This window comes from Xiphophorus couchianus, chromosome 15, assembly GCF_001444195.1.
Source record: "Xiphophorus couchianus chromosome 15, X_couchianus-1.0, whole genome shotgun sequence".
Lineage (NCBI taxonomy): Eukaryota > Metazoa > Chordata > Actinopteri > Cyprinodontiformes > Poeciliidae > Xiphophorus > Xiphophorus couchianus.
The window spans coordinates 12305877-12377965 of record NC_040242.1 but is presented as its reverse complement, the minus strand read 5'-3'; the positions used below and the strand labels follow the sequence as shown (position 1 = coordinate 12377965).

The 72089-nt window shown below is 37.0% G+C and overlaps 3 protein-coding genes and 1 long non-coding RNA gene across 7 annotated transcripts; 2 read left to right on the top strand and 2 right to left on the bottom strand.

Moving 5' to 3' along the window:
* The first annotated feature begins 29949 nt into the window (after window positions 1-29949).
* Window positions 29950-37606, top strand: LOC114158620 (uncharacterized). Its single transcript, XM_028040302.1, has 3 exons — window positions 29950-30169; window positions 34848-35374; window positions 36272-37606. The coding sequence occupies exons 2-3, from the start codon at window positions 34854-34856 to the stop codon at window positions 36408-36410; spliced, it is 660 nt and encodes a 219-aa protein (XP_027896103.1). The 5' UTR covers window positions 29950-30169; window positions 34848-34853; the 3' UTR covers window positions 36411-37606.
* On the bottom strand, window positions 32174-34975 carry LOC114158621 (uncharacterized). Its single transcript, XR_003598441.1, has 3 exons — window positions 34834-34975; window positions 34641-34717; window positions 32174-34518 (listed from the first exon to the last, which is right to left on the bottom strand). It is a non-coding gene; the product is annotated as an uncharacterized LOC114158621 (long non-coding RNA).
* Window positions 37607-37957: 351 nt separating the features above from the next.
* On the top strand, window positions 37958-48154 carry chrna2b (cholinergic receptor, nicotinic, alpha 2b (neuronal)). Its single transcript, XM_028040301.1, has 6 exons — window positions 37958-38455; window positions 43167-43318; window positions 43890-43934; window positions 44023-44132; window positions 44836-46003; window positions 46785-48154. The coding sequence occupies exons 1-6, from the start codon at window positions 38389-38391 to the stop codon at window positions 46908-46910; spliced, it is 1668 nt and encodes a 555-aa protein (XP_027896102.1). The 5' UTR covers window positions 37958-38388; the 3' UTR covers window positions 46911-48154.
* ptk2bb (protein tyrosine kinase 2 beta, b) lies at window positions 47807-66347 on the bottom strand. 4 transcript variants are annotated; one of them, XM_028040299.1, is made up of 31 exons: window positions 66198-66347; window positions 59688-59923; window positions 59243-59421; window positions 59045-59132; window positions 58552-58631; window positions 58294-58356; window positions 57353-57407; window positions 57097-57237; window positions 56929-57003; window positions 55941-56042; window positions 55700-55817; window positions 55563-55605; window positions 55442-55473; window positions 55283-55327; window positions 55092-55189; window positions 54936-55017; window positions 54748-54848; window positions 54513-54628; window positions 52569-52669; window positions 52360-52449; window positions 52005-52209; window positions 50626-50734; window positions 50416-50475; window positions 50213-50335; window positions 49980-50132; window positions 49704-49739; window positions 49109-49133; window positions 48993-49027; window positions 48756-48890; window positions 48539-48619; window positions 47807-48398 (listed from the first exon to the last, which is right to left on the bottom strand). In XM_028040299.1, exons 2-31 carry the CDS (start codon window positions 59883-59885, stop codon window positions 48180-48182), a joined length of 2988 nt encoding a protein of 995 aa, XP_027896100.1. In that variant the 5' UTR covers window positions 59886-59923; window positions 66198-66347; the 3' UTR covers window positions 47807-48179. The 4 variants fall into 4 exon arrangements, with proteins under 4 accessions (XP_027896100.1, XP_027896097.1, XP_027896099.1 ...); XM_028040296.1 differs by having other exon boundaries at window positions 49704-50132; XM_028040298.1 differs by lacking the exon at window positions 66198-66347 and adding an exon at window positions 62193-62310 and having other exon boundaries at window positions 49704-50132.
* Between the last annotated feature and the right edge of the window lie 5742 nt (window positions 66348-72089).

Sequence of the window (72089 nt, the reverse complement as noted above, 5' to 3'; positions counted from 1 at the left end):
AAAGTCATATGCTAAACAATGTTACCACTGCATTTATTCTTTCAAAAGCCATGGTTTAAGTCTTGTAGGAAAACGTTGAGGTGCATTACAGAGTAAGAGTAAGACCAGATTCTTGGCATCTTGTCTATTCTGCTATCCGCTCAATCACAAAGCCTGTGTGATGTAAGGTTTATCATCTATACCCACCCGCTACAGTCCTCTGAGAATATAAGGGGACGTTTGCTTTCAACCCAGATTGCAGCACATTATCGCCCCCTAAGTGGGTGGACTGAAATTGGTTAGTCTCTGAGTGTGATGGGGTTATCTGGCTGAGCCATAACGTAACAATAAGGGAACTTTTTGTCTGTGTGGTCTAATCTCTAACAATCACTGACACAAAGATTTATGTCAGACAATGTGCAGGCTGCATACCTTTCTTTCTTTGGAACAAAATGACATCATGAAGATTTTTTTTCTTTTTAGGAGGCTTTCTGTTCTAAAATTATGAATATTTCAATTGCTTATGCAGAGAGGATTGAAGGTTTGGTTGCTTAAGAAGGCTAAAATAATCATCTATGCTGTTTTATTGGGGAATACTTAAGACATAAAACGGGAAACAATTTGACTAATCTTCAAATTGCAGCTACAAGTTTAAAGTAAACCCTTTATATATAATCTACGCTTGTGTAGATTAAATAGTCACAGTTCTGAGGCATAATCTATAATTTTTTGTGTACAGAGCGCAAACCAGATCCCTTTTTATTCAAACCCCTAATTAACTGAGCCGAATTACAGAGAATCACATTTTTATTAATCTTTTTTGATGAGCGCTTTGGTACTGAGCAGATTAATTACTTCAGTGTCCTATATACATTCAGTCCTACATTTTTAGAGTATGTGCACTGTGACTCAACTTGTCTTCTATATAATGCCTTTATTACAGTGCTTCCTCATTCCATTGTTTCAAAATTAAACATAAGACAGAAATATTTAGCAGCTCCAATGAAACCAAAAATAGGCTCTGTGTATGTGAGATCAAACAGTGAATGAGAGTCTGCTTCAAATAATGGCCACTCAGTGTGAAGAGCACTGGCAGAGCCCTTGACACGTCCAGACTGCTAGCACATCAACTGGCATGAAACGCGTCCGCCGCACTTAACGCACCGCAGCCGCCACAGTCAGACCACTGCCAATCAGCCTGAGAGGTCAGAGAAGCCCATGAAATGTGAACCTGCTCAAGTTTCACCCATAGACAGCAATTAATAATGAGATCCCAAAGGAAAGGCATTCCTCGATCAGTTCATGACGGACTCGACTTCAAATGTCTGTGACCAATCATCCAAGAAGCATAATTACCATCGAGGGAAAACAACCACTTGTTTTGCTCTGAACAGCACAGAAGCTCCTGAAATTCAAAAGAGAAGCTGTTGGATCTGAAGTTTACACATTATTCTGTGTCACATAACCTGAGAGGAGTCAGATTGTTTAAAGGTGGAGAGATTGATTAGGTCTTGAGATAGCATTGACAATAGTCTTTTATGTAGCTTTTGGAAGACAACAACCCTAACTTGATTTTTTGCATATATGCAGCTCTGGAAAGAATTAAGAGACCACTTCACTGAACCCCATTGAAAACCTCATGGATATTCTACTAAATATTAATTTCTGAACTCTTCCTTTGTTAAAAAAAATGGTTTCTAAATGAATTTGAACTTGTTTTCTTTGCATTATTTGAGGTCTGAAAGCGTTTTTGTTATTTTGACCATTTCTCATTTTCTGCAGATAAATAATACATTTTTGCTTGTAATTCGGAGACATGTTGTCAGTGGTTCATAGAATAAAAGAACAATGTTCATTTTAAGCAACCATATATCTATAATGAGTAACATGAGAACTGATCATTTTGCAGTGGTCTCTTAATTTTTTCCAGAGCTGTATACATTTTATTTTGAAAACAAATTTTAATGAATTATTTCAGTGGCATTTCTCTTTTTTTCTACACACTGTCCATTTCTTGTTCGCTTTGGGTATCCCATCGTTTCTTGTTTTTGTTTTGTAGAACTGGGTCTTTAAGTATTTATGTCTTGCCATAATTTCAATAAAATAAAAATGGTTTTAATAATAAATCATTGCTTTTCATGGCTGTGTAAACTAAATGTAACAAATTCTTCTGAATGAAAACGATCCACCCAAGAAAATGTTTATGCAGCACTGCACTCAGCAATATAATTTAACTTTATTCCCAGTAACCCTTGCTTTCAAAAACCAGGCAAATTCCAACACCTTTTCCACACTTTGATAATCTCAGAGGACAGGTGCCTCAGCTGTGCAATGGAAGTACTAAATTTAGGTAATCTATTCCTTACTCCACTTGTATCAAGGCATCCATAAAACAGTCACCTCCTATAAACACCTCGTCTATCAAAGAGAGTGAGCGGAAGTCAGGTTTATTACTCTCTGTACATCACTTTTTTTTTTACAACAGTATCTTAAAACGTTAAATTAACAGTGAAAAAAGATCAGATGTATTGTTTGTTAAACATGCTGCCTTCCCTGCAACAAAACCTTGCGTTTGCTAGAATAATCTAAGATGATTAGGCTAAATTTGTGAGGATTTATCACTAAGAAAACAATGTCAAAGTGAACAAACTGGGAAGCAAATTACAACAAATGAGGAAGCAATATATGTGCAATTATCATAAGTAAAGAGATACAGAAGTAATATAAAATATATCTTCAAAGACGGAATCTGGAAATGACATATTGCATACGGCCTCATCAGTTCTCATAAATACAAATTTCAAAGAGTGTTGTGTTTTTTATATGTTTGGTCTGAGTAAACTCTTGCTTAAATGCATATTGAGCAACCTAATCAGATTACTGTTGTTTTCTCCACCAGCAGGATGTTGTGCACTGTCATTATTTATGGATTAGAGAAATTTGCTTTTGACTTCCAGTACCATTTCTATTCCACACCAGTAACGACTTTCCTCTAGGTTGCAATATATTTCACTTTAGGTAAATAGAGTTATTACCTACCTCAGGGTGTACTCTGGATCAAATTAGTTATTGGGGAGAATATTAACAAGTCCCAAGTGGCTTTGAGACATGAATAACGTCCTCCTTTGTCAACACACAATAAAGACAAACCTTGGAGCTAATAATGAGGGAAGTAGTACCTTTGTCCCAGTGGATCTACGTGAACTGAATTTTATTTTTATATGTAGGCATTTTGAAAAGAATCTGTTTGTCAAATCTTTATTTGTCTTTGCAGAACACGGTCTCTTGTTTTCTACAACCTCATTGCAATTTAGATCAAAGACAAAAACGACAACAGACATTACAACAAGGGAATTTCACTTTGGGAATTTTTCTACTCTTTTTGTTTTGTTATACTCCAAGGCATCTTCTGTGCTTGTTCAGTAAAGCTTCATTAAATCCTTATCTGAACCTTTTATTTTGCTCATCTTGCTACAGAAGATACAGTTCATAAAGCTGTGGTGCCAATTGTTTATTCATTGAGCAAAAATGGCAAATATTTGCTCCATTCATATTTTGCCATATGAATCAGAAATCTTTTTATACAATTTGTGCATTAAGGTGTCATTCAGTCATGTGTTAAAATGATTGTATTGATTTTCAGTACCCCTGATTAGGATTACAACATCCATCAATTAACAGATCAACAAATGAATGGACTCCATTAAGACATATTAAACATTAAAAAGTTCCAAGGTGATAATATTCATGCAAAAGCATTCATGTTTGCATTTGGTCACCTTACAACCCCGAGCTATTTTATTAGGATTTTACATGATAGATAACTGAAAGGGTACATACATTTGAAATGCAGGAATAAATTGTTTTCCTTGTCTTTTCAAATAGTCTTAAGTCAGAAGTATTTTATCTGTATTTGTATTCAGTCATCCAGAATCACAACTCACGATTGGCTAGAAAATGATTGGGCCATTTATATGAATATATGTTAATTTAAGCCGTCCTATAGCTTTAGATATTTGTTGGAGTCGCCCACGGCATTAAGACTTTTTGTCCTGTATTAAAGCCGAAGCATCAAACTCATCTTCGTTTCAGGCCACATCAAGATCATGAATGTCTTCACAGAGCAGGCTGTGGAGCCAATAACACTGGATTTCATTAAGGATATCTGCAAAACTTCAAAAAGGTATGAATTCTTTTGCTAGTCATCATAACTTTTTTTTTTTTTTTAACAACAAGCAATTTAAATCTCTGAATATGTGTGTGTTTGTTTAAATTATTCTGCCTGGGACTTGACTTCTCTCCATCCTTACAATAAGAGAAGAGCTGAACAGAAAAATAAAACAAGGACAAAGCAAGGAGAGAAATGTACTTTCGGTTTGCCATTAAATTGGAATGTGAAGCAACGGTGTCAGAGCAAAAATAGGGAATTTAAACTATACGTTTCAGCTCTGCTTGTCATCCAATCAAGGACCTTGGTTGCTTGAGAGGCAGCCTCATTTGACGATCCCCTTTTCAATTCAAGCACAGCCTATGCTTTCAGAAGCAGCCAACTGGGTTGTCACTTTGAATATGTTATTTATTGTCATCTCTAGAAGAGCGCAGGAACAGGAAGACAGCTGGTTTAAATTGATTGTGTGATACAAATACATTCAGAAACAGAGCAGGAACAAGGCATTGTTGAAGAGTAGCGACTGTATGTTCTGGTGCGTGTGTATATGATTTATATTTTGATTAATTTTGATGCTTATATATTGCATTTTAAATTGCAGTCTCTCAACCCCAACAGGAGGAAACATAGCCTCTGTGTTCAAGTAATATAATATCATTATTTCAGCGCTGAATTAAAGTATTTAGTATTTTGTATTTAATCCAAGATTTGCATGAATGAGTTCATTCTTGAACACACGTATGGTAAATCTAATAATCTGCACTGCAGCTGTCTTTGCATTCAATGAATGCTTTTTGAAATTAAATAATGTTGAACATCCTTTCACAATGAAGTAATTGGGCTGCGTACAGATATAAACAGATCCGATTTGACAGATAAAATTACATTTAAGCACACAACACAAGTTCTATTTGTGTGACCTAGAGTCTAGAGTACCACATAAAACATCATGGTGGGCCGGTTTTGGGTTCCAGAGTCTTGAGATTGACACATTTAGTTAAGGTGGACTAAATTTCATACAGTCACCTCTGTATGAAAATTACGAGATACGACAGTATCCATAACGAAAAATCTTGACTGTGTACAAACATATAAATAACATAACATAACCAAGTGTTATGTTATTTTTCTCACAAAAAATTAATACGTGGATACATCAAGTTATGATGTATCCACATCATCCACATGGACAGCTGGATACATCATAACTTGATATTATTGTCGTGTTCTGTGTTTTCTGTGTGTTAATTTCGAGTTTTCTGTGTCCTTGAGTCTCTTCGTTGTCCTGTCCTCCCCTTGATTGTTCCCAGGTGTGTCTCGTTCTATGATTACCCGCTGTGTATTTAAATCCACCTGTGTTCCTTGTTCCTCGTCGGGTCCTTGTCTTTGTCTTGTCTATGCATCTATGTGCGAGCCGCCTGTTGTTTGGACTGTGTTTTCGTCATTAAATTTCATTATTCATCTTACCTGGGTCCGCTGCGTCTGCCTCACCACCCCTCACCACACCGTTCCATGGCAATTATCATGAATCCAGCTGTGGTCGTCCATTTGGAGAGTGGAGGTTAATCAAGGAATCTTTCAAGGATCAGCAGACTCAATTTGTCTAAAAAGCACAGAAGCAGAAACACACATGACAACCATCATATAAAAGATTTAAGGTTTAGAATAATAAAGGTTTAGTAAGATTGGGTCATGGTAGTGTAAGAGCACCTGCACTTTGTTGTGTTTGGTTAACCTTGATTCATTATTAATCAAGGTTAGATATACAGCCAACCTTTTGTATGTTAAGATCCAATACAAAACCATTGAGATTACAATTCAGCCCAGAAGAATTTTTCCCTTTTGATTCAATTTATCAGATTTTATTGTTGCTACTTTAAATAGTAAAGCTTTGTTTCATCCTTACGATTGAAAACCCACCAGGTTCATATGACCTTGCTTTTAATGATATAGAAAGAAGACTGTGAAACTTGTACATAGTATGTTTAATATATCTGTTGTTTTAGTCCAGATAATAAGTCTTTTGTTAATCTGTAAAATGTGTCCATCTACAATGGGCCTGTGTCTATGTCCCTTTTTACAAAGGTTGGAAATAAGGCAGCAATTGTCACCTACTGTATCTTTCTGTTGTTGCTGCATCTTTTATTACGGAGCTGCTGTCAGAACCGTTGTGATTTAAAGTGCTGTTATGCATAAATAGCCATGTAAATAAATTAAATTGGATATTATTATTATTGATAAATGATACAAATTTTTGCAAGTTCATGGACACATCACTCGCATTTATATTGATTATGATGAATTGAGTTTCTTTTGGTCAATATGTTATTCAATGGAGCTTTAAAATAAATGACAATCATTACAGGACATGCTCATGTATACGTGATTTATCCTTATGTTACCCCTGTTGCCATATTTTATCTGATTCATTATAACGCACTATCATATTTAAGGGTAAAAAAGTTGGCCAAATATTAAAACCACTGAGTTTTGTCATTTATAAGATTAAGTGGCAAACATGGAAAACATGTTACTAGAACTAACGTCAGAAACTATTTTTTGCCACTTGATGACTTGAAGTTAAAATTTACCTCAGAGATTTAGTATGACACTGCAGAATTTAATTATTTAACACTGTTAAGCCAGTTGTATCACAAAAGATTAATCTAAAACTTGACTTTTCTATATATAAAAAGCTGTTGATCAAAATGTGAAACTGAACTGTGAAACTCATGATTGATTGTACCCAGAAGACTTTGCTTATTTCACACTGTCAACTCAGCCCACTTAATAAACTTCAGGAAAGATTGCCATGTCAAATGACTCAGCATGGTGTCTCCCGCTTGTGTGTAGGCGTAGGCGTGTGCGTGTTTGTGTGTGTGTTTCTAGTGTAAGGAGAATGAAATGCATACAGAAATCGGGACGAAGCAAGCACAAATTGATGACAAAGGCCTCTCATTTGCTCTAGTTGCACACAGCCTGCTAAGTTACCGTAGCTGGAGGCTGTTATTGATCACCTCCTGCAGTTACTGACTGGAAATGACAAGTCCAGAGCTGTCAGTGTGCTGAGACAAACTCAGAGAAACCACAGCAATGAATAACATGAGGTTCATTTAGCATTTTTACACCCCTACTTCCTCCCAATAAAATGCTAATACTCCCCCTATTTTCATTTTAACATTTTTGAACAAAAATCCCACAAGATGAACAAATGGATTAGCTAAATTCCTGACTACTCTTCAATTTCTGCTCGTTACAACACTAAGTTTTATTGCTTAGTGTTAGCTTTAACACTAAGCATTAAAACTTAAAGCATTAGGTTTTAATGCTTAGATTAGTAGTTGTCCCATTTTTAATACCAGTTTTGTTTGAACTGATTTAAACAAATAATATTAATAGCTTGGAAAGAGAATGGCGATTAGAAAGCAATTGTAATTGGTGCTTTATTAGATAAACATATAAAATCCAAGTTCACCTTTAGTGTTTTATGACATTTAATGGACTGAAAAGCATAAGAGAACCACAAATTGTAATGTTTTGATTCTGTTAATATGTGATCCAGAAACATTCTAAGGTGAAAATCTACTTTCTTCAACAAAATTCAAGCTGTGAGGTAATAAAATGATCAGAAAATGTATTCTAGAAGGCATAATTTATTCTCATAATTATATTTTAATGCAATTTACAGAGCACAGAGCTTTCATCCGACTATCTAGCCATCATCAAAGCGTTTAAGGGAAAGAGTACAAAGACTGTGGTTACTCTGCTGAAGACAGCTTGACTCTGAAGTTCCTTGTACGCCTGCTACAGTGGGTGGTTTCTGATATGGGTCACATGGGCAGTTGCCCAGGGTGGGATTAGAAGCAGGAAGTGGGATGGGATCACCACTATGAAGTGAATTTATGAGTTTCTTTTATGCTCAGACCAAAGTTTCCTTTGGTTTTATGTATGTACAAGCACCCAGCATGTTGAATAGGTGTCCTCTGCTAGCTGTGAGGGATAAAAAGTTCAGGCTCCGTTTGCTGTTAATCTCACTTTGCTGACATCTGTCTGTCTGTTTACACTGCATATATCTCTAGTTTTTATTCAAGTACTGGCAGTATTTATCAGAACCACAGATTTTAAGTTTTACTTACTGTTATTAATTTTTTTAAATGTTGCTCAAATGCTAATATTGGGGTAGGGTTAGGCAAAACAATCAACATATTATACCTAAACTTCAAATATCTGTTTTTCCATCTTCATTGTACTTTTTTTTTCAATTAAGTGTGATATGTTTTCAACAGACTTTTAGAGAAAGATTTTGTGATCCGTAGTGTTGAGGAGAAATAAGGTTTGCACCAACAGATGATGACTGGCTCATGTCAGGGTTACAAGGTTGTTCGTTTATCTTTGATGTGGCCACCCTTTCAGGTCAAAGGTCATCAACGTGTTAACTGTGATCTTTCAAATACCGGCACGTCTTTGCACAACATGTGTCTGCATTGTTTTCTCCACATTGTAAAGATGATCTCTATTGCCTACTAATTATTCCTGTTCCATAGAATTCACAAAAAAGTAGCATTAGCAAAATATATCAATGATTATTATTTCAAATGCAACAAAGACGTGATCGGCAGCACTGTAGTCTGGACTTTTTCCTGAGTTTTATAGTGAAATAAAATGCAATGACAGCCTGGTCTTAACTCACAGCCCTGGGCTGTAGAGTCATAAGCTACACCTGGGTTGACTGCTGAAGAGACGAAAGGCTGAAGCCTGACCTTGGGGCTCCACAGACTCTTCGGTTCATGTGACCCTGGCTTTACTGATGTGACAGGTTATTTGTGTGCAGACTGCGATGTTCCCAGGACAACCCATGACACCCGTGATGGTTGATGTTGCAAAGCAATGACCTCTGCATCTCACAATGCTACTCCTGCGTAATAAAATATCGTCCTTAAAACATGAAACGATCACTTTAAAGTGTTCCAAAGGAAATGTTCACAGAGTTACAAATTGACCTCTGCCATTTTTTCTTCTTTTTGTGGCTGTATCACAGCACAGTCATTGATTGTCCTGTAATATACAACTCTTCTGGTTAAGCCATTGATTACTGTCTCAGCAGAAATGTGGGTGCAGGATAAAAAATGGTGTCATCAACATATTAATTACCTCATCCTAAATGACCCTTCTCCTGTTGGGAGCATTAAGTCACATTATAGTTACTCCTCACTCACACTGCTGACACTAACGGCCAACAGCAGCTGCTCTTGGATTAATTATTGTTTTGTCTTTTTTAAGTTTACACTAACAGGTTTGATGAAGATGGGGATTATACGTCGCATTCATTCTAGTTGAACATTTTTACATTTAGCCAGATTACAGCCAAAAACATCAATGCATTTTATAGTTTTATGTGAGAAATCAACAGTTTCAGTTCCCTTGACAGCATTACAAACAAAAAGACAGCAAAGTATCTCTCGCTTGTTAGAAATGCAAAGGGCTGCAGCGTTTTGCACATCTATTTAATCTGAGGCCTTTTTGATGTGTTGTAATTACTTCACAGTCTGACCATATGTGATGGAAAAAAACAGTTGACCAGCATAAAACCTGTCTGGCATCTGTGACGATTAAAAAGAACTGCAATTATTTTCTGGTCGACCTCCAATTGACCGAAGCTGTGTGCATGTCTGATAGAGGTTGTTTTGAAATATAACAGATTCCTCTAGTCCACATGACAGTAATAAACATAACAAGGAGGTTGGCTGAATAATTTAATAGTACTTCTGCGCCAAATGATGAGGAAGGGCAGACTGTACATCAATCGTGTCTGTGCCTGAACCTGAAAATGTGTTTAGGTCCAACTTCAAGATGTCAGACAGATAAAAGTTGGGAGCATTCATATCAGGAATGGCCATGTATATAAATAATTTAGAGGTGTGAGAAATAATTGACATGTCAGTGATGAGCTAGTACCTCATCCTCATCCTTTTCCACTCCTCTAAAGTTAAGAGATTTATGATGCAGTGAGACGGACGTGTACAGATTTGCCATACTGCACATATTCTACAGGCGATGGTAGCTCTCTACATGCAAAAAAAATAATGAAATATCCACTACAATGACGAGGAAAATTAAAATATGCTTCAGACAAATATAATTTGAATTTATATCTGGTTTTCTGTTTTAAAAATTTTGCTGTTGGCACACTTTGGATTTAAAATCTCACTTTGTTTTACAGGCTGTGTGGGACCAGTGGCCAGTATTTATTAGTTGCAGGACAGGGAAAGGGGTAGGGAGAGAAAGGGATGACAAACAGTCAATGGCCCTGGGCCAGGAATCAAACGTGGGACGGGCACATTGAGGAATATAGGTTCTGCAAATAGTGCTCCTGTTTTACTAATAAGCCATGTGTACTCCCCCTTCCCCCAAAGCTCGATTCTTTGACCTCTTCACCAATAAAGCTAACAGATGTTTTAATTATATGAGCATAAAGTCTCCTTTTTACGTTTGAGTTGATGAGTACTTTTTGGCAGAGAAAAATGTGTTGACTCTCTGTCCTTGTTTAAAAGACAAAACAAATTAGCTGTAAACTAACAATGTCAGACAGATGCATTTTTCCTGCCAGTTTGTCAAAAGTTTTTAACCTTGAAGTTCAGCAAAACACAACAATACATAAACTAATGCTTTAACTCTTGACTATGTGGCACAAACTGCTATGAGCTTAATTTGTTCATCTGTGTAGCTTTCTGAGAACAAAGTTGTAAATGGGTATCTGTGACTATTGTATCAGTCTGTTGCATTTATGGAAGATAAATTAAAATATGAATATTTGAACATGGTGTGGTTTATGGAAGAAGGAGGAGAAATCAAAGGAGGAGGCAAATGATAAAAAGGAAGGGGAAAAAGAAACACAACCAAGAAATACTTCTAAGAGTCAAGGTACAAAAGGACAGAGAGAAGGAAAAAGAACAAAAAGCAGGACAAGGAAGAAAAGGCAGCACAGTTTTTTAACAAAAGCATTCAGCCCTCTACTTTTCCCTTTCCACTTCTGATTCATGTCGGTCAGACCCAATCAACTGAAAGTCACTGATGTGACCCGGTGAAATGTCACTCAGCCATATGTCTCCGTGAGGAAAAGTCCCATCTATTCTTGACCAAAGCTGTTAGCTTGTCCCATTTATTGTTCAGCAGTCTAATGTTGTCAGAAAAATCAAGCTTTTATCTCCTCTTCCCTGTCACACTCTGTTGTGTGGACCAAGTTCCTACTTTTCTGATTTCTTTGCTTCCCCTCAGCTGATTTCAGCTGTGATTTCGCTAAAGTGAGCATCCTCAGAATGCCGCCTTAATCAGCATGTCGACATGAGTCTGAAAACACTGCAGGGTTGTTAAAAAGTTAAAGAACTTTAAAAAGGACTCAAACTTGAATCTGTAATTAGCAAATGAAAATTCACTTTGAGTACAACGTTTTGTTTCTCTAATTTAAAAAATCATATTTTGAGAAACAGCAAGATTCTGCTTTTGGTGAACTGACAATATATTCACAAAGATATTTATTTTTCTTGCATTCCTTCAAAATTGTATGACTCTGAATTTACAAACTGTACTTGTAGATTATCTTTTTTCCAGGGTTTGTAATCTACATTAGAGACATAGTGGACCATATCATTTTCAGTCTCATGATCTATAGCAAAGACGTCTGAAAATGTATTTTTTACCTCCCAATTAAACTTTATTTGCCTTGCAATTAAAGAAGTAATGAGATTCGATAGTAGTTTTTTTTTCCAGATTAGGATTTCTTAATTGATCAAGAAAAATTACATCTCGATTAAGGATGACAAGAAAATTAACCACTAACAACATAATTAGTTGATTAACATAATCAAAAATTAATTGTACTATTAATTTCACTAATGTCAAGTTCTAATGATTTAATTAGGTAAAAATAAGCACACTAACAACATTCTGCTTTCTTAACTACTTACAACAGCTAACAGGAAAGTTTTTTGTTTTCTATAATCTAAACTGATTAATCTGTAAATTTTAATTCTTATAATTTGGAGAACCAACAACTAATGTTAAATTTAGAGAAATATGTTTTGAAGAGAAAGAAGGAAGTAAAAAGATTTTTTATCACGCAACTTTATCCATCATTTTATTGCATCAGAACCATCAGTAGAGGAGGAAAAGATCAGAACTTGTGGATTTTCCTTCCTTAGACTCACATTTGTCTTTGCTCCGGAGTTTGATCACCTAAAGCCCTCTCTCGTTTGGAGGGATAATCCACTTTTACTACAAGAGTGGTTTTGTCTGTCTGGAAGATTATTCCAAGCTCGGATGACTGTCGGTGCTGGTTCAGTTCTTTGGAAATTTCAAGTGCTTCCTTACATGGGGTTGAGAAAACTTGGGAGATAAGGAAGATGCCTGCAACTTTGGAGAGATGAAGTCAGTCATGTCAAACTGAACCACCTATGAGAAAAATGGATTCTATTATTATTATGTCTGGATTTATGGCATGTTCTATAACAACCAGTCCTTGTATATAAACCATTTTATGCCTGAGGCTTCTTTCACATTAAAACTTTCCAACATGCTGTCATTGTATCGAATAAAGACACATTTCTACATTCACAATTTCCCACAATAACCCATATTTAAATTCATATTACATTCCATTTATAATCAATCTGGAAATTGTGATTAAATATCTGTAAAATTGTGTCACTTTCCATGGTGGCAGTCAGTGTTTTCAGCTGGATGTTGCTTACAATCAAAGATTAGAAAGCCTTAACCTCTTCAAAGCTCATTAAAATGTTAGATATAGATTTCACTCTTTGTGTCTGTCCCTTTTAATTTGTTTTCTGGTGGAAGAGTGAACATTATCTTTCAATAATATATAAAACTGCAGATACAAAGCATTTTAATATTTGTCTATCAACTGAAGTATCATCATTGTCAGTCTGTTTTGGGGTTTTAGAATTTATTAAATATAAACCAGCAGTAGAAGAAGAAGTAAGCAACATTTCCTAAATAGCAGAATTTCATACAATAAGTCACAAATGTCCTAAACTAATTGACTGAATTATAGATATCAAGAGCAGCCATGTGCACAGAGATGGTAAAACTCAAATTGTCAATCATGTCAGCTGAGAAAAATGTATTCACGTCAAACTTAAAGATGTTGGAGATAGCATTTTTTTTATTTTACTTTGCACTGTTTATGACTTAGCAGTAAATGAAATAGATGGTGGCTGGAGTAATTGACATGTCACATATGAGGTAGGACCTCATCCTATTTTTCTCTCTCTCCAAGCTAAGAAATTTATAGTGCAGTCATGCAGGAATATTTGAGAGGTCTGCTATTGCCTGCCATCCCGTGTGTTTCTCTACTCTGACCAAAGATAATATGCTCCAAATAGAATGTCCCACAGAGAGAATGTAATGCAACCACAATGTTGTCAGTTTAATGTGAGCAAATTGTAATTTTATTTAAAAAAGCTTCTCTGAAGATGTGGGTTTAAAAGCAACCAATCATGCCACCTTTGCAGTATCTTTAAGCCTTTCAGTTATTATAGGTTTCAGTAATGTTTGTCCTCTTTAATTACAGTCGTTTTAATTAGATGGACATTTTTTTTGGTGAGCAGGTATCTGCTGACATAATGACCTTGTTTGAAATGCAAAACAAATTCATTAACAGTATAGCACGATGCACGATTCTGCACTCTAAGTAAAAAGTCAATGTGATGAAAGCTTTTTTAACCTTCAGATCTGACAAACATGGCATTAAGAATGATCAGGAAACTCCTCAGTCTCCACAGCAGCCATAAAGTCAAATGTGGTAATGTCATCTAGCCGTACGACTGGAAAATACGGCCCTTTTTTAACTATCCTGAACATTGTAAATTTATACTGTAATAAATGCATCCTAATGATACATAAAAAAAGAAGACCGTCATGAGGAGTTAATGTCTAAGAAAACCAAATTACTTGAAAATTTTTAATACTAGACGTGTCATTAACAGAATATAAATTATACACAACAGCCTTGATTTCAGCAACAGCAGCACAGTTTTTATGCAAAAAAAAATAAATAAATAACTTACTCTATAAGTCATATGATGAACATAGCCAGGTGGGACCACCTTTTGGCAGCTTGGTGGGCTGAAAGTGAGTGTCAGGGTGGAAAGAGATAAGCAATGAACACAGAGAAATAACTGTTGCTGTTCAACTAACTGAAATGTCTTAGGCTATTTTCAAACTATTTAAAGTCCTTCACTGTGCTGTGAGAAATGTTAAGTGGAATTCATTTAAAACCATTCATAATAGAGTGAATTTTGTAGCAAATGTACCCCAAAGTCATACTGTGCTCTTCTCTTGGAACTAAACTAACCACAAGACCTCTGGAAAAATATGTTTGGCAAAGATGAGACTAACCTCTGTGTGCAACAAACAAACCACTATGTATATTCCAACTCTCTGATGAGCAATAATCATGTCCATAAGGCATTTTTATGTGAGTGTGCATGAATCATGTTTACATTGTTCAAACAGTGTTAAAACAACTATATCTTAGTGGGATAAATTGTAGTTGTCATTTAGGGTTAGCCATGAGTGCTACCATTTGATCAGCTAAGAACCACAGACTATGTAACATCAAAGAACAGCTACACACAAATGTGTCTCACTAACCAAAGCCAAACAAATATTCAGCTATTAAAAGTGTGATAGGTGACTTTATTAAGATGTTATGAGAAAACTTTGATATATATACTTTGGTATAAGTATGAAATGCAGGGATAAATACTGCATATGTGATGAAGAAATCAGTTAAAAATCTGAGTCATAAAAATTATTGGATTCACATGAACTTGGCTAAAACTGTAATATAAGATTTAAAAAAATATTAAATGTAAATATATGTCTTGTATTTGTCTTTTTTGTTGCCCTTGACCTTACCAGGGATTTATTTCTACTTTTGTCTTAACATATTACATTTCTCTTCCTGGGGCCTAAATATGGGGATATGAACCTTTGGTCTCAAAACACAGTTTGCAATTTGACAAAATGAGATACTGCTCTAAAATGGCACATTTTCATTTTGACTCTGTATAATAAAATCGTTTAACTTCTTATTTTTCTCCTGAGTGGTCATTATTTACATGGAAACTGTGTTAGTAATGGAAAAGACCCCCTGCTAATAGGAAACTGTTCTTGCCATTTTCCATCTCACTGCTCGAGGTCAGTTTAGATTGGCTAAGTTTATGACAATTATCAACTACATAATTTCCTAGGTATTTCTAATTTGCACTGCCATTACTAAAAACGTATTGTTTTCACACTTCATATGACCTGACCAATAGTCTATAACTTATTTAAAGTTTTGTCCAACTTTTCTGCCTCAGGCATTTTGTTGATTGGTTATTTCACTGTTTTACAGCCACACAATTAACTTAGTAGTTTTACACCTATAAGACACAAAGTTACAGATGAATAAAAAGCTAGTCAGTAGAATGTTTAATTTTATTGGAGCATCATTCATACTTTCTAAAAACTTGTGCTGACAAAGCAAAGCTTGTATTGATGTTTGAATTAAACAAGCTACATAAATAATACATATTCCAGAATTGAAATTGGATTCCTGTTCATGGTTAGATGATTAAGCTTCAGCTTCGTTTTGTATTTCACCTGATTGCAACAGTGACTTCTTTATGTACAAACAGAAAATACAAGTAGTCCGGATAATGGTGCCATATACGTTGGAGAAGGCATAGCGTTTTTGTGCTTGCATGTCTGCTATTATGTGCTGTGTGTGAAGGCTCATTAATGGAGAAAGCTGGCAAACATATTTTTCTATAATGTGCCACTACTGCTGGTTTTCTGCTGTTAAGAGTGAGAACATGTAGACCCCTAGAGAGTGTAACATATGTAAAATTATAGCACATGCTCCTGAACAAAATTTTAAGACTTTTAGAAACATTTAGAAGCATTCATGTTTCTGGTGGCTCATGATCATGTTTTTAAAAAAGCTTCAAACTGCAAAAATAATAATGAGAAGCTAGACAAAAAAGTTGGCAAATTATGTAAAAAAACTGAGGCAAAGATAAAATGTGACAAATCAGTGCATAGATTTACCTTTTGCAACATTTACTTAAATAGTGTGGCTAAAGATAGAGTAGGTTGGAGTATTTCCATAAACATTCAATCTGATTAACGCTTTATAGAAACTTTAATCCTAGATTTTCTGGTTGAAACTTTGTTATCCTCTGGTTTTGGATGCTGTGCAACTGGAATAAAATTGTTTTATCTTCTTTTACTTGCATCTAATTAACATCTCAAAAGTTGAAGCATTACCTCAAATACGTCTTTAAATCCAGGATGAATTGGGAAGGAGGTGTCACAGATCCAGAGCAGAAACATTTTCAAACCATTTCCTCCATCATAATGGGAAATGTGAGATATTTGGAAAGAAATTGGATGAACTCCAAGCCCTAACAAGGACCTATCCAGGGTATCGAGAATGCAGCATTGTGTTTCACTGAGACATGACAGCAGAATAATATTCTTGACTCGTATGTCTGTGAAAATGCTTTCAGATTTGTACTTACTGCTCTTTGAGTTTGGTGAGCTGCACCACTTCGGTGCATGGAAAGTTGCAATGTAAGAATTGGGCTTGCACATCCAAAACGGAACAAAACATGTTTAAAACAACAATTTCAGAGGACATTATAAAGTTGTGGATCTGATAGACACATAAATGCCCAAAAACAAATATAGTTGTTTTCCAGTACAGCAAAGCTGGAGAGATATTTTTGATGAAATACAAACCCTAAAAGATTGTTAAAACTGAGTTTTTACACTTGAATGTTTAATTCAGTTTTTATAGCATGTTGAGACAGATGAAGAATTTCTTATTGTTTACGAGATCTGTAAAACATTTGTATTGGGATCACAATGCCTATAGTTCGCCTTCCCAAGCTCAGAGAATTGTGACAGTAGTGCCAAACACTAAAACGTTTCTGATAAAAAAGGAGTTTTATCTTTTGGGTTGTTGCTTCAAACAATCGTGGCGTGCTGCAGCCGATGTTGTGACCTTGTGTTAAACTTTCCAACACTTCTGCTCCAGTGTACGCCTGCACTGCCCAGTGGTCTGAGTTTATCTCTCGTTTGCAGCAGTACACACACAAAGTAGCGGTGAAGCCTCCAGTCTGGCTATTGTGCAATGACCCCAGTTAGACGGCCCTCAGTGCGCTAAGCAATCAAATCAATACGGCTTGCATCGCTTCACATTTTTCCAAATGCCCGTGTTCTTCCTACTGGGATTCCCATGTGAGGTTACATGCAGGTGTGGTCACATTTGATGTGTTCATGTTCAGCAGAAGAAGTTCTGATAGTGTCAGTACCTTTCTTTTTTTTTTCAATCTTGGGAATGCTTTTGGTTGTAATTTTTTTATGGAGTAGTCTGCAAAGTAAAGTATTTCCTGGAAGTTGCAGTCTGTCAGTCGCAAAAGTTAAAAAGTGAAAAGAGGTTTCTGTGGGGGATTTCAGCTCCTCGTCTAATCAACACCGGCTCATTTCAGCCAGACTGACAGCTGAACAGACCTTGCCAATGTGCTGTTTCACTACAGATAGATAACGCAAAGTGGCATCCTCGGCTCACGGGGCACAGGAGAAATGTGAAATTACCCACACCACCTGCCCATGGTCTTTGCCACGCTTGCTTTCAAGATAATGAATTCCTGCAGGCGGACTGAAGGAAGCACCACTTCACTACGCCGCACAGCTGCAGCACTCTAGCAGCAGACGGGTTTCTGAACAGGCTCATTTGGCATTGGTAGAGGGGAAAAAGGGAATCGTTTTGCCACAGTTCTTAAAAGCAACCTTATCAAAAGAAATAAAAAATTAGAAGGAAAAACATTAAAGAAATTATTTGGGAAAATGCTGTGTGAAGGCACTGAATCTTCATTTATTGTGACAATCCACACTAATCTTTCTTTGCCAGAGGAAACTAAGTGGCACACATGTTTGTTTTTTAAACAAATTTCATGAAGAAAAAGCCACAAGAATCCCAAACACAGCTACCCAATGACTTTAAATTTAGCCACAAAATCAGGGAAAATATTGCAATAGTGTATTTCTTTGAATTGATTTAACCTTTAAAACATAGTTTTCTCCTTCACATTGTATTGCTATAAAAGTAAACCTTCCTTTATCTGGGCAGGTATATTTCCAACTTATCTCAAATTATGTTTCTGTCTGCCCTTCAACTGTGCACCATCTGGCGATCAGTAAACATCACCCAAATGTAAATAACCATCAAGTAACTAACACAATTAAACTTTTACCACACTCAGGCTCCCTTGGATCCATGCCTCCACAGATTTGCAACCACTCCTCCTGCAACAAATAATCTTTCTCTTTTCCCCTTCTTTTTATCTGAACACCTGCAATGTATCTCTTCTCTCCTTCAGACCAGGCCCCAAACAACAAACTGAGCATATGGTTCTGACAGCCGTATCTGTTTAATATTCAAACCTTTTCAATAAAATGTAGTTCGCTTCAACAGCCTGGTTCCTGTTTGGTTCACCCACCAGAGTCTATATTCAAACATCCAAACATGTTAGATTACATGACTTCCCTTTCCCATTGGTTTGGTGCAAGCAGCCCGCTGACATACCAGTCAGTAGGAGTGTCTCAGCGTTTCTGGATTTCACTGCTGGTGCTCTGTTAAAATTGATTACATGCTGAGCCCAAAGAGAACTGCATTAAAATGTCCAGCAGTGCCTCAGTTTCTTACTCTGTGTTTTAAGCCCTTTAATGCATGTAAAACAAAGACTATGGAGCTTTTGAAACTTGTTTTTGTTGTGGAAAATGCCTGCATGTGTGTATAACCTTTAGGATTGTCAGGAATAATTTGTATTAATGACAAACAGCGAAGATATTAAAACCGTCAGTCACAAGCAAGAGTTCTGGGCTGGAGCCACTGTTATCTGAGTTCTGTGGTTCTAAACAAAAGAAAACATTTATCACTACTGCAATGTCTATACCAGGTTAGTAGCTGGTTAAGAAATTTTTAATTACAGGCAGACTAACTAATCAGTTTCGATGTTACAAATTTGTTATAAATGTGTGTGAGCCAGCTCAGTTCTAACTTGGTAAATCTGTGACAATGAAGTATTTTACACATGATGCTGAAAACAGTCTTGCTAGTTTCTTTTTAAATGACTGTCACATCTGGCATAATATTACCGAAATATGCTACAAGCTGATCAATGAGCCAGTTCTGATAATTAGCTTAATAACTAACTAACACAGACAGAGGAGAAACCAGCGACTCTCACATTAATACTTGGGGCTAATTTCAAATCAATGGTTAGCCTATCTCACCTTTGCACTGTGGCTCTGTAGTGTCACTCCGTTGAGTGGGACCTGCAACACCCAGATAAAGCACACACAGAGAGAAACTAGACAAAGTCCAAACAGAAAAATCACAGTCAGTGTGCAGGTGGGAATCCAGGAGGCTTTGTTATTGAGTTTAAAAATTCGTGACATTTCTTTACCCTCAAAATATTTACCAAGCAGTTATTGAGCAGCAAGACTTCTGAATGTGTTGAATATTCAGAAAAATATCTGGTTTGTGCTGTTTGTCTAGTTCAGTGATTGTATTTCAACTTCTATAAAAATCATTACTAAATTCTAGAATAAGTGTATGGACAAAACTTAGCATGGAAACAGAGTAAAAAGTTACTCCATCTACTTACTTAAATTATATTTAAGATGAATTAATGTAGCAAATTACATTTCGTACGTCAAAGCCTTTTAGTACTCCTTGTTGCTGTAATTACATTGATAGCAAGGAGGGTCTCAGGCACTGAGTGTCCATCTGGAGCCATTAGTGGCTGTAATTTACCTCTGGGGGGAATATAAAGAGAAAGCTCTTAACAATTATCAAAACGTTACTTGTGAAGACCAATAAATACAACATAAGAGAGAACAGAGACTGAAAGATTGATTTCCTGTTTATTTTCAATTACATTTGAGATTTGAGTGATGTGGGCTTATTACATCATTCTGCTATTAAAACTGAGACAGGAAGCAGAAAGCATTGATTCAAAACTAAAATCACAGCCAGCAAATGGGATGAAATTTTGGCAAAGGGATTCATTCTGTCCATCAGCTGTCCACTCATTGTGGGAGCTAAATCATAGGTGCTTACAGTCGACATGAAATTTGAGATGCAGAGACGGACAGCTGTGTTTGACCCTGACTAAAGCCGTGGCATCAGCTCGTTTTGTAACGAAGCACAGTAATGTGAGAGGAACAAGACAGCATTGTCCTAAGCATGGCCCTTTGGTCCATCACAAAACAGTAATGAATAAGAGCAAAGGGGGAAAAAATGTTTTGGAACTATAAATATTATTTTATTCAATTCCTTTCACATAGTTTTTATTTTCTTTGCAACAAATTCACAAAGAAAAATGTAAATAGAAACAGACAGATCAGATCAGAAAATTAGACGCTATAACCAAAACTTTTTTCTCCACTTTTCATAGATTTAAAAATGTAGAAAAAGAAACTATCAATGAAAAGGGTGACCTGTAAAATCTGCACAGTTAAGTCAGTGACAGGGGTCTACTGAGATCTCATGTGATGATAGTTATTACAGTGTGTCACATGCTCTGATAAATATTAAAAATTAAATATACCATAAAACAAGTTAAGTCTTTAAAGTTGGTTTTGCATCTTAACGGAAGAACCTTTACCTTTGCAAAGAGTTATTTTCTGGCAAAGAAAGCTCAAATAGGAGAGTACAAATGATTATTTGTGATGGTAGATGATTAATGCTTAACCTCTGGTTATTCATGTTTTGTTAATGACATTTTGCTGTTGGTCCTCAGAAATTATCACAGCCTCCAGTGGCTAGTGTAGCTACATCAAGTCACGACACTGTAATTAGAATAAATATCTCTGCTTGAGGCACAACTGGAATGCAATTTTCACAAAGCCAAACACAAAGGTTTTGGTTCCAACTTTTAAATCTTCACATTGAAACGAAAATAATTACATTTATAATCTTTACGGTGGTAGTTTTAAGATTTTTTTGTTTGTTTGTTTTAATGTTTGAGAGAATATCAGGATGGATATGCCTGTGTGCAACAACGCAATGGCTTAAGGCTTACACTGTATTCACTGCTGTCAGGGGGCCATTTGAGTGCTACACCAGTGCTGGAACCAGTTGTTCATATAAAATCGGTTTACAGGCGGAGGAAGTCAAAGTGTAGCAGAAACAGTGGAGCAATCCTTGGGAAGAGGGGAAAATGAATGCGTCACCTTATGTTAAGTAACTGCCCAATTCATATAGTTTTTCACAAACACACAAAGCTAATTTGACTTTTCAGTTGAATAAAAATAAGATTGCTCCATGCTAAATGAGACTGTTAAGCTTTAATATTGGGGCTGCTGTTCTACGCACCAGCCTCATGAAGAGATTTCATAGTTGGAATCAATTTGACTGAATCAAATCGATACAAAATGCAGCCACTGCAAAATTTGCACACTTGTTTTTCTTTTCATTATTGGCTTGATGGAAAAAATAATCTTCTGGTATTTTTGTATTGAATTGTCTTTTGCAGAAGAAAAAATAAATAAAATAACTAAATCAAATCTTTTCAATAACATGTGCACCTCTTGAACTTATTCACATTCACATTGGTTGGTTTTGACAGAATGGAGATGATTTACACTTTGAAATAAGAATCATCTTTTCTTTTTTAATTCAGATTAAAGAAACAAACAGCGCCAAACACCTATGGAGATCGGGCATCTCAATAAAATGCATCACATACATTTTATGCAGTGCTGCAGAACATAGCCAGGGTCCATGTGCTAATCCAGCCACAGTGCAAATCCAACTGACTGGTTTTATAAAATCTGTGTCAGTAATGATTGCGAGGTTGTCAGTGTGCACATGGATAAAGGTAAAAGAACAGGGCAGCCAAAGGAAATAAGGAGAAAGAACCCAAAACATAGGAAATTCCAGACCCAGCATGCAGTTGCATATTAGCACTATAAGAGTTCAACAGCAGGCCATTTACAGCAAGCAGTTTACAGTTCTAGTGAGACCGCGCATCACGTCTTAGCTGGACTCAGATGGTGCACGAGTGTGTGGGAAATCCAGCTCACTGTGAGCAACATGATTTCCTGACCACTACAAACAGCAAAGCCAGCTTTTCGTCAGCCAATTCTAACATTTTAAATTCAATTTTGTACCCGCTTGCACCTTATACCGGAAATATTATTCTTCCACATTAGTCCCCTGCGAGTTTGAATGCGATGGGTGAAAATCCCATTATTAAGGTAGATTTGACGAGAGCCTGAAGGACAGCCTGATTTCTTTAGAGGGCTGTCTTGAATGCATTTAGTTGGTGTGATCCGAATGCCAATGGCACATGCAGTTGAACAGGGCCCCTGTTTGAAAATACATGAAAAAAAGAAACAGATGGCAGAAGACTTGAATTTTGAGTGATTTCTTTTCTTCTTTTCTCATTTTTATCTGCCAGTCTGTACTTTGAATGTTACTTTTGAAGTTTAAAGGAAAGAAATGTGCTTTTTTTTTTTCTTGCAAACATCGAGTCAAAATATACTAAACTAGAGGAGCAAAATAAATACCCTTTTTTTTGTCAGAATTCATAGCAGCCCCCCGACACACCTGGAGTCTCGGTGTTCAATTTCACATCTCGGACCGACTGGATGTAAGTGACCCCGGCCATCGCCATTTTCAACAAGACTTTTTGGGGCTGTTTGGTATTGATTAAGAGTTTCTACCAGAATGAGGGCACAGCTGGTGTCTTGATTCTCACCCTCTCCTTCCCTATTACATATGATGGTATAGAGACACATTTAAGATTACTTCTCACAGTGGTTTCTAAAACACTTGCTTCTAAAGAAGAAGCATATAGTCTGAATTCTCCCTGCAGGCTTTGTATCTTTTATAAGTCATCTGCTTTTTAAAGTGACTCCAAAACGAGAAATCATATAGCAAAGATTATGCTTGTATCGACTAATTGCAAAAGAAAAATGTTTAGCGAAAACAAGACATGACAGTCTTCTTAAACAAACCACTTTGACCAAAAGGGTATCACGAAATGCTATAAAATATTGTCTTTGATCCTTACATTTCCCGTCAGCATCATCATCATCATGAACAACAACTTCACATACAAAGTGCAAACATCATGCCTAATCTTGGAATCCTTGTTTGAATTAAATGTGATGTCAAGTCAAGTCAAAGTTTGTTTATAAAGCACATTTAAAACAACCTCAGCTGGCCAAAGTGATTCACAGCAATCACGACATTCCAGGTAAATACGTGATAAAACAGAAAATAAAATTAAGTTTGGCAAAAACAATAAGACAATTATAAAATTGGCAGAAAGTACCAAAAACTAATAAAAAGGTGGTATAATATAGTAAGTAATAACTGATAAGTTGTGATGACAAAAACAAAATTGTTCTGACTTTAAAAAGAGAAAGTGCTTGCAAGTCTTCTTTCAGTACAACCATAAAATACTTTTTATATGTATCATTAAATTCTGGGGTCACTTTATTTGACCGTCTTTCTGATGGGTGACAACATAGCGTTAAGAGGATGGCGTAGAGCAGTGGCTTCCATTATGTAGTCATCTCCTCTGTCCTCATCGTCTCCAGGAAGCATACAAACTGACTAATTATGTTTGACTGATTAAATTTTGGCCCGCCTTCTTGCCACTTATCTTCTATTTATCCTGGGATAGTTAATTACATTACACATGAGTAAAGTGAGCTGGGATGTTTAGGAACACTGCCTTTGATGCAGTGTGTGCAGACACTCGGATGTCAATTGGTCCAAATCAGTGTCAGTCTGATTGATCAGTGTTCTCTGTATCCGTAGGCTCGCTCATTTCCTGCTCTTTGACTTGTTTAACGAGGTCTGGAGGGAGGTCTGAGCTTCCTTTTACAGGGATGGCATTTATTGTGAAGCACATATCAAAGGCAGTCTGGTTGGAGTGGTATTTTTATTTTTTTCCCACTCAGCTGAGCTGCCGAACCTCAGCAACAAAGAGGATATCAGTTCCCACTAAATTACCTTTAAGTTGTCAGAATCTTTAAAAGTCAATAGTACTGTTGGACACTTCCACCTTTATTGATTTTCCTCATAAATATAAAATTAAAATTTGTGTTTATTTGGGGTAATGGCATATGATAGTTGCATGCAAAGGTAGTGAATGACACTGTGATTTTTATTGGGATTGATAAAACGCAAATCTGCGTAAAATACAATCCATCCTGTAAGCTTGTGTGGTTATTTGAGAACACTCTGGCGACATAATCCCATTCTGAAAATGTATAACACTAACTCTGATCTTTCGGCTCTGTCAATAAAAAGATTCCTTCATAAAGCTGTCAAAAAGGATCGACAAGAGGATATGAAAATATAGGTAGAGCGCATTACACAATATGATCTAACATAGCAGCATAAATGTTGTATTAAGAGAAATCCATGGAGACATAACATTTGGAACAATGAATACAACAGGCCATTTATTGGAAATGAGTGCCTAGGTAGAATGGACGTGTATTAAAATTAGTCACCAGAAATACTTTTTAGACAGCTAAACATCAACACGAACAAAGGCAATGCTACCTCACCTCTGCCAAGTTTACATTATTAATCTGTAAATAATAACTGCTTGGGGCAAATATTCAAATAACTAGTAATTTAGATCAAAATGATCAAGCATCAGGAATATTATCAGAAAAATAATCATCAAATAGTTCCGTTCTCTATAAATACCTGCCTGATAAGGCTTAGAGTTTAAAATAACAATAGATGAAAGTCTTCCCCATGGTTGTTTAGCCTACTGACCCAGAATGAGAGACGGTTTGAAGGTTCAGGGAACTTTTACAGGTGTTTTGAGTTAATGTGATGATTAGGGTGTGACAACATGGTCATACCCTAATGGGACATTTATGCTGCTATGTTAGATCATATTGTGTAATGCGCTCCAACATTTTTGAAAAGGGAATTTCTATAAGCAATTTTCATCAAAATTACAAGAAATATGGAATATATAACTGCGTGTGATAACATATGAGTTTCACTTTCTGAGATGATTAGCAAGAAATAGTGAACTTTTATGCAGCATTCATGTTTTTTGAGATGTACAACTAATTTTCATTTTGTTTCAAAAAGCATTTTATTTTCATTATTTAAAATGTAAATTTTGAATGCAGTTTAGTCATCAAAATAAATGTATCATAGCTATTTCTTTTATCATATGCATGACCAAATGAGGAAAATTCAAGCATGTCATTCTAGCATGTGCATGTAATTTATGATGTTGTTTAAATGACATTTCGCCAGCAGCTCTTTATAGGTGCTAGTTATTGAAGGTCACCTTCTTGAGCCAGTGATTTACAAGCCACTCTTAAAATTTCACATGACACTTCCAGTGGAAGATTTATTAATTACAATGCAGACTTTGACATGTAATAAATTTTAGAGCTCAATATTATCACAATTTCCTGCCTGTTAGTCACAAAGCTGAGCAATCTGTGCTGCTGAAGGAAAACATGGGACATGTTGGGCAAAGCAGCCTAGTTCTGGGCACTGAGAAAAGCCTAAACTGTGTTTGGGTCCCAGAGCGGATTTGCAGAGTTTATCAGCCCCAGCACAGTGCGGCATTCATTGCTAGCACACACTGCTGTGGATAAGAAGGTTGGAAGATGACTGAGTCCTTTCCTTGGTCAAGAACAGACCAGAGGGTGCACGAGGTGCTCGTCAATTAGAAAAAAGCTCACACATTCTCTTGGTTGAAGTATTCACAGTCACTGTTTGACTTGCGGTGTGTTTATTGAACACTCCAGTGTATTATTTTGATTTGAAAGTCAAAGTTTATCAGGAAACTCAAACACAGGAAAGAATTAAAGGCTAAATGGTTCAGAGTTGACAGTAAGACAAGAACCTTGGACTCTTAATGCATTAAGATTGACTCTATCTCAATAGTTATTTGATGTTGTGGGCTCTTCTTGCTTCTTTTTAAATAAAAACAAATACTGATACTAAACATAAAACCTTTCATTTAACATTAAACCTTCTCCATTAAAATAGTATTTTTTTATTTAATGTATAGATAATGGACTGTGATGTAATTTTCCCTACAAATATAATCAAAAGCTCTTCATTTCACTGCCAATATGTATCACTTATCACAAGTTGAAATGATCTTTGAGTCACTTAAAAAATACATGTTGCAGTGAAGACAAACAATCTCCTCCATGTGTTGCCCTCATTATGCCTTGAGTAAAAAATCTTGGACCTGGTACATGGAGGTCTACAGATGGCTGAGGACATTTAATAGTCTGACGTTTGACAAAGAACATCTGGCCTCCTGCAGAGTGAGGATAACTAGTGTGGTGGTTTAGGATTTATTTTTGACGTTTCGTAAACAATAACAAAATGTGTGTGTAGTTCAACAGTAAGAAAGGCATGTTAGTGTAATGCGTAGTTTATGTCTGATGAAGCTGAGTTTATGTCACATGCTGTATTTACATTTTTTTTTTTTAAATCTGACCTAAGATTTAGGGCCAGGTTGTATTACCAAAGTTATTTCTATTTGCTTAATCTTTAAAGAAGGAGAGAGGCTATCATTTCCAACTGTCTTGAAATTGTACAATTTTATTGGTAGAATTGCCCTTTTTAATTAGTTGACTTTGGTCAAGCATTTTGGGGATCCTGCCCCAAGCTTCTCGCTGGAATTCAGCCAAATCCCTGGCTGATGTCTAGAGATGCCAGTTCCCTGTGACACCATCTGTTTTGTGAAGTGCAACAGTCCCTCCTGCATAAAAATACCCACACAACCCTCAACTATATGGTTAGGATAGTGTTCCCAGGCTTGCTGGTCTCCTTCTTTGTCCTCCAAATGTAATATTGTCAGATAACATTCTCCAAACATTAAGGTCTTTGTCCATGAGTTTATTTGTTAACTGGAATCTGACTTTTAATGTTGCTTTGGAAATAATGGCTTCTTACTCACTGAGTGGCCCTACAGCCCAAGTCAGTACAATAATATTAGGCAGCATCTTCACTAGGTCTTCTGCTTTCATTCATGGTGTTGATGCATACATTTCATACATTACAAATGCAAACAGTATAATAAGTAGACATGCAGTTTATATTTGCATAATTATTATTATTTGACCAGATCAACTCAGCATGTTCATTTGACTTTATGAAAAAGATTAAATTTCTCTTAATCTTTTTCATAAAGTTACACAAGGATACAACCATAATATTCCAGAAGCTTAGGAAGCCATGGCACTAAAATGCACAGGCTTTTCTGAATTGTTTAAAGGTATAGTCATCTTAATGTAAGTAATTTTTTTCAAAATTCTCCAAAAGAAGACTATAAAATCTAACATTAATCCATTTCATTTCTTATTTGATAAAATGAATCAGTGGAAAATCATAAATTAAAACTCTTTTCCTTCTCATGGACATAACTTCATGTTTTTTATGTGACAGCAGGTTGCAAAAAGGTCTAGTTTTGAAGTGCAAGGTGGAAATCTCCCACAAAAAAAACCACAAGACCCCATAAACACAAAACAAAAAATAAAATATTTTTATAAGCTGCCAACACAAAACCATTCTTCGTACCTGCCTCTGTTTCAGCTGCATGGCTGCTTTGTGTGGATGCCCGGTATCTGTCAACCTGCATCTGCGACAGAAGCAGCTGAGCGGCGCAGGGTTTCTACTCTTCTCCCCACTAAAACATTTTGGCAATTCCAGGTGCCAAACTAACAAACACTCGCACAAATGCATACATGCATACATATGAACACATACATGTTCATACTCGAGCACCCATATATAATCCAAAAGGCTGAAGATCATAAAAACACGTGTTCATATTTTATTAATGCAACCCTTTTGTAGAGCAAAGGTGTCCTGGTAAATGTGCAAATTAAAAACAAGATTCTGCCTCTCAAGTCATCCTCACCTTAAATTTGTAACACATGCTGGTATATTTACCATAAAACTGCTACAGAAATTCAAGTATTGAATGCTGGTTTAATGGGATAATTGATTATGCACATCGATCTTCATGTATTTCAGAGGCACTGCAGCAAATCTTTCCTATGCTGTTAAAAGTAGCTGCTACATTTTGTGTTATTTCAATGAAATGACAAGTGAATAGCTGCACAGATGGGAATTCACCAAAAGGCAATCTACCTATGTGATAGAATCAATTTGGAAAAGAGAAACAAAGATGGAAAAAAGTTAATGGAACCATTTTATTACAGAGGAGCAAACTAACATAAAACATCAACTGATAAGCTTTCCTGCCTTTCTTGTAGGATGAGCTTATAGCCACTCTTCTAATATTAATCATGTTTTAACTCCAAATCCCATTCCTTTTGGTCACTTCCCAGAGCTCACTATCAAAGCTGAAATTAGACATTTAGACGTTTACTGTTTGAAACAGACACGACTCCAGTATTCTTCCTGCTTTATACCAGTTGTGATTGAGATTCAAGATACTTTAACTCTTTAACAGAACTAAACCCTGAATTTACCTCTTTCTATCTTGCAAACATCACCCCACACTCCTATTGATGCCCCCTAGTAAAGTAAGTACGTAAAAAGCTTTAAAATAATTTGAGATCTTCCATTATTTGCTTTATTTGGTGCATTTATTTCCAAATAAAAATAAATCTAACTGCTGCTTCAGGCTAGTCTATAGAGATGAATGCACTGAGTCAAAAAATAAAGTTCTTGAGCTAACCGTCCAGCCTTTAGATATTGATCATAATTGAAAAGACAAGGCTCTAGACACAAACAGCTAGGATTAATTTCTTCCTTAGAATGGTTGGACAACCTTAGAGGTAAGGTGAGGAGCTCATCTGGGTGGAGTTTAATGTAGCTGCTGCTCCTCCAAGGTGTCAGATGAAATGGTTCATGTTGAATCAGGATGCCCCCAGAGAGCCTCCCTTTAGTGGTTTTTTGTCCACATCCCACTGGTGGGTAACCCTGAGGCAGACCCAGCACTGTAGCTGGAGGGACTAAGTAGTCCTTCCAGCTGGGATTCCTAATAAATTAAGATTTCTGGGTTTCGTTTATGGAACTAAGTCTTACAATCCAATAGCAGATAGGCAGAAGAAGATGGATGTTTTAGGGAATTTCTAAGTTGACAATACCAATCAAATTGATATTGTTTTATATTTCTTTTATAAAGTCTGTCATTCCGACCGTAAGATAACTTTGTAACCTTTTCTGCCCTGATGGCACTCAGATTTTTATGCTACATCATACAAAAAAGAGACACAAAATCATTTTCTGTCTTGATAGATTTCCACAAATCAGACTTTTCATGCGTCTAACACAAAACATAATCCTCTCAATATAGCACAAATACAATCTTGTCTTTAAACACATAGGTTACATTTTTTTCTGTTAACATGAACAGAAAAGATTTTGAACCGGAGTTATGAAGGGATATAATTTGCAAGAGAAAGTAAGACTTTTGAACATGCCACAAGAAACTCAGACCTGCACATAATTAGCATGGGTTTAAGGAAAAACGCAATGAAAATTTATCATGCAGATCTCTAGAAGTTTCCATTGTGCTATCAAGCCCACATGCCTACTTGCCATAATCCCCATATGTGAAGTAAATTAAGCCCATTCTTCCCCCTCCCTACTTCCAGCCTCTGTACCCATTGCAGAGAAAAAGAAACAACTCAGTTTTAGCCTTTTCTGAAAACATTCCCCTTCCTTATAAAACTCCTCCCAGCAGACACGCAGAGGCACACAGGCGACCAGACTCTCCAGACTTACTCTAATTGCGTTTGCGTGTGTCTGCACTTTTCTTTCTCTGACATGAAGGGAAGAGCTGAGTTATTTCTTCTTTCTGCTTGTAAATGGTACTCTTGAACTTCTGAGTGGATCCGGCGAACTAAAAGAGCAGAAGTGGAAGAATCCAGAGGTGCAAAAATTACTGGAGTTAGGTAAGCCTGATGTGTGGACTGAATGATACTTTGTATAGAGAGTACACTCAGGTTTTTCCCTCACATATTCCTCAGCTAAGGTTAAGATGCTTACATCATTTACACAAACTTATAAGATGTTAAAGTAAATGCATTTTCTGGAGACACATGTTGATGTTTATTAATAAATAACCGAGGGGAAACACTGTACCATTCTATCAACATACAATTTGGATAGTAAAAAGTTTTAATTGTAATTTTAAGTAATAATGTATTTCTGGTTTATTTGTCCTTGAACAAGTTTGATGGGGTTGAAATAAAATCTGTGTTTCCATACTTAAGGCAACCAAAAGAATCATGAGGAAATGCAACTCCAGATGAGAGATGAACTAAGAAAATTTCTTTAGGACACTATTTAATCTTACACAAATACATTAGTTATTCCCTAATGTATTTGCCGTACAGACAAGCAAAGAACATAATCCAACATTAGGCATTTTTATCAGGTGCTAAAACTCATTATCAATATCTTTCCTTTACGAATTTTGTCCTGGTATTCTAAAGGAGAAATTCAAAAATATTTTTACTGAAAACAAAGAAATATGTATGCATGACTTGACCAGACCATGAAGATGTTAAACTTATTATATGTTTACAAGTATATGTAACATTGGTCTTTCTTTAACATTTAAACCCATTCACTCCTATTTGTGTTCAGCAGAAAAAAATAGCAACTCTTTTTTTTTTGGCACCGCCTTGCTACCAGAGCCTTCCTTCTGATGGTGCTGCTGACGTAAATGTATTTTGACAGCTGTAAGACACACCTGGTCAAGCTTTGACAGGACGGGCCACGAAGCTGAATGGCACCCACCCAAAAAAACGCTCAGATTTGCTCCTGAACCCGGACTGAAAGAGGAGGATGTGTGCAGCCAAGAGCATCCACATCTACATTTCAGAGATTAATAAAAAGAGACTCACCAAAAGCATTTCTGCAAATTACAGAATCATTTCATATTGATTCCTCATTTTTAGAAAAGAGATATGTCTATTCAGCTGCATTCAGGGCTTTAAACCAGATTTTCACATACAGTATATGAAACTAACCCTACAAAATTTGTACCAGTGCTTGGTGGACCTGGCAAGAGAGTCCCATTGTCTGCAGTGAATCAAGACCTGTACTGACACATGCTGAAGAGGCGCTCTGCGACAAAAAAATAAAAAAATGCTCCAAAATCAAGATAAAAAACAGAAAAAAAGTTGAAAAATGAACCAAGGCCTTCATTTTTGAAGATATGTCCTGCTAAAATTCTAGAATTTGGCCATAACAACCACTGTGTGATTTGGATGAAGATGCTTACAAACCTGAAAAAAATCATCCTAACTTTAAAGGTAACCAACAAACCTGATTCAGTTACAAAAGCATATTGTGAGAAGCTTGTGAAAGGATCACCAAACAGTTCATATAAAAGTCATTTAATGTAAAAGTCTGCTCTACCAAATATTAAGGGAACTTCTTAACTTCAAAACACTTGGAAAAAATAGCTAAAATGTCTCAAATTGTTTTGATATCTGGCTAAGAGAGCAAACTTTGATACTAAAAGTTGGTGAGAAGAAAAAGGTTTGTATCTTTTTATACAAAGCACACACACATCTGGCTTCAACTGTACAAATCACTTGAACAATGTTAACAATTTTTTCTCATGAACTTTTCTATTTTCATTAGAACCAAATCATTATGACCAATTCTATTTCGGGATTTAAACACTTAAACAGACTTGCACACCGTTGTATTTAAAGATTAAGGTGAAGCATTAAAGGGTTTAACAAAATCATGGCTTTCCCTTTGTTGAAACGCTTTAAGCCAAGAGAAAAGTCAGCCCATAAAAGTCACTTCCCTGTGACGAATCCTTTGCAGTGAAGCCAAGAAAAATGTGACTACATACTGCAGTCCAACACAAGCACAGTTTGTGCCTAACCATCTGCATCTTAACTTTCAAGGCATTTTTCAAAGACAAAGACCACTGTTGCTGCAAGTGTGTGATACACTGAGGAATGCGCAGGGCGTTAGCAAAACAAATTCATGTCTTTTCCAAACAGACAAATTACACTTTTATCTTATTACTTTCAGTCATAAGAAAAGTGTTGTCACTGTGGACCAACAGGGATTTGTGTTAGTGGTGCTGAAACAAGCGTGGTCAAAGTTTGTAGCAATAAAAGGTTTTTGCATCACCACAATTAGGGGACATAAAGTGACAGGTTTCCCATTTAATTTATAAATAATTGTGCCATTTTTCTGTTTGTAGTCGGCTAATTGGTTTTAACACTCAAAGTAACAAAGTATATGCAGACTGAATAAAATAATTGAAGAAGCAGATGTAACACATGCCGTCATCGACTTGGAACACATCTGGAAAACTCATTAAATCTGCTTTTATTTTACGTCAAGTCATCCCAACTGTAACCATACACATCCGCAAAAAAGCATACTATGATATCAGTATGTATACCTCATTGTCCCAAAGTAATCCTATTTGAACATATTTCCACAAAAACCCACTGAAACTTAATTGAAGTTGCCATTTAAACGCAGAGGAAACCCTCTCTGTTGTTTTATGAGTGTCTAGGTGTCTTTCCACACCATGAGTTGCCTTAAAATAAGCACTCTATTTTATTATGTATGTTTCAGCAGATTTCAGAACAAGATGTACTGATAGGTAATAACTAACCAGACTTTCCTCTCAGCTTTGAGGAGTTTAAAAAGGTTTGAGCCAAATCCAAATGTGATCTGACAGCAGAAAGATCTCTGTCATGCAGTTTAGGGTGGATGCCTTTAAATATTTTCCATTTCCAGATGCTGAAGTGAGAAACCTAGATAGCCACATAAGTTAATCAAAAACTATAGTTTGAAAAAAAACCCAGATTGCTTCTTTTTGTATCCAGAAAGACAAAAAAGACTTCCTGACTTCACATTCACAAGAAAGATCCTTAGAAAACCACTGGAAACAACAGAAACTCTACTGTAAGGAGAAGTTTCAGCTTTCACAGCCTTGGCGTGACACGAGTCACCACATAGTCTAGCCACAGAATGTGAAAAGCTTATTACTACTCCACAGCTGAGGCGGCACAGTTTTGTGCAATAACGTTTTATATAAGAATCCACTGAAAGACTCAATTTAACCATTTTACTTCTCACAACAGAAATAGAGACACATGATAACTGCTGATGCATCCATTTACAGTAAAATTTTAATCTTCTGAGGATTCCAAAATACATTTGAGATTTCATACACATATTTTGAAGGGGTTGCATGGTTGTGCAGTTGTTAGAACTGCTGCCTTGCAGGAAAAAGATACTGGTCTTGATTCCAGATCTTTCTGCATGGAGTTTGAATTTTCCGGACATTGCACACGAGAGTTCTCTCTGGGTACTCTGGCTTGTTCCCATAGCCCAAATATATAAGTTAAATGGGCTTAGCAACAAGTGTGTGTTCTTGGTTGTTTGCCCTGTGCCTTTGGGTTACCATGTGATGGACTGACTGCATGTCCAGGATGTATCCATGCCTCTAACGCAGTGACTATTGTAGATAGGCACCAGACTCCATTTGACCATGCAGGTTTAGGCGAGTATAGACAATGAGACTTTATGTTATTGATTAAAATAGTGTGCAGTTGTAAAGAGGGAGGAGAATTGTTGCACACGTGTGTATTTAGTCCGAACCGACGCTGTAGCCTAACCCTCTGCTGCAGTGATAGCCGGAAGGATTTTGTGATATTCCTCTACCAGCTCTGCACATTTAGAGACCTCAAACGAAAAGAAAGAAAAATTGTTTGCGCAGATAAAATTACTTGTATAGTAAACTGAATTTAATTGGTAGATGGATAGATTTACTTACCCGTAGTAAGAGTCTCTAAAGAAAGTCTTTCTATTAAATAGAAGTCACTCAGATAGCAGCAACCTGTATGTAGCAAAATAAGACATACTGTGTATATATTATTTTATAATCTGCATGTGGCATTTAACAAAAGTTCAACCAAAAAAAGGTTGCCTGATAAATTGTACATAGAAAAATATGATTGCTGCTAAAATATGCAGTGTGACATTCAGAGAGTCAGATTTATGAACCTTGTAAGTATTAGAGAAGAATCGCAGCCACATTTACTTCTCAGCTGGTTTGTGGAAAAGAATATAAAGAAGATGAACATTTCTGGAAATATTTCAGTATCATTACGTCTTGAGAAAGTGATTTTGAACAAACATTGCCATTTGCACAGTGCTGAAGATACAAAAAGTAGAACTGAAAACAGGTAAATTGGAGTACGAGCTCTGCTGATGGACCAGATGTGAAGAGTAGAGCGCTTAAAAGTGACAGCTGAAAAAAACAACAAAAACATTAGAGCCAGTGATTGTGAGCAAGTACTCTACTTTATATTTCCAAGATGTTTCCAGCCATAAATTCATTTTATTTACAGAACTTTTCAAAAGTGCCACTACCTCCTTAAAATGAACAAACGTCACACTTGCGTCTCCTCCGCATATTGGATTTTTGTGCAGTTTAGATGGTTGTCCATCTGAAAGTTGCAAAATTAAGCTTTAACAGCATACTTTGAGCCCAAACCATATCCTCTAATTATCTTAAAAAACTTAGAAATCTTCACATCTTTTCATGAAATTCACAATCACTCACCTTTCTCTGCTCAGGCTACCATGTGGCAGTTTTGGATGAAGCTCATCTTGGCCTGGATGTCCTTGGCAACCCCGATATTTGGCCAAAGTGGAGATGGCGATTGGGGTTCAGGCTTTGACATCTTCCCTGGCTTAATGGCCACCAACGACACATTGGAGTCTGTTGGTGACGAGCCTGCGAGGGTGAAAAACAACCATCTCTTAACCCCGTCATCAGCGGCCCCCTCGCTCCAATTTGAACCCCAACCAGATAAGTGCTCTGTCCACTTCAGCACTAAAGTCGCTGCTTCAGCTCAAAAGCTGAAGGCCCGGCGAGAGGAGCTGGACTACCTGAAGACGATTCAACGCGGCAATAAGGCAGTGGTGGAGAACTTGGAACAGTTTGTGGGGGCAGAGCTGGGGGATCAGAAATATGAAGATATGATTAAAGAAAACATCATCAGTATCCAGGAAGACCATAAAGGCTGTAATGAGGATTTAGAGAAAGCTGAAGAAGATTTGAGAAAACAGCTGGAGGGAGATGGCTTCGCTGGGATGGAGAAGTGAGTATTGGTTAAAGTTACAGACTAACAATAAAAAGAGGAGGACATTTAGCATTTCATCAAACATTATTTATTATTTTTACTATAAACATGTATCTGTGCCAAATCTTTGACTATCTTGTTCAGGATAAACCAAACAAAGCATATCAGCACAAAAAATGTGTACCAGTGGAGGTATTGTGCTTTGGACTAATGTAAAAACCCACTGGACCGATGAATCTTGCTTCTGTACACAGACGTTTTTAAGCATTGGATAGACCGTCTGTCTGACAGACAAGACTTTGCCCAAACTGAGGCATCAACGGGACAAAACTGCAGCAGAAAGACTGAAAATTAAAAATATTTAAGGTGTTTGTAAATGGCCTAATTAAAGTTCAGTGCTTAATTAAAAAGAGATGCTGTGGTGGGACTATGAGAGAGCTGATCAAAAGCAGTTGTCTATAAACCTCAATATGCTTAATCAAGATGAGTGTGCAAGAAATTTCTCCCCAAAAATTTGGAAGACTGATAGGTTAAAAATAAAACAATAAATATGTAAGGCCTCAAAATTTATTTCTACAATTAACAGAACCATTTGGTGAGCTTAATTTATCCCACACAGATGATGATATGTCATAGAAAATGACTGACTGTTGTTTGCTTGTGTACCTGATGTTAGATTTGGGTCATTTTTAAAGCCTCTAGAGATATCATAAAATGTAAAACAAGTTGCACTTTTTTTCAACATGGCTATCACTTTCTGAGTCCGTCTTTTCCATTATGAAAACATCAATCATAATTTACCCCCAGGGAAATGAACAGTAGGTCAATAGGCATTCCTTCATTTGCCTTTTCTGTTCTTATCTTTCCTCCTGAAATCTGTTTTCTTTTCTTTTCTTTTTTCAAATTCTGGCGCAGAGTAAGAGAAGAGTCTGTCGTCTTTGAAGAGATGCTTCGTGCTGCAGCGGACATTGCCAGCAGGTTGGAGAGATCATCCCAAACCCTTCATGTTTCATTTACACGGCAGCTGAAAGACATTGCCAGAATCCACCAATAGGAAATTGATGAACAGAGTTTCGAAACTGTTCAGATGTCAGTATCCAGGTGCATAATAATAAATATGTGAATAAAGGCTGGCAAACTGCTGTTATGTGCCAAGGTCTAGAGACCTAAATATTTTCTGTGTTTTTGTTACTGAGATGCAACGATGTCTACCATTAGCAGGAAAGGAAATGCTGAAGAAAATGCTACAAGTTGGGAAATGATGGTTTAAACAAATCACCCCTCATGGGGTAAGTCATAAAAGCTAGACTTGTTAAATATTATCTTTAATTCAGGAATTGTTTATGAAATAAATGGCAACAATCTGTGGAGCAAGTCTACCATTTGTAAAGCTAACTAGAAGAGTCTTTTGGAAAGCCAGCATAACGACTTAATAAACATTTGGAATGAGAAGACTGTTCATAAAATATGTGTTTTCAACATTTAAAAAGTAAACTACACTCACTTAATAGTTTATTAGGTCCAGTTTGCCAAGACCAAATTGGACTCATACCAGTTGAGGAGATTTATGACAGATTGTATTTTCCTGCTGGAAAATCCTGTGATGGTCTGCCGACCTTTCTGTGCATACTTCGACCTCTCGCCCAGTCTACAACTACAGAAACAAAAACCACAAAACTTAAGTGGAACTTTATAATAAATCCAAAAAATATATAACTTGTTTCCTTTTGTTTTACAAGTATGAATCTAGAAAATGTTGCATACATTTGTTGAAGAATGTGCTCTGGTCAGATGAAACCAAAATCAAGCTATTTGACTCTACAAAATGCTATTAGACCACCCAAGGTTTCTTGGTGAAACTTGGTGGTGCCATGTGTCATTTGTGCTGCGAGGATGCTTTCCTTCAGCAGAAGAGGCAAACTGATTAGAGCTGATGGGAATATAATATAGCTAAATACTGGCCAAATTGGAAAGAAAATATGTTAGAGACGGCAAAAGTCTCGAGAGTAAGGATGAATGATTATCTTCAGGATTATTCATCCTCAACATACAGAGCTTCAATGTAATGGTTTTTAGGTCAAAGCGTATTTGTATTTTTTAAATGGTGTAACTCAGATTTACATCTGATTAATCTTTTAAATTGTTTCGCCCCGGAAGAACCAATTATGAAACTGTTTCTCCTGATTCTCAGAAAGAGTATGTTGTCAATGTATGCTTGTTCCAATAAAATCATTTGCCATTATTTAATGATATTACGCAGCTTCTCTGTTCATCCTCACGTTGGGAAACCTTAAACATATCCAAGTATATTTATTCACTTAGTCTGCCCTCTAGCTGCTCTCCACAGAAATATCCCAGTGGAGTTGACCTGAGTGAGCTGATTCTTTGAGTGAAAAACGCTTGAAAGAATTGCGCAAATATTTGACATAAAACTAAAATTTAACACTTTCTAATGTGCTTAGATTTAAATGTGGCTTTTCAGTTGCCTTTACATCTGAGGTTTATCATAGTGAGAAAGAGGGAGAGAGAGAAAAGAGAGAGAGAAATGAGAAGGAAGAGAAATAGGAGGAGAAACTACCGGAGGTGTCCTACCAGATAAAGGCGCGTGTTCCCTACTAGTTGGATCCACTCTCCAGATTAAAATCATTCGAAATAGCAAAAGGATAACAGCGTGGCAACGTGCGTAAAAATGCGCAATGGTTTGGATTTGGCACCTGCGCAAGCCTGGACAACATTTTCCTATAGGCTACTTAAGTTATTAAAATAGCAGATTTAATCCACAACAGAAGCACATTTCAGTGGTGACCGAAGAGACATTTACCAATGCTGAGCGGTGGTACAGTAGTTGGTCGGAGCACTTTCCCACTCTCTCCTCTCACTCTGATGTAGCAGCAGTTGTGCAGTTTTTCTGATATGCCTCCCAGCTGCGAAGATGACACACGCTTCTCTCACGGAAAAGACTCTGACGGATCGTCCCTGCTGCGCTTTCCTCTCTGATCAAGTTGGACTTATTTTTTCTAACAGAGCGCAAAATGATTCACAACCACCTGTTCCTGAAAGGGACGATCGTCGTCTGGACGCTACTTCTGGGTCAGACAGGTAAGCCGGTTTTTTTCCTGTACTGTAACAACTGAGCAGGAATTTAATACACAGACCAGCTGAAAAAATATTTAGGAACCAAAACCTGTGAATTGCAATAATAATCACCAACATTATTTTCCAATTAAAGCCCTTCAGTTATTCTGACGTCCTTCTCTAGACTCAGTAAAAACCAATAAAATAACTGCGTTCTCTTTTAAAATGTTTTTCCTTAAGTATCCCAACCTTGTTTGAATTGTTGAACACGTTTTTACTTCTTAAAACGTAGTAAAGATTTTACAGAACTCGTATGTGCGTTTTATGTTCTTTTATCTCAATCACATCAGGAGGGTTTTTTCTACCTCTAAATCCAACTTGAATTAGCCAGCATGAGATTATTTTCTTGCAATGGTATACAGTAGTAGCTACAAACAGGGATATCCTGGTAGCACTTTCCTTCCCTCACCCCTTGACGCAATATGAAAGCATTTGAGTCTCTGATACTTGTAGGTTTAACTGCACACTTGCACAGCACTTTAATCAAAACCTTCCGAGTTAAGAATGTGTCATGCAGTTCCAAGTCCCCCTCTAAGGTAAAGTGTGTGTGTGGTGTGTGTTATATATGTTTTGTTTTCTTATTTTTATTTTTTTTTTTTTGCACTATTTTGGTTTTGTCAGTTAGATGATCTTAGCTTAGCTATAGTAGCTTAGATAGTGCAGTTGCATTACGAAATTGCAATGTAAGTTGTTTTTATTGGTTTTCTTGTTTTCTTTTTTCAACAGTTGAAGATGTAAATTACGACATTGTTTTGTTTTGTCTTTTTCTGTATGGTCCATTTCAAAATTTGGAGAACCTGCCCTTTCAGGATCCCTGCACCTTTTAGTCACAGCCATATTGTGGCACAGTTGATGTAAAATAAGACAGCAAGTCAACAACAGGGTATGGGAGTTAAGTCCTACACTGCCACTAGAATACCAATTAATCAAAAATGCTTTCATTAGGATTTGATACTTGATACTACATATTTGGATTAAAATAAATTAACAATCATAAATCAGATGGAAACACTGATGAGGATCTACTAAGTATCATGATTTTAGAAGTTTGTTATAATTTTTTTCTGATCTAATTTCCTTACTAACGTTCACATACATTTCTCCAATTGCAGCTGTTTGTTTTCTCCAAGTCAGACATGTTTGCAGCCACAGCCAGAGAAAATGTTAATATCTCCAGAAGCTATAAAGTTCAGAGTGCAGCTTTTTAGTTAAATAAAACAAATGCTGGTATCTTTTATTTATTCCTTATGTTTTGCAATTTAACAAGCACCCAATTTATTCTGTTTAATCCTATTTCATACCATCCACCTGATACAAACTGGCACTTTTGTATAATAGGATTACTTGCGTTGTGGCCTTTCTAAAGTCATTAAACACACATACATCTTGCAATGTTTGCATATTAAAAACACATGTTTTATAAATAAACAGTGCTAATCTACAACTGATCAAATGATAGGTAAGAAAGATTCATGGAGCTTGTGACAAAGTGGTTCAGTTTGTGTTCACCACTTGTCCCTTATTCTTATTTCTGATACATTTACTTTCTGTAGCTGGTCATAATGCTTAAATTGAAACATTAGTTTGCAACTTTGCTTCACTTACTATCCTGGGTTTGTTTGTGTTAGCATTATGTTGCAGTTTCCATCTATTGATATGTTTAGTTTAAAGCTACAACTTCTGGACTCTTGGTTGAACTTGTTTATTTTGTTTCAGAGTATATTCATGGTATTTGTGTCCCTTGTAGATCTGCAGCAGGGCAGGAGTATAGAAGGGGCCGGCCCAGTATGTCCTACTTAAATGGCTAGATGATGTCACTGATTGCCTTGCTGGGTTCTACCAATTAGAGGGTTTTCTTTGAATATTGATCTGTTTGTTTTTCTTTAAAGTAACTTTTTGAGTTATCTTACAGGGTTTATTTTGCAGACTATTTTATTATGTAGATGAGTTTGTAAATTAGATTAATAATTGTGTTTTTGTTTCTGTTTAGACTTTGTTTTTTTTACCTGTTTAATTGTGGCTTGGTCCACTCATGTGCAGGTGTGTTGCCAATTGGCTATAAAAAGAGTGTTTTTGGGAAGCTCAAAAGAGAAGGTGGTTGTCAGAGAGTTAAGAAGCAAATAAAAATTAATCGGAAGACTCTGGAAACAGATGGCTGGTGCTGTTTGTTTCTGTTCACCTTGTGGCTCCTTGACCACACTATCTTACAGAGCTGAATTTTAACAAGCTCTTTTCTGCCTGCCATAATTAGGTCAAAAGACTTTTTTTTATAAGAGGTGGATTGGATATGCATAACCACTGAGAGAAATATATTATATGAAAACATTATGCTTTTTACAGATATTTATAGAAACTTTCTCTATGAAAAGAGATTGACAGTAAAGGAAAAAAGAGTGCTCTTTTTTTTGCAATTTAAACCTTGAATCAATTGTTCACTCAAATGCACAAACGAGTAATTTGCAGACTTGCTCAACAGATGCCTGAAAAAAACATTTAAAGTCTGCATCTTCCTGCCCCATTTTTCCTTTTTCACTTCTGCAATAAAAAAGTAGATACACAATCTAGAGATGGTTCATTTGCCACCAAGCCAAAGATCAGCTCTTTGACTTGACGCCTTGCAGTTTTCTTGTCCAGAAAATGTTCTACGTTGTTCCCTTACAAACTCTTTACTAAAAGCACTTGACAGCCCAATTTCACCAAGAGTGCCTCTGGCCAAGGAAGCTGCTGACTCGATCCTCCAAACGGGTCAGTGTTTTATAGACCTGGCCAAGGGGCCTGGCTGGCCTCCAGTCTTCTAAGCCCAGTTTGCTGGATTTTGAAGGTGTCATCTCATTTCAAGACTCCACTGCCAGGAGGTTCTTTGATGTATGTTACCCAGGAGCCTTTTTTGTTTAGCACTGGTGAGATGGACGCATCTCACCAGGGCTGTCAAGAGACCAGACAGGAAGCCTCATCTGCAACCTTATTGGTCAGGTTAGAATAAACAAATGAAGGCAGGAGATGACCCCAGGTATTCACTTTAAAACCTATCACCTGGCAAAGATAATGTCTGAAAGAACAATGCTGAAAATAAAATTTTAAAACAATAAATACTTACTGTGAAACAGCATTGTGAAGTTTAAAGCCCACCCAAGATGTCAGCTTTAGCAGTAAATCTCTGCATCAGATTTATATGTACCCACAGGTATTTACAGCATTGACCATGCAGAGGGTTGACCTACAATAACAGTTTGTAAAAATGTCCTTAATGGAACCAAAAACTCACCCATCAAGTAGCTGCAACATGTGCATCCATAATCATCAAGTAGCTCCACTGAGTTGAAAAGTCCTCTGCACTATGATAGAAAACTGCAAACATAGCAGGACCTTGTTTAAATCTCAATGTCACCATAACAGATTATATGTGGATCTGCCTGATTTTAATAAGATTCTGAAAAAAAGGTTTTGAAAGAAAGAAAAGTACTTCTTTCTTTCTTGAAAATTCAAATATTTAATATAACAAAATACTATCCAATCTTTTCCTTTATGCCAAATCTTACCTGAATCAAAGAAAGCAAGGCACATAAAGGACACATCACCATTTTTGGAAGTGAAATATAATGAGTTATGGTGCATGACCCATTGTAAAATCTCACACTGTCAGTTTAAGGCTTTTGTTTTAGAGCTAATAAAATAAATGATGAATTTAACAGTCTTCAGTTGGTAGCTTTTGACATTTTTTGCAAATTAAGGGCTGCTGTTACTCCTCCTAAAGTAATCAACTAGAATAAAAGTAAAAGTATAGCACCAGGCCTTAGGCACACTAATGGTCATTGCAATCTTCCCAGAATTTCATATTTTAATCCCTTTCATTATAGTTAACAAGAGATACATCAAAGCCCTTTTTTGAAATCTGCTTTTTTATGCACAAGTTGTGACACCAATTAAAATTAAATAAGTCAATAAACAGTAAATAAGTGTTTTATAAGTAAATAAGTCAATAAGTCAATAAGCCAGTTTAATAAGTCAATATTATAAATTTTTTTAAATATGACTGGTAAATTTAGGTTATGACAGAGACTTTTTTGGTGCTCCAGCTTCTTCAGATTTTTCTTCTCTTGTCTGCTGCTATACATAATGCTATACATAACTTCCAGTCAGTTTGCAATTGTTCTGTAATTTCTTTCGACTTTTAGATTATTCTCTGAAAGGTGCTTAAAGCCTGGGATTTTATTTTATAACCTAATTTTGCGTAAAATGTCTTTAAAACTTTATCCCGATCTGTCTTCTGTGTTCCTTGGGTCTCTTGATGCTGATAGTCTGTAATGTTCTCTAACAATGTCTTGACGGCTTCCCAAGACATCTGGATTTAAACTGAGATTAAATCTCACACAGTTGAACTCTAGCCAGTCTTCTGTGATGAAACACCTCCATGTTTCCAGCTCCCACTCTTTCTTTCACAAGCCACGATATGATGCTAGCCAGATAGATAACTGAAGGCAACGATGACAAAAGCAATTAATATGTTTGCATAAATTAAAAATGATTAAATAACGAGTGTAAATGATCATAGTTACTTAAAAACACTTAACAGCATGAAATCAGAGATCAAACATAATCATCTAAATGATCTCTATGTGTTTGTAAAATTCTAATAAAGAGTATTCTGGACAAATAAGCATCTTATTTTCCACAGTTCTTGGTCATGTCAAGACCCATTCACATGCCGAAGATGAACTCTTCAACACGCTGTTTTCTAGTTACAACAAGTGGTCAAGACCTGTCCCAAACATCTCTGATGTGGTTATAGTCAAGTTTGGACTGTCCATAGCCCAGCTCATTGATGTGGTGAGTTATATGAATGGATTGTAATTGTGGTTGTAAGAGGATTCAAGCAAAATTGTTGATTTAATGCAAAACATCTTTGTCTGAAAACGCTGGATCAATAGTCAATATTTCTGAATCTAGCAAAGGAGTTGAAGTATCTTGGAGTCATTTTCATCAGTGATTACAGGATGTGGAGAGGGAAGAACTGATGTATCCTCTGTATTTTCAGTAATGATTGTGCTACTTGGTCATTTGATGATAAAGAACTGGTCTGAAGGCGAAACTAGTATCGGAAAACTGGTTGTAAGACTGTTTAGAACAGTTTAACATGAACAAATCTAACATGAACACCAAATGGAAGAATGAATGTGAAAGAAATTCATGCCAAAAACGCTGGATATGTACAAAAAAGAGGATGTTCTTTCTTTCTGACCCTGACAATTTGTTCCATCAATTATAGTCATAATATCCGACCAAATGGACCGGATCTCATGTGTCTCTCAATTAGATTTCAAAAATGTGACTTTACACATACATCTTTAAGTACTTTCAGTTAGTTTGTTCTTTGTTCTTTCCTGTTTCTCCCATTTAGGATGAGAAAAACCAAATGATGACAACTAATGTGTGGTTAAAGCAGGTTAGAAAACTTATTTCTATAGTCAAATTTTTTTAAAAGAATTGTTTCTACCTTAAATGAGGGATAAATCTCTGTTTGACTCTCCCAGGAGTGGAATGACTACAAACTTCGCTGGAGACCGTCGGACTATGACAACGTAACGTCCATCAGAGTCCCATCAGAGCTTATATGGGTCCCAGATATAGTTCTCTATAACAAGTGAGTTAATAGTTATTTTTTTATTTATTGTTAAGATTTTTTATTTCTGTGATAGTTGTTTTGATCAAATATTGTTGTTTACAAATAACATCTAGTTATAATGTGTATTGTCAAAAAGTAAAAAGTCTGGAGATCATTCAGGTGGCTATTCAAACTGCTTGCTTTAAAAATGTAATTAATATTTTTATTGCATTTTGAGTGACTCAATGACAAATTTATAGGTTTATGATATGTGTATAGTGCCATCTAGTGGTATAATAAATTGATTACTGTTTACATGTTCGCCTGTATTTGAAGAACTCCTTTTTTTAGCATGTTGGTGAAGCTTATTCATGTTAAAATGAAAGCAGCCTTCATGAATGCACAATCTCCATGTGAAATCAGATGTAAAATCCAGCCGTCAGACTCAAGTCCCAGCACCTAAAGTCACCTCACTCAGATTAAAATCAGGCAGGTTGATGATGGAGTTCTGCTCCGGTGAGTCTGTTTAATCACAGTCTGTCAGTGAAATTAAACTGATGAAATGATAGCGGCTCTTCAAAAGAAGCTATTATAATGATTAACATAATGAATGGGGTTTAAAATGAGCTACAATTTTTCACCATGTGATTTTTGTATGTGCTGCAGCCCTTTTGCCTAAACTTTGCTTCCCTCTAAGCCACGCCAATGCTGAGTTTGCTTTGCAATTTCTTTTCTATTCCAGTGCTGATGGCGAGTTTGCTGTGACCCACATGACCAAAGCTCACCTGTTCCACACTGGTAAAGTGCGCTGGGTCCCGCCTGCCATCTACAAAAGCTCCTGCAGCATCGACGTCACCTTCTTCCCCTTCGATCAGCAGAACTGTAAAATGAAATTTGGCTCCTGGACCTATGACAAAGCCAAGATCGACCTGGAGCGAATAGAAAACACTGTGGATCTCAACAACTACTGGGAGAGCGGGGAATGGGCCATCATCAACGCTGTGGGAACATACAACACAAAGAAATACGACTGTTGCCATGAGATCTACCCAGACATCACCTACTTTTTCATCATCCGAAGGCTTCCTTTATTTTACACAATCAACCTCATCATTCCCTGCTTGTTGATCTCATGCCTCACCGTCTTAGTTTTCTACCTGCCCTCAGACTGCGGTGAGAAGATCACTCTTTGTATCTCAGTCCTTTTGTCCCTCACTGTGTTCCTCCTGCTCATAACAGAGATCATACCCTCCACGTCTCTCGTCATTCCTCTCATCGGCGAGTACCTCCTCTTCACTATGATCTTCGTCACCCTGTCCATCGTCATCACAGTATTTGTGCTAAACGTGCACCATCGCTCGCCCAGCACTCACAAGATGCCCCGCTGGGTCCACTCCGTGTTCCTGGACCTGATCCCACGTTGGCTGTTCATGCGCAGGCCGGCGCCCGACGGCCGGCGCCGCAGGCTGCTGCTACTCCAGCAGCAAATAGCAGCAGAGAGGCGACAAATGCAAATAGCAGGGTATGACTCAAGCCACTGCATCAGCACCTCCTATACCTGGATGAGAGATGGGAGCACTCTGGAAAACCCAGAGAGAAGCTGCTATGAGGACTTGGAGCTTGGAACGCTGACGTCATATTTCTCCTTCCGGCCCCCCTCTCCGAGACCTCTAGGATTGACTCCTCCACTGCAACAGAAAAAAACCCAGAGCAGCCAAAACTTGCAAGATGGTGCTGCAGGATTAAACAGACAGCCATCTGGAGCTAGGTTTAACTCCCCACAGCAGCCGCCTAAAGAGGACAGTTCAGCGTTAGAGTCACCTTTCATACTTTCACCAAGTGTAATACGGGCATTACAAGGGGTTCACTACATTGCCAACCATCTGAGAGCTGAAGATGCAGATTTCAGTGTGAGTATTGCTTATCGCAACTACCGCAATACTACTATTTTCCTGCCAACGAAAACAAGCTAAGACATAAAAATCAGATATAAATAACCAGCCGATGAGAAAGTTAAAAGTAAACAATGACGAGACATGGGGCCTGTCCATGAGAATTTAAAGAGTCTGTTAGGAAAGTAGTTAAATGTTTGTGAAAGGGCAGATTTGATGCGTTCTCTGCTATACAATTCTGGAAATTGAGATTAGTTTGGGGGGTTAAAATAATCTCAAAAGATTACGCTGAGGATTCATAAAAAAATATCTAGGAATAACTGACAAATGGATGAAAGTCAGATCCATAATACAGCTAGAAAAATAGTCAATTGAAGAACAGAAGTAACTTCTTGTTTTAGGTTTGTTAAGGTAAATAGATAATTTTTTTTGGCAAAAAGTCACTTCAGAGACATTTATTATTAGGTTCTTGAGCTAGTAGTCTGCTTTTAATGTACCTAAGGTCATGTTAAAACTCCAGAGGAGAGTCAATATCAGGAGTTCCAGAGAAAAGGTTCTTGTGAGATGATTGATACTGACAATTTCCAGTAAAACACTTTGCTGGAAGGGAATAGTGAGGAACAGTCTCTAAACTGACACCAAAGTCCTCCAGAATATATTGCAGTGCTAGTGTCCCAAAGCAGTAAATTGAAAATCTAGTTCATAAACAAAATAAATGTATGTCATAAGATTGCTGTCTTCGGGTAGGCATGGTTTTTGATTTCATAAAATTTTCTCTCCTTCATTGTTTTTTCCACAGGTGAAGGAGGATTGGAAGTATGTTGCCATGGTCATTGATCGGATCTTCCTGTGGATGTTCATTATTGTGTGCCTGCTTGGCACAATAGGCCTCTTCCTTCCCCCATGGTTGGCTGGCATGATTTAGGTTTTTTGAAAGATAAAAAAAAATTTTAAAAGTCTGTAGTTGGACTCTGATTTATTGTTGATGTTATTTTGTTTTAATAGTACAACTTCCGTGGGCTCAGAAGTCACCTATTAAAAAAATAATGACATTGACTTTATATTTATTTTAACGGACTTCAGTAATACTGCATCATTGTCGACAGCAGAATTTTCAAGTATGTTCAGAAATAAACATGAATGCTTACATTAAATTAGTGGTGAGATTTATTAGCTTGCTAATGATGTGAAATTATGCAACAAATGTAAGCCTGAACACTTTTGTATGCGAGCCAATGGGGTGTCAGTGAAACACAAATTTCTGTGACGAACCGGAATCCATGACTCAATTTCTATTGGAACCTCAGTTACACAAATGATCAATGTTATCACCATTGCAATTATAAGGTATTGGACTCTGTTTTCTTTTTAACCATTTAGTTCCTGTCATGTTGTTATGTCTCTCATTTTTCTCTGGTTGACATCCTTCCCCTCGGTTTACCTTTCTGTTTGTTTTCTCTTAGCCATCATTTCCTTCAGCTCCTCTGTGAGCAACATGTACATGAGCGTGATTGACATTGATAAGACATTCTTCCTTGATCTGACCAGTTGTTTCTGAAGTGGGAGCAGTGTATTTCAGCAGCAGGAGAAGTAAGAGGAGCTCGTTTTTCCCCCCGCAGATTATCTATCTACTGTCTTTTTTTTTATTTTACTCTTTTGTTCTGTGTCATAAAAAAAACAAACACTGGCCACACCCAAAATAAAATGTTTGGGTTAACAGGTTACACTATTCTCTGGTCTTCTAGTAGGACTATGTTTTCTTTAGAAAAGTAAAACCTTTAGTTTTGTGGCTATCAAGGGTTAAAGAAAGGACACATTCTGTATTTACAAAGATTTTTAATTTCCAACTTAACATAAATGTCTCATCATAGACTTTGATTTCATAATGGACTCATCAGAATGACCCATTATGTCATCAGTGTGGGTCATCAGACCCAAGTAATTAAGTACTTAATGTACTGAAGTCTATTTTATGCAATTTTTAAGAATATCATATTAAATTGTGGGGATTTTTGATTTTTCGTGACAGTGTCACTTAACATATCACTCATTTACACACTGATGGTTCCCCAAAGAACCAGAGGCTGCCTTTGGCTCATATTTACCAAAACCAAACTGTCTGATGAGGTCCAAATGGTATTTCAGAGAGACAAGAAAAAGGTCAGTTAAAAAGAAATAAAGAAAAAAACAAAGTTCACTCTGGTGCAGCTGGTTTGGCTATATTAGCTCTGACTCTTGCTTGGTCCACAGCATCCAACATGTTCTTGCTGTCCATGGCCAGAGTGTGTGCAGCAGTCAGCATCTGTTTTTTGCACTCCTCCTTTAAAGATGTGATGGAGTTCTGCTGGGCCAGGCGCATTTTGCTGATCAGCTCGGCCATGTCGTTGTTGAGAAGCTTCTGGGTACCTTCAATCTGAAAACGACGGAATGAATCTGATCAAATAAAAGCTGGCTTCATTTTAATTTGGTGTTTATTTACAGAATCCTGCCTGTGTGCATTCAAGGTAAGGATATTAGCAGTGTGTTTGAATCCTGTGTACAATAAAGCAATACCTCAGTCCTGATCGACTCGTGTAAACTCGGCAGCACATCATCCACACTGCGGATCAGATCTCGTAAGGCCATCCCAACAGACTGTGAGGATAGATCAATAAAGAAAATGAATCAGCTCTGTGACTCAGGAGGTTTTCCTCTGCATTTTAAATTGGCCAATAAAACAGCAACGACCTACAAAGCGGAGGTGGAGGGCAGGTAATTTGTCTCAGTGTACCTTGACAATGGAGATATATTGTTCTGGTTGCAGCTCAGTGATGTCATTCTTGAGTTGGACAACAACTTTGACCAAGTCCATAACGTACTGGTATACTTTATCATCAGAACGGTCAATCTCTGCTGTGGGAGTAGCCTAAAGTGGAATATTAATTGTTAAAATATTTATTCAGGAAAAGCTTATTATTCTGTTTGAATGACCATAAAAAACTTAATAAGGGTACAACTGTCTACTTACCTGTGTTTTGAGTCGTGGGGGTTTCTCAGGCGGTACTGTGTGAGAAGACAGATTTGTTACAAGACAACAAAAGAAAAACAATTGATTGTAAAACAGTAATTTGTCTTAGTCCTTACCATGCTCACTCTCATCTTCAGTTGGCTACAAAGAGAAAAAACAAACATGAAGATGATCAGATAAGTATAGAAAGTAAACGTGAATAAAAAAAACATGTCAACTTAAGCAGTTCCTAATGTGTGCATCTGACAAGAGGACAAAAAAATACTTTTACCAAGTTGTTAATTTTGTAATTTTACTGGCAGGACCTTTGGTTCCAGTTATTCACAAAAAATGTCAGCCTACCTAAAGAATGTAACCTATCTTTGTTAGACAGAACTTTGCAAAAGAATTATGTACATCTCTAGACCTTGTCAAGTTATAATCATCTTTGGGTTTTGTAACCCTACAAAAAGTGGATAAGTGTAAAAGTTTTCATCCAAAACAGAAGAGCATGGCACAACTGCAACCTAAGACTTGCAGCTGTCATTTCGGAGAAAAGTGATTTATCTTCACAATTATGCACTTTTGTGTTCTGGTACGTAACAAAACTAATATGCTTTCTCACTTAGCTGCATATTCATTTAGCAAGTGTGTGGTAAACAGTCTGAAGTTACTACCTGCTGTCTTTATTTAATCTCACTGGAATTTTATTTTGTACACATGGACATTTACCTCTGAAATGGCAACGTCATCTTGTCCCATGGGGTCCTGCAAAAGAACAGGCAGGTTCATTTTACAGAATAAAGACATGGGGCCTTTCCCTTCCACTGTTATCAGGGGAACATTCAGCTTAATGCTAGTGGGGCGTCGAGGTTGAACAAAAGTTTTTATTCTATTTAAAGGTGCCTTGTTCCACTCAGGTTCGAGGGTAACATTGAATTGGTGAGAAGAGGGACACAGGGACACAGAGAGGGGGTTGACTAAAGCTAATGATGCTCTGTTTCCCACCAGGAGTCTCTCCTCCTTTTGCAGCCACTTCTTATCCTCCATCATCTGCTCTTTCTGGAGTCGCATAGTCTCCTGCATGTGTTGCCGTTCTCTCTGCCACAGCCGCTGGGCGTCCTCCTTATTGTTTGGCTCCATTCGCATCAACTCACTCTCCTAACGCAGAGATGATAGTTTATTTTAACTCTAAATGGATGGCATTTATTGCATGTCAGAAGTAAGCTTTGTGATCTTACCCCCATACTGCGGCGACGAGGAGACCTTTCCGGCAGAGCGAGCGTGTTTCTGGAGTCAATCGGGGACTGGTATTCACACGGGCTGGCCAGGTCTGGTGAGCTGGCACAAAGAGCTTCATTCAGCTGCACAGACACACAAACAGATCAGTCAGACTGTAAAAATCCTGTAAATATCCTAGGGTCATTTGCCTGAACTTACACACCTGAATATGTAGACCGATACTGAGGGTGTTCCCAAATCGGCTTGGCTTCATCCTTGAGGGCTTCAGTAAAGGGTAAAAAAGGTAAGTGAATGCATTAAACCAGACATTATATATATATATATATATATATATATATATATATATATATATATATACATATATACAGTATATAATATGTTAAAACAAAATAAAATGAACAAGTTTTTATACCTTGGGGGGAGCATCTGCAAAGTTGACCTTTGGTTCCAGAAATTTGGTGCCGCGTGCTCTGTCTCTTTCTCTCTCTGCGTCCAGCTCCTTCTCCATCTTGTGGACGTCACTGAAAGACACGTCGGGATTATGACCTTGTAAACTGAAGTGACCTTTGAAGTTCCAACTTGAGACATTTTTTGTAACATGATCAGTTTACATACAATTGTACAACTATTGAAAATTGAATAAAAGAGATTCAAAGTAAATGGATGAGTGAGTAATATTACCTCTGGGGAAGAAATGTCAATAGCTGCATGACCTATTTTTATTTCTTAAACATTTAGACACAAGACCCGTATCTCAATTTATGTTCCTATAGATGAATTCTGATGGGAAAGACAAGATTTTGACCTTGGATACAGTTGGCCATACAAAACCTTTTCAACTAGCTTTATGTTTATGTACTTAAACTAGGTACTGATCTTTAGTTTCCATTTGTAATTTAAAATCAGACAAAGTTCTACTGGTGTGCCACAGGGGTGTATTTTTGATCCTCAAGTTTATTGTATAGCACATTTGAGAACTGTGGCAATATGAGGTGGTTTACATGATGAAAAATTTAAACAACAGACAGCAAGTAACCTCTCATGGACATTGCAAATGTTTGTATCGTGTAGTCGGGCTCTTAAATCAGTGTTTCCCAACCCTGGTCCTCAAGGCACACTGTCCTACATGTTTTAGAGGTTTCCCTGCTTTAATGTGCCTGATTCAACTGATTGCAGTTCAACAAACACATGTTAATCAGTCATCAATTGAAATCAGCTGGACTGAAGCAAGAAAATACCTAAAACATGCAGGGCAATGCGACTTGAGGACCAGGGTTAGGAAACATTAAATAGCCAAAACAAGTATTAGGTTTAGCTGAAACTACAGTACAGACCAAAAGTTTGGACACAACTGTGTGTCCAAACTTTGGACTGTGTCCAAACCTTTGGTCTGTATTCAGTACAGACCAAAACACACAGTTGTGTCCAAACCTTTGGTCTGTACTGTATGTTACAACACTATGTAGTAAAATAAATATACATTATCAGTACAATACTTTTATCTGATATCTGTCATTTCTTGTCAGAGTTTATAACTTGTTTTTATATTTCATTTACATGTGAATTTTATGTTTCTATGAATTATTGTTTAATTTTTTTATCATTGTTCATAAAATAAACATATTGTTCATAAAATAAAAATATTTTAATTGAACAGAAAATTGCTCTGTTTTTCTTAACAGAAAAAAATATTCTCTTCATTTTTATAAACAATCACAAATCATAGAGAAGGAGATCATGAAGGATAGTGTTTCTCTTTGGGCATCTCTGTTAATTTTTTCAAATAAATACCTGATCTTGATCACAAGCTCAGTGAAGCTGGGTCTCTCTCCGGGATCGTAGGACCAGCAGCGAGTCATGAGTGAGTAAAGAGCTGGAGGGCAGTTCTCTGGTTTGGGCAATCTGATGCCCTGCTCCAGCTGGTTGATGACATCCCTGTTCTCCAGCCAGAAAAACGGCTGCTGCCCTTGGCTCATGATCTCCCACATACATACAGCTGCAGAGAAATGCACACAAGACATAAGAATATAAGATCAGACATTGTCACTCTGTAATCCATGAGATAGGACGACAAAGAGAAGCTTTAAGCATTATTGATATAAATAAGAGGATTATAAAGGAAATCTGAAAATGTGTCTGAGCTCACCAAACATCCAGACATCGCTAGCTGAGGTGAAACGTCTAAAGTTTATGGATTCTGGGGCCATCCACTTGATTGGTAATCGAGTAACAGAAGCTGTGGAGAAATCACCATTAGATCATGCTGAGCCACATTGTGCAAAAGGTCAAAGGCTATACTTTAGATTAACCACCCGGATCTTCTGACAGAAATCTTTGTATCATCTTCTCTGTCACCTTTATAGTATTCTTCATCCTCAATGTATCTCGACAGACCAAAGTCTCCAAGCTTCACACATTCTGGGCTTGCAACTAACACGTTCCGAACAGCAATATCCCTGAACGCAAATGAAAAACAAAAGATGAAAACGCAACTGGAATAGGTCCTGGCAGGAGGACCTAGGAGGAATATCATTAAACAAATATTTGGATCAATGAGAAGCTTGTCCATGAGGAAGAAAAAATTCACCTTCAGATTGACTGGATCAAAACAGGGAGAAAGGAATGTTTAAATTTTTTAGGCATGTGAACATTTCTTCTTGCCAATGTTTTCTCTTCACAGAAGCTTGGAGCCGTGAAAGGCTGCCTGGCCTCTACTGATAACATTTAGCTTTTTTACTTCCAGTAGTGTGACTGACTCAATTGTTCTGCCTCACGGTTCAGTATTTTAACTTCAAGAAAAAAAGTTTTACAATTCTTATTACATCGTCATGGTAATTATTTCATTCATATTTTTAACTGATGTTCTGTAATCCCTGACAAAAGCAACATTATTGTAGTTTGGGACTTCTTATTTTTTATGTGTTTGCAAAGTTTGGTTCCATCAGTACCTGGTTTATGATGGATAGACTGATCCTGGTCTTGTTGCAGTAATGGAGACACTGATTCGGTATGTTGTGTTAAACATTGAGAAAACAAAAAAGCCAAAGCTCTTCATTTACAGACTCGTCTAGGCTCAGATTTTCACATATGGTCACGAGATATGAATAATGATCACTACAACATCCTGGGTTGAAGTTGATGAAATGTAAGTGGCTACTTGTGGCAACTATTCGAAAATCATGAGATTTTTCTTTTTTTTTTTTGCCTATTTATTTTCACCTATGCAGAAAAATAAAGCACAGTATAGAGAGCACACGTTTATCATTTCATGTTCCATACAAACCCTGCTTTCACCTGCATATTAACTGAAAAAAAAACACATGATAGTTCATTTTAAAAATCCTTTTTTCATTCTATTTTTGAGTTTGGGCATCAGATAAGATGAAATTATAAACAAAAGTTTTGATTTCTGATTTAGCTATAGTAGCTAATTGTTCTGTTTGTGAAGTTAGTTACAAGGACTCCTCCAACTCCTTCAGATCTGTAAATCTAAAATTTATTAGAAATGTTGACCTGAAGGGGTTGCAAACTGGAATGATGATAAAAACACCCATTTTTTGACTTTACATGGTTATATGCCACAATTCTTACATATAAATATTAAAAACCTTTTTTTTTTAAAAATGACCATGAAGCTGATGACAGTATCTAAGGTTAAGCCACAGTGCCATCTAGCTTTTCTCTTGTGTAGCTTTGTGAGGTTTTATTCTATAGTTTATTGACTTTCTTATCTTTTTGCCTTAATTTAGGTTTCTGATATTCTGAGGAACTGACATGTAAAACTGACACACACTATCAGAAAAAGTTTAAATATACGGTAACACTTTATTTGACGGGTTGTGAATAAGACTGTCATGACACCGTCATAAACATGACATAACAACCTGTCATGAACATGAGTAAGTCTTCATGAATATTTATGACTGTTGTCATAAAGTGTCATTCGGTAAATCATGACACTTTTAATACAAAGTTGACGTTATTCAAAATGTCTTTGTTATGACAACTTGACATTAACCAAGAAATCATGATCTGACAAATTTTTTATAAAAGTATTACTGATTAAACTTTAGCTTTTATAACATAAAGCTACATAATTTTTAAAGTGTAATCAGTAATACATTTACAACAAACAGACAGGTGTTATGTCATGCTTATGACAGTGTCATGACAGTCGTATTCACAACCTGTCAAATAATGTGTTACCAAATATACTAACTGCATGCAGAAAGACACACCTTTCGAACTTGTAAAGAAGAAGAACATGTATTTATGTTCATCTTTTAATCCTTTTCTCACCTGTGCACCAGGTTGCACCCCCCGAGATAGACGAGGGCTTTGCAGATCTGCAGGCTGAACAGCACCAAGGTTGTGTTTGTCAGTTTGCTTTGGTTCTGAGTCAGGTATCTACCGAGCTGTAAAAATGTCGATAATTTAACCACTCAGGTACCTTTTTCCTATACAGCATCAGGCAAAACTACATGAATCAAACTACATGAACAGTTTAAGAAAGAAGCAGTGACTGGAGACAAACCTCTCCGTACTGGTAAAGCTCCATAACGATCCACACAGGATTATCCTCTATGACGCCAATCAGCTTGACTATGTGAGGATGATCGAGGTTCTTCATAATAACTGCCAAGCAAAGTTCGTACATATTAAATGTTGCTCTCATCCGCATTGCTTCTTCTATTGTTTTACAGCCAAGGCAGGCCCTCGTACCTGCTTCACTCATGAATTTCTCCATCACCTCAGATGAGCAGTCCTTGCAGGTCTTGACTGCCACATTAACTCTTTCGCCGTTCTGTCCAAAACAACAACAAACACATCATATTTATTTGTTTTCCAGATGTCTGTAAAGTCTAAATAGCAACTTACAGCTCTTTTGTACACTCCATCATAAACTTCTCCAAAGAAGCCTTCGCCAAGGATTCGCCCCAGAACGATGTCATTTCTATCAATCCCATATTTCACAGCTACGGACCAATATAGGACCGTATTAATGATCGAAAACGAGTTTCAATTGATATTATTTTAAGCAGAGATAAGTGTAACAGCTTCAGACAAACCTGATTTTGGCCTCTCATCAAGAATCTCACAGTAAATATCAGAACCTGAAAATCCAAATGGAGAGGCACTTTGAATCAACAAAGACATCGTGTATTTATTTCTAAAAGAATTGCACAGAAGAAATATATGCTTGAGAAAATCTGACGTTTTTTGCTCACCCATGCTGTGTCTAGCTGAGTTGATGTCCGTGCTTTTTGAGAGAACAAACAAAACAAGATTAGTCAGAATTTGTATTGTGTCTTCTAAGTGTCAAGTGAGTAATCCAGTAAAACATCTCACCTTGTAGGTATGTCGGGTAGGGACACCCGTGCAGACTTGGCATCTAGATTGAAAAAGTTTTAAGAACATTTGTTTACAATTTGTAGAGAATTTGTAATACCGTAGTCCATTGAGAGGCAATTTTAAGATAAGCACACCTTTGTTTGGTCGGTAAATAACACTGTCGTCTGTGTCATTTTCCAGGCGGCAGTATCCATCAATGAGATCCATCATGTTTTCTGCTATAGGAACCGAAGCCACACTGATAGACAGGTTCTGTTAAAGAAGATAACATACAAATATAAACAAGATCCTTTGATTTTTGTTTCCCCACTGGTTGTATTTATATTAAGCACTAATTTAAGGAAGTTTTAGAAATAGCTTTTTTGCTGCACTTACTTGTTTGGCACCTTCGACGCTGATGTTAAGGAGAGCCTTATCATTGGTCTGCGGCAAGCACTGGATTTTTTTTATCTGTTTGAAATCAGTAAGGAACAAAGCCTGTGGCACAAAACGACAGGTAGGTTCAATTATGATGAGAATTCTTTGATATGAGACATTATTACTGATAACTGTAAACAACAGATACTTCTCATGATATGCAGAATGAAGTATTTCTATTTAATTAGTTTGAATGGGCAGCTTTTGGGTTACATTTTTAGATTTTTTATTTGCTTTTTGTCAAAGAAAAGCACAAAAATGTGGTGCAACGTTTTAAGGCCAAATTTTAACGCACTGCATATTTGTTTACACAAAACGAGACAATTAAAAAATGGCCAAAAGCGACATACTGAAACAGTAAATAATGCTTACTGAACTATCTTCCACTGATATTTAATAAAACGTTTTCAAAAGTTATCTCACAAGAAATTGACAAAGGAACACCTAGATCCTGCGTGGAGCATTAGGCAACACTGAAGTTTTAATTTGTGAACTATGATAATGAATTAATTGCCTTTTAATCAGTGTGAACTGAACTTTTAGCCACTTGTTGTGAAGTCTGAAGCTGCACATCACTGTTTCTCCCCCCTTTTGTCCATTGCTTTCACCCCATAGGCAAAAGTGACACGTTTTACTTAAACCCTCTTCCTTTATTTAATTAAAATTTAGAGCTGCTGATATGTTAATTTAGTTACCGTTTCACAGATACAAAAACAAACAACATAGTTGCTAAAATAGAAATCCTCTTGGTGATCAGTGGAACAGAAGACACTAAAATCTGTTAAGCACCAGAAGAAATTAGGAATGTTAATTGTTGGGCAGCTGATGCAGCAACTAAGCACCAAAATAGAACATTACAATGCTGAAAATGGCCTGCAAATAGAAAAAAAATCTATACTTATGGTATGAAACAAGCTAGGAAATGTAAAAACAGCTTTTCTCTTACTGCTGAATCCTTCTGAGAACGTTGACGAATGCCCCTTCCTCCAATGACCAGCTCTACAGACAAACTCCAACCTTGCTGGTGATGAACACAAAGGTTTGTGACGAAAACATTAACAAAGTGTGTCTGGAGTGTCATAGATTTTATGAGAAGTTATTTACAGCAACTCACCACAAGTTCACATGGAAAGACTTCTTCATCGAAGTTGGTAAATGTCTTGAGGGTCTCAAAAAACTTGATCATGCAGTCATCCTCCTTTAGGGTTGCATACTGTTGAAATGTTTGCTGGATCATCTTCCGTAGCTGCTTAGGCTGGACCACAATCACAAACAGACATCAAAAGTATAACTTTCAGCAAAAAGACAAAAAGAAATCTTCTCCGATGGTGCCTGTAGATAAAAGACAAGTATTTGGGATAGAGGTTTACCTTCATGCTGTTTATCAGTTGCTGAGGGAAAAAAAGGTCCAGGCCAACTTCTTTTCTAAAGGACACATACATATACCCTGAATTTAAAACATTAACTAAGTACCTGGATTAACTAAAACATTGTAAACAAGATGTTTTTCTAAATCTGGGTGAGTCAGTCTGTCGAGGATGTACACAGCCTAGCAAAAGGTATCCATACTGCTTAAACTTTTCACATTTTGTCACATTACCGCCATATGTGTTAATCTATATTGGAGCAATTTTATACAGGAGCTCAACACAAAGTAGGGCATGATCACAAAGTAAAAGAAACTTATAAATGGTCTATAACTTGTTTTAAAATCTAGAAATCTAAAATGTTTGGAATGTATGAAAAGTACAAAAATTACAGTATTTTTTTCAATACTGTAAAGTCCGTAAGGTCAATTTGTTAAGTGAAAAACTGAGAAGCTTAAGGAATGCAAATACTTTTGCAAGGCACCATAGCTCTTTGACTTAGAAATCCTTTTTTAATCCTTCTTGACTTTATAGATTTTTCTGATCATGTTTCTGTATTATAAGTGAAGCAAAATCATCTTGTCTCTTAGAGTTTGTCTTCTATTCCTTCTAGTTACTTTCCATTTTTTAAATAATTGTAAACATATATGCACCCCTTATTTGTTGCTTTTTTTTCTTTGTGTTTCATTCCATTCTGTTGATTAGAGCAGTTTGTGTATAGATTGCACATTTTTTACAGTCTCCTCTGTTGTTGCTTTCCATATTTTGTCTTGGTTGAAAAAAAACTGTTATGCATCTGACTCACATAACAAAGAACACTGTTTTGTAACATTCACACAGATTTCAACAATCTGAAACTTTGCTTTGGACATTTTGAGAGCCATTTCTAAAAAGCAAACAAACAAAATGCTTCAGAACAGATACAACAGAGCGTAAAAACTCACTCCAGCAGCTCAAAGTTAGATTTCTTTTCAAGACCTTTTGCATTCATGTCTTTGTAGAATCTCCTGCAAACACAGAGTAACATGTTAGTATCTGCTGGATACAAATAAACAAATCCCTGTTATTTCAACAGTAGTTTTCTGTTATGCAATACATGTACAACATAAAGGTAAACAAATCATCTGGGGTTAAGCCCATAAGTAATGCAACCAAATTCAAATAACTCATTGACTTGTGAGCTGAGGAATGTAGTGACTCACCTGATCTCCAAACAGCCAAGCTGCAGGGCCATCCCATCGCTGACCTTGTTGGCATGACACTGCATGTAGTCACTACGCACCTGTAATGAAACATTACCTGCTGTCACTCAGAAAAATAGAAATGTGAGCTATAACGTAACAGTCAAATATAAATCTATTTTTGCCATGTATTATTTTTTTTTTCTTTTTTAAGGTTTTGTTGGCTCTAGTGGCCTTGATTTGAAAGTAGTTCGACAGTAAATAGGGTAATCATGCGGCAAATGTCGCCAGGCCAGGAATCGAACCTGCGACTGAACTAGGGCCTCCATACGTGGGTCATGCTTTGCTCCTGCGCCACCACAGCACTCCCTTCACCATGCATTATTAAATAGTTACTGAAAACCTTATTTATAACAGCCTTTATTTCCTTTTCTTTTATCAATGTTAGACATAGTTCCATTATTTTACTTCTGAGTGCTACATCAAAGATGGAGAGAGAGGAGAGGCTCAGTACCTGCTGATAGAAGTAAAGAAATGTGGATCTGTCATTTTTAAACTTCTCCAGGAAATTGATTGGAATGTATCTGATCCTAAGGTCATATCTGCGAACAAGAGGAGGAGAAACGTATTTTAACTAGACATGCTTTATTTCTGAATCTCATATCACGGAAAATATTTGTTGCGACAATAAGCCCTGAAACCCTATCTGGACCTCCACTCGGCCTCCACGTGATGACTCTCGTAGCGTTGTTCAACCTCACCCACGGTCAGATCTGGGTGGAGCCAGTGAAGTTCTTCGGACTTTAAGTGCTTCAGCATAAGACCGTAACATTTGGAGAGTTCAACGTTGGGTCCCAATCGACCGCTGATCAGGATTGAGCGAATGATAGCCTGAGGGAAAATTAAAGGCAATCGTCATTTTTTTTCCTTACAGATTTTCTTTTTTTAATCCTTTGAATCATCTATAATTGTATGTAGAGCAGCAAATTATGAGGTGTCATTGACAAAAAAGCTACCCTTAATGTTTTACGACTTATGCAGAATCCCTGATCTCAAATCTTTACCACTTTGTACTAAAAACTATTATCAAAACAATCACAGAAGCATCTTCAACTCCACTTTCTGGCACTTCTATGTCTGCAAAATGACGCTCTCACCTGAATTTTCCAGGAGCCGTCACACTTCACCAGCTTAAAGTTCTTTCCTAGGTTGTTGTTGGTGCAGAAGCACACTTTGAGGATTTTTACTGGCCCTCCCTCCCCAGTAATCTCGTTTTCGGGGCTGGGGTCTCTGCTGCTTTGTCTTGGACTGGCTCCTTTCCAGGCCAGGGTGTCACCAGACATCACCTCGTACATCGTCAGAGCCGGGTTGGCGTCGTCACGCCCGCATCATTCTTTCAACCAAATAAAGAAAAAAGAAAGGACTTGACTTAAGGAAAACTGAAGACATTCAACCAAAATAGTTAGGTTTTAAAGACTGCCATTAATAAAAAAATAATAAAGACAAACTTCCAATGACAATTCCACCAAAGGACACTGTGTTCTCTCACTCAGTTTGTCATGCAAATACAGTCATGTTTTATATCTTTCATATCGTATTCACGTTGTGATCTTGTGCCTTGTGGGTGCAATGATTCATAACTTTTGTTTCTAAGATCTAAGGATTGCATTCTTTTCATATTTGCGATGTCAAGTGTGGACCTGCAAAATTTGTCAACTGAAACAGCGTTGGACCAGCAATAAAGGAATTCAGCAAGGAAGTCAAGTTTTCATTTGCAACTAATCTTTCACCACTGCTGGAATTACAATATGGAAGTGGCCGCCTTTTCTCAAAATAACTCTGCATGCGCTACAAAAACAATACAATAAACCACCAGCTGCAGCGATGTTACCATTATCTCTAGTAATGACTGGGGCTCAGTGGGAAGAGTAGTTCACAGGCAAAATGAAGGTTGTGGGATTGATTCTATATTCCGCCAGCTACATTCACATGTGCCACTGGGCAAGGCACTGAAAGAGTAACTAAACTCCAAATCAACGTTCTTTGCAGATAAACTGTAAAAATTGGTCATTAAGGCTGCATAAACAGTGTATTTTTTTTTACATATTTGTGAAAGCTGTCACTATGACAGTATAACATGAAACAGAAGAAAAAAAATTAAGCTCCTTGACCTTCTCCCTTGGCTCCTATTGTCATTTGCAGAAATAGAACAGTACCAGTCAGAAAAAACAATCAAGAGCCAGAATGAGCGCTAAGACCATTAATAACACTACCAATCACAGGCATGTATGTGCCGCTCACACATATATGCATTGTGTATGTGTGAGCGCCATACACAATGCTAGCCATAGCGTAGCAAAGAGCTACGCTATGGCTAGTTCTCCACACTGGAATCTGTGTGCATGGTCACCGATCACGGCAGGTAAACAGCTTCCCTAGAACATTAGGTTGTTTCTCTGCCATTATTGCATTGAGCAGCTGAACGTGATTGGCCGCACTAAGACCCTCCTACTGGCTCTGATTAGTTATGAGCATTGAGCATTTTTCAGCTTGGCACATGAGTGACTCATTTGCAATATGAACACTGTGTGTGAAATGAAACTCTTCTCTACTTTGCTGCAGGACGACTTATGAGCAAATAGAGCTATTTATTTAAACTGGATCGCCTATTCTCTGTCTTCAGTGTAGCTAACTGTAGCTACACTGCAGCTATGCCATGTTAGGTTCTCAGAAGGGTTAGTTTTTAGTTTTGACTTTTTCTGTTGGTATTTTTTTTTATCAATCTATTTGTTTGGGGGGGGGGGGTTGTGGCTTTTGAAATTTCAGAAAAAGTGTGAACAAACTACTTGGACAAGAAAAATCTGTTAAATTACGTAGCTCAAACTTCATCCATGGTTTACAAATCGTACAAGTGTGCACAAAAATGTGAGGACAGCACATTTCTGAGAGGAATGTTCAAGATATAATGATAGGGAGTGATTAATAAAGATAAAAAAAATAAGGCCCTGCACTGTTTGCAAGTGAAGCCCTATCCACATATAATTTCAATTCAATTTAAGGATGGAAACTAATTACAGCACATCAATAACAGCATTAAAGATGTTTTGGAGAAGTAACAAAATTATTCTTCTTTAGCTTACATGAGTAACATTCTGTACTTAGCTAGTACATTTGTGAAGTTACAATTCTAAGTTTGCATCACTTTTATCTCTTCTCTGCTGATTTATACAAATTTCACCACATGGAATAAATTCAAGTTTTTTTAATGTTATTTATTCCTAGCATAGAATCATAATAAGCCGTCTGTCCTTAAGCGTTTGTTAACAGCCTCTACGGATTTCTGAATCTCTAATCCCAGATGCAAATTACCCTCTGACCACCTGGTTTAAAACAAACATGGCTAGGCTCAGTGATTGTAAAGATGATAATAAATCTTTATCATACTGCTACACAAACACACATATTGAAACTGTCGCCTTGAATTGTATTTCTCAGTCTAAAAACACACTTCCAGTGAATGCAAAAGGAACATGCTATTAAAAATGCACTTACTTTAAGAGTCTCTCTGCCTGAACACTTCCTGCGACTCTTTGAGTCAGCATGTTGAGGAACAATCTTGCAAAGACATGTAAGCTCACCACGAAATTTCTGCCAAAACCCACCTTACAACCCTGCTGGTGAGGAAAGAGCCTTTTAAATGTCATAACTGAGAAGCTCCACGCTGTTAGGACGCAGTGAGCGGCCTGAGTTGTGTTAGTTTCTCTCAGGGCTCTTCCACCACTGTTAGGTTGTGTTTTGTTAGCCTGGGGCCACAAATTCCCCTGCAGGATCATGTAGGCGTGTTTATGTGTGCGAGTGTGTGCAACACGGAAGACAGGAGAGGGAGACAAGCTGAGAGGATGAGAGCAAAGAATGTTGCACCATCATCTGAGTACAAGTAGCCCAACAGGGGGGTTTTGGCAACTGGTTTTACGTTTTTTTTTAACTGTCCTGCAGATTAATACACAAAGAAGGCGGGATGTATGAACACAGTCTTGACAAAAACAATGAGTAAACACTCAGATCCAGTGTTTGTAGCACTGCCAAAACTGTTCTGCCAAACATATTCTGCAGAACAGAATATTTTTCTCCAAGAAAAAGAAAGAAATTGTTTACACAGAGCAGAGCAGAAAATGTGGATGCAAGAACGGAAAAGTGTAGTTTATTATGTCAATATCTGGCTCGTTTGCAAAAGTACATATGGTGCACAGTTGATGAGTTTGTTGTCCCTCCTGCCTTACAACTAGGGATGTACTGTTGCTTGGGGTCTTTCTGCGTGTAGTTTGCATGTTCTCCATGTGTAGGTTCTCTTCAGACACCCCCACTTCTTCCCACTGTCCAAAACATGATTTCACATTATTTGACTATTCCAAAATTGTCCTTAGTGTGAATGGTTGATTGTCTTTGTTTCCCTGTGTTGGATTGGCAAGAATTAAACTCTAAAACAAAGGGCATCGAAAGACGGGTTGTAAATTAAAATTGTAAATTGTACCGATGGAAGGTTATAAGATCAAAACCATTGCTGAACAAACAAACACAAAAAATCAGCTTGATGGACCTCAGAATAGTGAGTAAAACTGGTAAGACATTTTTAACAGTGTTCATTGCATAGCATATGGTATAAAACTACCATAGTAGATATTCTTCTATTTTAAAAGTAGTGGCAGTATACCATGGTGGCTCTTATGTAATGACCCTCCAATGTGGCTAAATTAAAATAATTCTACAAAGAAGAGGGAAAATGTTCTACCAAGCTGGTATTTTTGGACATAAAACACTCCCACATCCTTAAAGTCATTTCAAATAGGGAAAATACTTCAGTAGGCTACAAGCTACGCATGTTAACAGCCTATAGCAAGGTGCTAAAATTTCAGTGTTGCTCCAAATATATCTTTGCAGTTTTCTTTTAGTTTACACTTTTAGGACATCAGGAAAGTTGTATTATGGACAATACTGAATGTACAATAGTAGGATTATAAGTGCTTAATATCAGCCTTATCATCATCATCGTTATAGAAATCTATGGGCTTTTGCTATTGCAGCTTGGAAAAAGAACATAATATTTGTACAACAATAATAATGTCTGTTGCTATTTTCTCCCAGCATTGTCAGAAATGTTTTTTATGGTAATATTAACTAATCGGATATCTATGACTTCTGATATGAAGCAGATTTATATTTTCTATGAAAAAAAATCAAACACGCATCATAAACATCTTATGAGTGTTTTTACACTTTATATTTTATATTGGTTGAAGTGTCAGAAGAGGGAGACGTTAACATTGAAAATGTCTGCCTGACAACATATAGTTATGCAACTTATGCAGAAAGATGAGAAATAATCAACGCATCTGTTTATTTCTTCAAATAAAAGTTAAAAATCTGTTATGCCATGTTTGGTTTTCAGTTCTGGTTTTTGTTTTAGGAGGTCAAGCAAGGTAGCTTGACTTTTCTGAAAATAAAGTTTCTTTTTGTTTCTATTTGTCACCTGCTTTGTTCAGTTAACAGATATTTCCTCTAGTAACTTCTTAACCAGAATTTATTTGAAAATATGATTAATTTGTTACACATAATCATTTGTGAATTCAGACATTCCTTGTAAGCAAGGCCTTTGCTGTGTTCCTTTTAATTGATTTAGTTAACTGTTGTATGAGACTTGGGCTCACAAAAAGTAAATATTAAATCTATTTATATCTGGAAAGTACACCACAATTTTTCTGTTAATTTTGATACACAAAAGTATCCCAGTTAATCGGAAAAACTGACAAGACTACTGTTAATGTTTATTAAAAATGCATTTGAAGTTTTTTCAAAGTTTTTTTCCCCAAAGATGTGGAAAAACTGCCCTACTGGCTTTAGAGTTAGCACATGCTGCCTTTATTTATTAATCTCTAGCTGATACTTGTTATGGTAACAAATGTTTACCAGGAAGGTTTTTTCTTCTTCTTCTTCTTACGAGACCAAAGTGGTGTGAAGTAACTCTTTCAACATCTCTCTACTACAGAGACGTCAGAAGGACAATAAGTGGGGGTATTCATCAACCAGACATTTTGTATAGATAATACTTGTCCCAAGTACTCTGTGTCCTTGTTGTGAACAGTCATGTTGTACTGAAACATGCTGTATCTTCATGAGGGAACAGTGACAGAAGAGAGTGAAATTCCTCAGCAGCCGACAGAGAAGGAGGAACATTAAACAAGACTTGAGGAAAGAGGAAGCTCATGTATACAGTGTGGAGCGCAGCATGTGATGGACCAGCTTCTTGCAACACACACAACCAGTCTAACCAGGCAACTGGAGCGTAGGCTGTAGTTTCTAGGTTATGTGAGACACCTCAGGTTGAGCGACAGTTTGATAACTTAGTGCTGCTTTAAACTTCTCCACAATTTTATCACTGATCTGCCTGCAGTTTGGGGCATAAGAGTAAAAGGGGTTAAATATAAATACAGTACATACCACATTTTATTAGGTTTCTGAGTATTCAAAAAAGGCTTGAAAACCACTAACTTTTTGTGTTCCCTTTTAAGTACTTTTTTTAAAAACACATTAAAGTTTCAGGTTACAAAAAAAGTGATAAAGTTTTTTAAATCAGTAAAATATTTAAAAGTTGTCCTACATGAATTGAAAGGGATTTTCAGCCTAGAAAAACAATCTAACACGACCATTTCTGAGGAATAACACGTTGCTTAGTGCATATTAACACTACTAGTGATTTTGTTTGTTTTAGAAACTGCAACGTGAAGGCGATTCTTATTGTTTTTGAAATTCCTAACTGCATCAGCATAAAAACGCCATTTGTTTAGCAGAGTAGAGCCTCTCTGGGAAAGCTCTATCTCTCAGTATAGTGTCCTTATTATTCCCAGGTACAGCTCAGTGTTGCAAAGAAAAACACAAAAATATCTGTTAAGACATGCACCCCGGGCTGTGCAAGCATCTGTTCCACCCTAACAGAGAATCAGATGGCACTTCTTGGTACTTAGAGCGCTGTTCTCTGTATGTCAGACCTTCTTATCACTTTTTAAGATTTCTTTCTTTGGTGCTTTTAGGAATCAATGATACTTCAGAGATAACCAGTGTTAAAACACATGTCAGGATCTTCATCTTTCCTTTCTAGGATAAATTCCTAATCCTTAATATAGGACTGTTATTCTGGAGGCGCATATCCAAACCCAGACAACTCATTTAGCCATGCCTTTGCTCTGAACAGATAGCAAGGGGTCTATATATCGCAACATTATGACCCCAGGGCCTGGAATGCGCCTGGCTGCCTCCTCACCTGCACAGACATGATTTGCTCATGAACATAGTTCTTCCTCTGTGGTTATAAAAAGCGCATCGAGTTTCACATTGCGCCGTTACAATCACCATAAGTAATGCTTACCAATACTAACACACAACAGAAGTTGCGAGATTATAAGCAAGTTTGCTTTTTTTTCTGAAGAAAGTCAACATTTAAAAAAAAAAAACAGGAAAAAAGACAGACAGAAACGGAGCACAAAACCAAAACATTTCGACTTTCATTCCTTTTTTCTGGACGTCCATAAACTTTGCCCTTTCTGTAAACAACTTTAAGATGAGATTCTTTTCGTTGGTGAAAAGCAGAGGCATCGACTCATTTTGACTCTTACCTGATTCTGCTGAACTTTTCCCAGGACAACAGCTTGATAAAAGGGGGGGGGGGGGGAAGTATATAAATCCCTCCAGCAGCGATCAAGTCGAACAGAATGTCAGAAAGTGGAGCAGAAGGTGTCAGGTGGCCACTCCCTCACCTCTACAGTCCTCAAATAAGGTGGCTTCACTTCCTTATTTCAGGGATCTCAGCTTCCTAACTGAACACAGCGGAATCTGGCTTCATTTATACCGCAAAAGCACCCAAATCCAAATTTTTCATCTTAGTCTTTCTTATATTTTTCCTCCAAAAGACGCATTTCTAATAAGTACGAAACATTTTGTAACGTAACCATAATCGACGCAGCATATGTTTTACTAAATTAAATACAGGTGTTAATTTAAAAGACTTATTAATAAAAAATGAAAATTGAAAATGAAGTCTTAACTGTTTCATTCAATTATGTTCTTGTCCTTGTGCATTGGTTCTTACCGCTTTCCGTCTTTTATTTTTTAAGCCCTGAGTTGCGATTACACATCTTGCCCAGCAGGTGGTGTTGCGTGCTTAAGAATTGTTCCAGTTTCTGTTTCATTCAGTTACAATGTTGAAAATGTGACATACAATAAATGGTAACTCATGATGTCAGAAACATTAATATATATATATATATAAATTAGAAAATCATGGGACAACTTCTTCTATTCATGTTGTGTCTGAAAACAGCAGTTAAAAAAGTTGATGAAGAGGAGATGATGAGTCTCTGACAACACCCAGTGTCTTGTCCCTGCAGTGATTCTCAGGCAGGTTTCTACACAGAGGGTAGAGACACCCCAACATCCCTTCCAGCTCCAAACAAGAGAGCTGAAACAGGATATTTTTTTTTGTAGTGTCAGACTAATTAATTTCCTGTCTTATGTCAACTAGGATTACCCAAATTATTTCTTTTTCCTTTCTCATATTCATAAGCCTGCATGCATTCCGATTGTGTTCAGTACAGCCAAGTTATACTATGCAAATACATAGTATAACTTGGGTTAAATGATTTTCTTACCCAGTCACAAGCTTCTAACAACAGTTTGTGTAAATGTTTTTCCGTTCCTCCTTACAGAACTGATGTAACTGAGTGAATCGGGTTTTCGGGACTATCTTGATTCAAAACAATTTCTTACCTCTGAACGCAATTATTTTATGGGGCTGAGATCGGGGCTTTGTGATGGGGACTCCCAAACGTTGAATTTGTTATCCTTTGTTATCATTTCCAAACTGTAATGTGATCTCGATGGGGTTTTTTTGTAATAAAGGCTTCCTTCAGTCCATGTATGTACAGGATTGTATGACTGTGAATACGACACTTTCCCACCGGCTTCATCGTTTTCACAAGGTTTTTAGCTTTTCTTGCCCTGCTGAACATGTTGAACTCTGGGACAAACATCTTCTCTCTACACAATCTCAGGTCCACATTTCATAATTCTCACAGTGTAAAAATAAAACATTAAGTCAAATTATTTCAGTTTTGCTTCTTGTTGCCCAAATGCTTTTCATTCTAAAATTACATCTCCACAATTCCAGAAGGAGTAGTAGCAGTGACTCCTATTATTTGCTCATTTACATGCTGTCATAACATATATGATACTTTTGTACTCCTCCCTTGGGGATCTGAGGTACGCAGGGGAAAAGTAACGCCACATGCCAAAAAGCCATCTGTGCAGCCTGAGTTTATGTTTCTGAATGCTGGCACAGCTTCATGCATGAAGGCGACACCCACCGAGGCATAAATGAGGGAGGAGGAGAAGAAGGAGAATGTGACGATGACAGCTTAGGGGGGATTCAGGGTAGGAGAGTTCCTAAAAAGTCTGTGTTAATGATCACATAGAGCCTATTGAATAGCCAAACTATTGTAACCGCCAAAGTGCCCACGCCTGCTACTGTGTGAACAAGTTTAAGTCAGAGATTAATAAGCACCTGTTGGAAGATTCCTGGCCTTGATGCTGCTCTAATCTGATGGGCAGCAGAGGGTGTGGTTCGGACTTGTTCTGCCCCAGACTTGAACTCTTCTTACAGCTGTCACTGTTGGACACAGTTATTTCAAAAGCCCTCTGGCTCAAAATAGAAAGGAGTGGATGCTACAGTGAGGGAACGGGGAGGGCTGAGGGAAGAAGAGGAGCTGCCACGGGCAAGTCTTCAGATCACTGTGTTGTGTGTCAGCGAAGAAGACCCTTATTACCAGCAGGAACAATGAAGCTGGTGTTTGTACCTCTATTTGTCTTTTTAGCTTTTAGTCACATAATGTGACCGAGCTTTAGTCATAAAAATGCCATGAAATTTTACAGAATGAGATCAAAATAAAGCTAGAGTTACAGGACAAATGAGGTCTTGTAAACAGTTGGGTTTACTGAACAAAATAATTGTGGAGGGCAGTTTTGCTTTGTGTTTTGGTTTTATGGTAATGAAGTTGAACTAGATGAGACATCAAGGCTGAGGGGAGGGATCAGTGCTGGAGTTAAAATGTCTTCCTTAGCCCTTGGCCCCTTTGATTTTCATGTTAAGTAAAGGCACGAGAAACATGATGTTTCCCAAACCAAACCCACACAACACAATGTTTGAATTTTAGGATGTTTTTAGAACTTGCATTATATAAACACAATATATATACTTTATTAATTTAACTTGATTTCTTACTGGATTTGTATTGTTATAATGTTGGAGTTTTTTCTCTTTTTTGTATTTGTTTGCCGTTACTCTGGGTTTTCAGCACTTGACCACCTACCCTTTTGCAAGTTCAGGTTTGTTAACAATTTTATTTGCATCTACCAACACGACTGCATGTTGGGATCCTTCCACCAAATCTTAGATGATTTTTTTTTTTTTTTTGCAAAAATACTCTAACCACTAACAAAACCGATCCTGTCTTCTTAGGTTATTTCAGTAAATGTGCAATAATTTCTCAACTCATCAACTTTTGTCTTTGAACTAATAGTTTGTCATCTTATCGAGTTAAACTACTTTGTGATCCCTTGTGTTTTTAAACTCATCTAAATCAAAGACAAAGAGAAGCCAACAAAGGTTATCCAAAGCCAGCCATGGTGACTCACCTAACTGTAGCCTCATGCTGAGGGGGAAGCCTGTTATCGCTTAATTAACACATAATTATGGTCTGCCACAAGCTACTCACTGAAGACGTGAAAGATGACATTTTGCTGGTCTAAAATTAATGAAAGTGTACCAGTATGATCTCATTATCTCAGCTTAAGTGCAAGGGTAGTCAGTAAGTAGACATTTTGTTTGTACGATGTAGGAACAATCCATTTGTGAATTGTCCTAAAATCCTCTGATATTTTATTTATAAATGTAATTTTAGAGAAGTGGTTTGACAAACAGGAGGTCAGGAACCCCATTGCGTATCATGGAACAACAGACAACTGGTCTTGGGATGAATTAAAATTTCAAATGGCTTTAAATCACATAATTTTTTTCCATAGTTGTTGAGAGAAAGATAAAATAGTGAATATCTGTTTCATAATTGTGTCCATGATTGAATTACCTTATAAATATAAATATCTATAAATTAGCTAGCAATAGTATATGTGACAACAAGCATTTTCTCCTGTGATGTTTTTGTTCAGCTGCTGAAAAGCTTAGAACCAGCAATAATTTAGAGCGAGTTTCTCATGTTTTATTGAGGCTGACCATTATTTACTAGCATAATGTCATGAAAGCACATGTTTCCTCTTAGAGTTCCTCTACTTGGTAGAATGATTTGCATGAAGTCTTTTTTAAATAAGCATTGTAAAACTGAACTCTGCCTCTCATTCTGAAGGGATCAAAAGATCCCTGATGTGTTTGTAATTCCTTACAAACACATCTGGAGCAGAACGCTTTGGTCTTTTTCAACACTGAAGATTTCTGTGCTGGAAACAAAGAAAATTTAAAGTGACAATTAAGGCTAGCAGATATAGAGCTGGAAAGATGAATCCACCAACTGGATTGATAAGCAAAAACAATCTGTGGTCAGGTTGAAAAAATATTTCAAATAGGCTGCCCTAAATTTAGCATGGCAGTGGAGGTTTAACAAATAAGACATTTAAACTCAGCATGTGAATTAAAAGAAATAGCCCTTTATTAAAATAGCCTTTTAATAAAAGCAAGAACCATTTTGTATTTATGAGTAGTGTGATTGTACAAAAGCAAACTGAGCTGAAAAAAATTAGAAGTAAGCAAGGACATTGTGATCTCACTTCAGACCTTTATCTAAGACATCCCTTGATTTGAAAAAAGAAACACTAAAGTCAAACAGACCTTTAATAAATATATTCCTTTTATACAACACAATAAAAGCCTCCCCCTCTCCCTCTTAGTTTAGGATCTTGATAAGTCAGCATCATTTTATGTTTTCTTGACCAATTATTTCTTTGTCCACAGGGGGATTCCTAGCACCCTTTTTCTGATGATGCGTTAAATATGTGCTGTGCTATCATTATTCATTCCACTACTTCTTCCCAGAACATCTGGCGGTTCACACAGCAAATATTGGGTTTTATTTTAACTAAGGTGGGCCTGCCCTCTCTATTTTTAGAGCCTGCTCCTTTTTGAGGGATCATCTGTTCTGAGTGGTTTAATGACGCCGACTCCTGCCCAAGCATCCCACTAAAGTCCACACCCTGAGTCCGAGCTGTGCCGGTGGATATTGAGGAATGCTTTGATCCTCCAGGTCCACTCCCCACCAGCATCTGACTTCATGGAGAAACGCACCGTCTGTGTCTTTAATAGTGTCAGAAATATTTATCTTTCCTCCTGTTGGTCTTATTGGACAGAGGTCAAATGGCTGTTGACATCAGCTCAGTGAGTAACGGTCCACCACAACTCGTCTGGGCTCCTCTGTTTGCTTACCTTTTGACTTGTAGATGGGACACCTGCGAGACAAAGAAATCGTCCAGCAGAACGGCCGAGCGGTGAAGGGGGAGTTGTTTGATTTGGGGAGCAGGTGTGTAGCTCTCTGGAGTGCATGTGTGTGTCAGTATGTGTGTTCAGTAAGAAGCGGTCATTGACTCCCATCCAGACTCAGTGGGGGTCCGCAGTGTTCACCGAGGTGTGAAGTGGCCTGGGCCCTGACTGGATTATAACCCCTTCCTGCATTACAATGAAGGTGAGAAGCAGCAGGGGCAGCGGTGTTTCAGATTTAGCAAACAAGTTAAAAATGCACAAGAATGTCACATGTGCCCTTAAAGAAGTTTGCTGAATAGAGAGCCGCTGTTTAAAATGATACACAATTAAGCCCCCTGGAGAAAAGCATTAAGGTCACAGTAATGGTCAAATGGCTCTCACAGTAAAAACATTAACGAACAGCAGGCCATTAAAAACAGGTTAAACTGGAAAAAACATAAAAGGAAAAGGTTATAACATTACAAAAGATTCTCAAATGTAAAAGGAAATTAATTGGACTACTTCAGTACATTCAGGGTTTGGTAGGCAAGTAAATCCATTTTAAATGTCAGAGAAACAGAAAATAAATATTTTCAGTGTGATAAAACTTGAGATATAGACACAGTTGATAAAATGAAGATATGGTAGATAATTGTTATATTTCAAGCTGAGAATTATTGACTTTAGTCAAACTTTTCAAACCCATTCATCAGATAAAAATAAAAAAAACTGAATGGACAATTAGATGGCTGAAATATCCACAGCTGAGTCAGAACTTCAAATATAAAACTAATTCATTTATGTAGCTTTGAGATTTGAAGACCTTTTTGCCATCAACCTGATGTTTAGCTCCTCAATTTTCCTGTTAGATTCAAACCAGGACTCTGAATCGGCCACCCTAGTTTGTTGCTATTACTTCCAGGTAGAAGAAACTTTATAGAAACTAAAGGGAAATAATAGTTGCACATGGCTTTTATTTTTAGCATTGTGT

Excerpts from the sequence above, each read along its gene's own strand:
- chrna2b (XM_028040301.1), top strand. The coding sequence starts at position 38,389 with ATGATTCACAACCACCTGTTCCTGAAAGGGACGATCGTCGTCTGGACG. Across the intron at positions 43,935-44,022 it reads CTAATGTGTGGTTAAAGCAG|GAGTGGAATGACTACAAACT; the intron begins GTTAGAAAACTT and ends TGACTCTCCCAG. Across the intron at positions 46,004-46,784 it reads CTGAAGATGCAGATTTCAGT|GTGAAGGAGGATTGGAAGTA; the intron begins GTGAGTATTGCT and ends TTTTTTCCACAG.
- LOC114158620 (XM_028040302.1), top strand. The coding sequence starts at position 34,854 with ATGTGGCAGTTTTGGATGAAGCTCATCTTGGCCTGGATGTCCTTGGCA. Across the intron at positions 35,375-36,271 it reads GGCTTCGCTGGGATGGAGAA|AGTAAGAGAAGAGTCTGTCG; the intron begins GTGAGTATTGGT and ends ATTCTGGCGCAG.
- ptk2bb (XM_028040296.1), bottom strand. The coding sequence starts at position 59,885 with ATGTACGAGGTGATGTCTGGTGACACCCTGGCCTGGAAAGGAGCCAGT. Across the intron at positions 55,474-55,562 it reads CTACCCGACATACCTACAAG|CACGGACATCAACTCAGCTA; the intron begins GTGAGATGTTTT and ends TCTCTCAAAAAG. Across the intron at positions 48,399-48,538 it reads ACGAGTCGATCAGGACTGAG|ATTGAAGGTACCCAGAAGCT; the intron begins GTATTGCTTTAT and ends CGTCGTTTTCAG.